Source organism: Watersipora subatra, chromosome 8, assembly GCF_963576615.1.
Source record: "Watersipora subatra chromosome 8, tzWatSuba1.1, whole genome shotgun sequence".
NCBI lineage: Eukaryota > Metazoa > Bryozoa > Gymnolaemata > Cheilostomatida > Watersiporidae > Watersipora > Watersipora subatra.
In genome coordinates this window covers 29,930,462-30,002,550 of record NC_088715.1, presented here as the reverse complement: position 1 = coordinate 30,002,550, position 72,089 = coordinate 29,930,462, and the positions used below count along the sequence as shown (strand labels likewise).

At 34.0% G+C, this 72,089-nt stretch overlaps 2 protein-coding genes across 2 annotated transcripts in view; both read left to right on the top strand.

The window, feature by feature from the left end:
- The window catches only part of LOC137402146 (AP-1 complex subunit sigma-2-like), a 24,203-nt gene extending 23,823 nt beyond the window's left edge, over nucleotides 1-380 (top strand). The window contains exon 8 of the mRNA XM_068088615.1: nucleotides 126-380. The gene's annotated coding sequence lies outside the window, so the exon portion shown is untranslated. The remainder of the gene's footprint in view (nucleotides 1-125) is intronic.
- A 27,476-nt stretch (nucleotides 381-27,856) lies between these two features.
- On the top strand, nucleotides 27,857-47,054 carry LOC137401784 (uncharacterized). The gene is made up of 4 exons (XM_068088268.1): nucleotides 27,857-27,990; nucleotides 40,154-40,376; nucleotides 42,634-43,275; nucleotides 46,669-47,054. Exons 2-4 carry the CDS (start codon nucleotides 40,175-40,177, stop codon nucleotides 46,881-46,883), a joined length of 1,059 nt encoding a protein of 352 aa, XP_067944369.1. The 5' UTR covers nucleotides 27,857-27,990; nucleotides 40,154-40,174; the 3' UTR covers nucleotides 46,884-47,054.
- The last annotated feature ends 25,035 nt before the right edge of the window (nucleotides 47,055-72,089 follow it).

Genomic DNA, 72,089 nt, shown 5'->3' with positions numbered 1-72,089 from the left:
TTGGTTTTGGGATTTTCACCGTTTTCATCTTGCGTAAACTTGTATATTAACCATGACATGGAAACATAGTGTATATTGAACACCTATACCTACAGTTTATCCATATCGGTTTGTTGTCGTTTTAGGAAACGGATGTTGAGCCTAAAGGTATATTAGAAGAGCTAGGGATCACAGGCTAAATTGTTTAAATGTGTTATAGTGAAAAACTCACTGAGCTTATCAACCACAGAGAATGATTCCCTTAGATATATTGTCAATTTTCTTGAGTGTCTTTAGGCCTCATTCCAGTCATTTTTGCTACATTTTATCAATTATTTCCTTTAATTATTGACCAAGGTCTTTTTATAAAATTATAAAAAATAAAAACATCAGGTTACATTATAAAATGGACTTCATCGTTTGTTTTATTTGAGGTCTGTAGAGGTTAGCATGTCAGCGGGTAACTACACTGACAGCTAAGTATATGATAGGTTAATGTGGGTGTTCGTAAAGTAGCTAAGATTGCTTCTTCGTCAGTACATGCATAATATAATACACGACATTCTCCTATAGAAACCACCTTTGTCTGAATATTGAACGAGGTAGCAAGGTTGAAAGCGGTAAGGTGTTCTCTGGCTAAAACTGGATACATCCCAAGTATAGTTAGCCACGTTTGCATTCTAGTAGATAAACACCCCAAATACTTTGAACTATATCTAGTCTTAGAGTAAACTAGTCTACATACTTTTGATGAAGATAAAAGGAAATTATTTGCATCAGCTTATGACAGTTTTTGTGCAGCAAGCGAATATTTGAATAGATGAACTCTGTAGGTCAAGGCTTCACTGTATTTAAAAGGTTGCAGAAGGCAAAAGCATGTGCGTCGAGGGTTTTTAATCGGCGATGCATAGTGTAACGATCATTGGTTACTAAATTTTAGCATGAGATGTCGTAAAGGAGATTACCTTATCATGAGACAGGGTTTGTGTGAAATGTTGCTGATGTCACTCTATTCATCTGTTTTAAGTATCATAACATTGCTGCTACCAGTCAATAAAATCATCACTTGTCAAAACTGTATTAAAAAAGTGAATCCTACAATACATAGCTTGATTTACTGGTTACTGCTGAGATTATTCTGTTTTCATGTGTGACAGTTTTTAGTATAAGGGTAAAGTGTAGTAATAATGAGAAAATTTACATATTTTAACTTCATAAGATGCTGCTCAGGAAGTTGCTTGCTGACTTACCTATAGGACCTGTGTGTGGATATGAAATCTAGACAACCCATCTAAATAAACTCAGCAGCAGATGCTTCACCAACCGAATCGAGAAAAAAGGAGTAAAAGCACATGTATTCGTTCAAATAGCAACTTATGCAAACAACTCTAAGCAATATTTCTGCTTTCAATTTTGTAAAAATTTCATCACCATTCTAGGATGTATAGGTACAATTATGCAGCATTTATTTTGTAAACATTAGCTGCCAGCCCTTCATTGCTCATTCATTAACATCACCTAAAAGTTACGGAGAGCTATGTTATAACAGGTTCCAATTTCTCTACTTATCGAACTCCGGAGTATTCATTCGCAGTTGATTGAACAAACTAAATGTAGTCACAAAAAGCTTATAGAAATGAGTGTTGGAATTTGCTTCAGTGAAATCAGATGCTAGCTATTTATGTAAAAGAGCTAGAAAAGCTATTTCACTAATTCTTTTACACATTGCTCAAATATTCCACTTAGTCTGCAAATACCTTACAGCCACATCTCTTCAGTCTGGTTTATCTGAGATTTAACCAAGAAGATGCCTTCCTTCGATGATGTGTGTGTACGAAAGGCTTTGTCGCCCTCCATGCTGGACACGTTTACGGATGGATCGCTGTTTGCTCGACCTAAGGACCAAAAGGAGGTTGATGAGTTTGTAATTCAAGAGAAAAACACCGGAGAAAAAATGGTCTTCGAGTATTGCAAGCAGTCGTCGATGATCTGCGCACGATCTATCCACAAGGAGCTGATACTAGTTGCGAGGGCACAGAAAGACAGTATAGTCTGGCTAGTTAGTCAAGGCGATGGTACAATTATTGGATGGATTGATGAAAACAATGCCATGGCAGATACTGTTAATAATATCACTATGAATGCAACACTGGAAAGAGTCAACAGATTTGACATTCCTGGGGACTACCACAAAATAGTCGGAGATAAAGAAGACTCAAATTCCCATGAAAAAGGTGGCTATGTATCATGGCATGATGGCTACGTCGACGTTGGTGTTTTCCACTTGTATATGGACAACCGAACTAAAAGCTTATTTTTAATGAAAGCTGTTATTTTGATTGTTACAAAATATGCAGATTCTTCAGTTAAGTCGCAAGAAGAAGTGGCATACGTACCCCTCTGTACCACGTCTGCTGATCATCTCGCTGAGCTTGCAAATATTCATGATGTCAAGGTCGTTGCTAAGGGTCCAAGCTTAGCATATACGTACAATTTTCATGTCTGCTGTTCTGACGATAACAAAAGTTATTGTCATGTGCTGTCCATGAGCTACTCGTACACTACTATGCAACTTGAAGTGAAGAACCTGTACGGCATTGTCTTGTTCCGGGCAACAGCTATAGAAGACTTTCGCAAACCGCTGATTGTGTTGTTGCATGGCAAGCTCTCCGTGGGTTACGTTAGGGCAAACAAAGAGTATTGCAATTCTATCTCCGAGGTCTGTATGGTTGTCCAAGAAGGAACAAAGCCGACAGACTTTCCACAAAAGATTGTACTACCTACTCCGTGCGATCAAGAAATTCTAGCAGAAGTTACGCTTGGAGAGCCGAGCGAGGAATATTATCTAAAGTTCAGAAAAAATTTGAGCTGTGAACTAAAAGCGTTGATTTTGGCACAAACTTTCAAAATTGCCTTCATGTTGTATAAGTTCAACTGTACCAGTGTTCCGGAAAAGTGCTTTTATGTTAAACGCCACCAAATTGGTCATCCGGATGCTCCTACAAGCCTTTCCATGGTTGAAAGCTTGACCAATGCAAAGCTTCGTCGCGTTGGGCAGAATTCAAAAAAAGGAGTCACCTATCTAGAAGTGTGCAATGAAGATAACAATGATCGTGTAGCCCTTGTATTTGAAACTACGCAGCTACTAAATTCTGTAGAAGCAACAGCAATGAGTTCTAAAGGAAAGAGGCAATTCTCAGCTGTGGGATTATGGAGCTTCTCAGAAGATCTATCGGTTTTCCTCAACTCTGGAACTTTGATTGGGTTATTTCGCGACAATCGCCTATTTACATTTGATATGAGTCCAGCCGCCATAGCCAAAATTGAATATATAGGTGAAATAGGAAACTCACCTGCGATATACAGACTCTATGACACTCGCAACTTTAGCTATAAAAGACTAGAAAACAAAAACCGATTGAAATGGATTGCGGAGATAAGACGGGGTGACTATGAGCTCTACATCTACTTCAATACTGAGAATGGTTTGCTAAATGCTGAAATGAAATGCATGATTCTGTGCTTTAGCCTGAGGCTATTTTACAGTTTGCGTTTCCATACACGTGTGATGGCGAACTTGGTGTACCCGTACAAAAGCTAAATCTCAACATATTTACTTGTATCTGTGTTTGTCACTGTGCGCTACATGGAAGTTAATAATAAACTAAATGAAACACTATAACTTTTGATTAACAAATCGTTTAACAACCACTTAACAAACCAAAACGTTGTTAACTAAGCTACTCTACTTCCTTGAAAGCATAATGTACTTTATACTTACATTGCACTTGTAAGTTACAACAGAGTACGTTAGCTTATGAAGAATTTAATGCGATTTAGTTGAACTCACCTGTAGGTCGGTATGCATTGTCAATTGTCAATTGTATAAAAATATATGTTCCTGGTGAATTACTGATTCTGCTCTCATTCTCAAGCTAGCTAATAGACATTTATCGAATCTTATATATTTCTGTGATGCTAGAAGTTGCAATGACATTTGGATTTCAACTTTGACCCTGCAATTAAAAAGAAAAGTAGGCCTATTTCCTGTTTGAGCAAAACAAAAAAGCTATAACTAACAAGTTATAACTAACAAACTGTAATTAGCAAACTATAATTAACATGCTATAGTTAACAAGCTATAATTAACAAGCTAAAATTAACATGCTAAGTTAACAAGCTAATGGTGACATGCTAAGTTAACAAGCTAATGGTGCCATGCTATGTTAACAAGGTTAATTTAAAATTTTGCCAACATTTATTTAAACTTCGCTGTATGGTAATCAGATGCTGACTAATTGCTAGTTTTCTTCCTACATAGAGAAGTGTTGGAGGAAGATTATAGATTGTCTATTGCTTAGTTTCTATACAGCAATAGTGTAGTGACACAACTCCAAATGACGCTGTGCTGCCACCATGGAAAAACGTTGTGTCACTTTCATTTTGACATGATTAAGTGTCGCTTCGCTGGTTGGAAGCGAAATACTTCTGTGACGAACCACCTTTGTGCCAAGGAAACTGCCTTAGCAACCAATGGTGTCACATTTGTCCATGTGCATAGGTCTTGCTTGAATTTTGCTTCATATGCAGAAATCTTTATAGCTTTAATCTATCGTTCTATCTGTATTGTGTGCGTAACAAATAAGGCCATAAGAAATAACAGTGTTTTCTTCCGATCATCCATTGTTTGTTTGGTCCTTGACCTCTTAAATATATAACCTTGACATATACCGTCACACAACCATCGGTTTACTATAGCATCTTATGGAAACAGGATTTGCTTGTTTGCCCAATATAGCACCTCATCACTGGCACTCCTAGGTGTCGCTACACTTTCGCTATATCATATGTCATACATATTCACAGGTATTGGCAAGTAAATACTTTAAGTAAACCAACCAATTTTGATGGTCCAAAAGCCTTAGGTAAGTGTCTTTAACTAGCGCTAGAGATCTAATAATTAGTAGTTGGAAATTGCTAGTGAATTAGCTTAGACTGCAATTCTTAGTAATCATCCATCATAAGTCACTAAAAAGTTGAGGAGCTAAGCCGCCGAGCCGCCCCAGGAAATACGAGCCAGGAATTAATCTTGCTTGTGAATTATGGAAATAGCGTTTGCGAATGATGCGCATTAAAATACCGCTCCAGCTATTCAATTTTAAACATTTTCAATACTTCTGTCGTTATTTCTCGATAGAATTTCATGTGTTTTCGTCGCTAACACGTGCGTCACTACCGGCATCCCTAATTATTACCTCATAGTATACAGCAAGGCGCCGGAGTCAACCCACATCATGCAAATGTCCATAGAAACCTTTAACTCGCACTATAACACAACTTGCTCACATCTCCAAACCTGCATGATGCGTGTCATGGAAACAGTCACTATACATCAACCCTTCTAGACGCATCACTGATTACTACTACATACTGACTCTTTATACATACATAGTTGATGATGAACTTGCATAAAATTTCTATAGACCTTATCGGAAAGTATCGATATTTTCGTTTCATTTGCGGTTTTTTATGATGTTTAATATGATCTGACTGCCAAGATGTTTCAAGATTGAAATTGACAAAATTTGATCGCGGCTAAAATCTCAGAAAAAAATTTGTGCGAAATGACATCACTAGTTGTTATCATTGCTATAGTTGATATCGGCTATTACGTCCAAGTTGCAGCGTTACACATTTCTATTCTCTCGGTTTCTTTGCGACTATAGATGTCAAAGCCACACTCGCTATATTTGCGCATTTAAATCTCCATCAAGTTTTGTTGATTTATATCTAGGAATATCCTAGCAATCAGATCATTTTGAGCATCAAAAGCTATCGCAAATGTTAGAAAAAGACCGATAATCTTTAATAAAAGCTACTAAAATTTTGCGTGAGTTCATATTTAACATTCATTGGCTATAACAATACTAAAAATTATTTCATCATGTTTAATCTTAGCTGGTTCTTTAATAAATAAAAAAATGACTGCTTTCATAGCATATTTGATTAGATCGTTACATTAATTTATTAACAAACTCTAATGCAAAAATATTACTGTAACAAGCTTTTGAATTTGCATTAGTGAAATCAGATGTCAGCATTGTTCTTGTCCACCTTTTTCATAACTGATTTATAACACAAACAAAAGTCCTATACAACTTATATCTGCATAGATCTGTAAACCATTTAATTGACATCACTTTGTTAAGGCACCATCTCATCATCGTGTATAGTTTCTGCCCTTTTTCTTTCTCTGTTTTATGACCTCTGACCTTGCTTGATGTTCTCTAGGATGAAATGCCTCAAGGATTTTTCAAAGACTAAGTTAGTAATCATGTTGTCATTATTCGACTTATAAATGATTTGTAGTTTGTGTGTAAGTCCTCACCTCCTCACTTACCTCATATCTAGTTTCTATTGCTTTTCTTTGAAGTAACTACCTAACATTCTACTTAAAAGTTGGTCGCTGTATGTGTACACATAGCTCTGTAGAGCTGTAAATCCTTGCACTTTCATGTTCCAAATGTCTTTTATTTAATAATACGGACATGCTGAAAACTTTCTATAATTGAACTCTGTACAGTAAGTTTTTCTATATTCTTAATCAGAATCCTATAATGTAATGAATAAAAAAGATATACAAAGTTCAAGCAAATCCCTTGCTGTAACCATTATTTAGTTTGTATTCACATATGGATTTTTTTCCATTTACATCAGTGTTAAAATGAAAAGTTGATTTAGTAGAGTCTTCATTTGGATCCAAAATCTAAAGGAAATACTTTATGTGAAGCTTTGAAAAAAATAAATTGTTCAGTTACTGTTTGATTGTTGACTAGGACCAGATTGTGTTAGCAAATCGTTCATACCAGCTTCAATTTAGAATGTAATCACATCATTAAATAGGCTTTTTGGTCTTTTAGACCAAAAATAGACGGAATATGTACATGATTGGGTACAGGTGAGTGTTTCAAAGTGAGAAGTTAGAAAGTGAGCAAAGTTTGGTTTTAAATTATCTTTTCGTTTTAGTTAATGAGCTGCTCTTACTATTTCCTAATCATGTCTTATTTAGCAATGAATGCTAAGGTGCATCGAGCCCTAACCACCTTCAGCATTTACTTTGTTTCTTCCCAAAAGATTCTCCAGTAAACTTAACTTTGTTGAGCGCGTTTAAACCAATAAAGATAGATGCACCTTAAACTTCATGTATGTGACCCATGCAGTCAAAATGTATAATCGTGCTAAAAATACATTTTTGAGTTGTTTGAAGCTTTAAAATTAGCTTACTCTGAGGATTTTAATGCATTTTAAATCAGATTATATATGCCCAAGTTATGCTAGATTCAGTGGAGAAAGTCTGGCGATAAACCAAAACTGTTGTTTTGAGTTTAAGCAGGATAAAGTGGTTGACTCATGAATCGTAAATCATGGTATTTGTTTACAATTCAAAATGCCATAGCAACCGACCACTTAATCTCAACTTGTATTGATGAAAACTGGCATTATACACATTGAAACCATGAAAAAAATGTTGGTCACATTTTCATTCACATCCAATTGACGGTTGCTCTCCTAAAGGCCATGTTAAGGTCAACAATATATGTCGCTAAAAGCTCACAGTCACGAAGATTTTCATTAAAAGGGTATATTTCAAACTGAGCGCTTCTCATCAAGCTATATTGCTATGATTGCATATAATGACAATCCAATGATTTATCAAAGTGTTGGAAGTGTATTCAGAATTGTCCACCTATACAGAAGGTCATGGTAAGGTCAACAAAAGGTGACCACATAGGGCATCAGGATGCCGAAATATCAACCCAACACATTAAGTGATCATTCAATCTAGAGCTCTTTTTATGTAGTTTAACACTCACAGAGTGTAGCACAGAGTACACTGCAGAGATTTATTGTAGCGCAATGAAGGGGTTTGCTAGTTATGATAGTGGCAGTTTATCCCAACACAACCATATCCAATGTTTCCATCGGTAATCATTGATACACAGTTCTAATGAAACTTATTTTCTGAGATGACATAAAACTAGCGCAGAATTCCCTACATTTGCATCCACTCATTAGTTTGATGTCAACAGCTAGAATAGGAATGTTATCAGCAGTGATAGGATGATTGTTATTCTCTGTAATTTGATTTAATTCATTAGAATGATAGTTATTACTTTCATTATCGTTAGCAGCCACATATTGTGTAAGAAGTTTTATGTCTAAGATTCCTCTATTATAACACTCTTCATCATCGCTTTCACTATGATCTGAGGCAGCTGACTCAGATTCTAAGTAAAAATACTCATATAAATTGTTAGCATAAACTAGCCGTAATTTTTATGACAGTTCTATTTTGTTTTAGCTTGAGGCAGTAAAACAGGAAATTGCAATATACATTGCAGTATAGGCTCTACATGCATCCGCAATTAGACCCTATACTTACGATCTTGGGTTATGAAAAATTTCATAGCAACCACTGATATGGGTATAGTTAAATGACAATTCCGGCTTTATGATTGGTCAGACACAAAAATAAACAAGACCATGTGAAATAGCAGGATTGAATGCACTATAAACCACTGTTTACTAAAATAGTGACTGTGACATTCATATATATACTGTATATATTCGTACATATACAATGTGGAATTATCATTATATGCATGCATGGATATCGGCAATAAAACCCTTATCTCTTCGCTTCTTACCCGTGGCAGTTGTACAATTTATCTTCTACATTTGCAATATCAAACAATCAATCATGTGAAGCTAAGTAACACTACATGGTGGCAGCGATTGTCATCCTCACACATTTATGGTGATGGGGGATGAAGATGAACCAGTCCTACTCCTACGTTTTCACGCTCCGAGATTAAACCCACCGGATAAATTAGACTTTACAGACCCGGGCAACTGGTCTCGTTGGAGAGGTAGATGGATTCGTTATAGAGATGCCAGCCATTTAGCCGAACAACCCGAGATAGAACAAATAAACACTCTCGTATATACCCTTGGCGAAAAGCTGAAGACATTATTTTAGCTCGAGGTATTAACAAAGACACCAGAATGTTATTGCGGCATTCAACGGCTACTTAGGCGTTCGAACTAACACAGTTGTGGAACGCGCGAAATTTAACAAGTTAGTGCAAGGCCAAGATGACATGGATACTTATATACATAAACTATACCGCCAGGCAGAATACTGCAAATACAGAACTTTGAGAGAGCAACTAATACAGGATAGACTAGTTGTTGGAGTAAACGATGATCGCTTGAGCAAAAAGTTGCAATCTGAGGCAGACTTGACATTGGCAAAAGCCGTTGCAATGTGCAGACGCTTCGACTCAGTCAAGCAAGCGCAACCAGTAATGAGGTCAGGCACAAACGGTACAAGAAATACAGTAGACCTGGTGAAGTCTGGTAGTAGAAGCCAATACACTAAAGACAAATACCGTAGTGACACTGCGTACAAGCCTAAAGCCACAGCGTATAAACCTCAAACACACGCTTTATCCAAACAGCATCATTCTAAACTCACCACCATCTCCAAATGTCACAGGTGCGGTAAATTCCCTCAGCACAGTGAACAGTCTTGCCCAGCTATCAAATCTAATTGTGATTTTTGCAAAAGTGTTGGCCACTTGAAAGTAGCATGCTGTAAAGCTAATCCTAACGTGACAGAGGTAACCAAAATTGACAATTCAAACTACTTCCTGGGAGAGGTGAAGAACCTTAGTCAATCAAGTAAACCATGGACTTCAACACTAGACATTACACTAGACAATGGTCAGGTAATAAGACAAACTTTTAAACTTGGTACTGGCGCCAATGTTTCAGTTTGCAGTAAAATTGGGTGGCATGATAATCAGATAACCCAGCCAGACTGCCGTCTCATAGGCCCTGGTAACTTCGCATTACCCGTTGTTGGAAAGCTAGATGCAAAGTTGAGCGTTGGTAATAGACACGCTAACGAGATCATTTATATAGTTGAGAATCAAACTACTAATCTTTTAAGTAGATCCGCATGCATTTCCTTAGGTTTAGTGCATTATGATGCTGATTATGTAATTACGTAATAAATGTTTCATGCGATAGATCAATTTCCGATTCTAATTGCAGATTTTTTGATGAATATACCAAAGTTTTCACAGGCCTAGATAAGCTAACTGAGCCTTATACAATAGAGGTCAGAGGCGATGCCAAACCGGTCACATTACACATCCCATATGAGGTTTCACAACCAAGGTTACCCATAGTTAAGAGACAACTGGAAGATCTAGAGTCGAAAGGCGTAATTTCTAGGGTTATGACACTGACTGACTGGTGCGCAGGGATGGTCCTGGTGCCAAAGGATGACTCAAATCAAATCCGCATATGCGCAGATCTAACTAACCTGAAACATGCTGTAAGACGGGTGTAAGTAACCTGAAACATGCTGTAAGTTCAGTTGACAGTACATTAGCTAAAGTATTTGGCACAACATTTTTAACCAAACTAGACGCAAACTCGGGTTACCATCAAATACCATTAGCTGAGAATTCACGACTACCCACAACATTTATTACCCCCTTCGGAAGATACTGCTATAACAGAGTGCTCGTCGGTCTAGTCAGTGCGGGTGACATATTTCAGCATTGTATGAGCGACATTTTCAAGGAAATGAATAGTGTCGTTTGCCATATGGACGATTTGTTAGTGTACAGCACTGTTAGCAGAACCGAGCACGACGCTCGTGTACGTAGCGTATTAGAACAACTAAGATCTGTAGGTATGACTTTAAACCACAAAAAGTGCAAATTCGGGCAAACTTCGTTAAAGTTCTTAGATCATTATGTAGAGGCCAAAGGCGTTAGTGCCGATCCCGAACGTATACAGGACATACTCGCAATACCCGACCCGACTAACAAAACACAATTACAGTCATTTCTGGGATCTGTCAATCAACTCGGAAAGTTCTCACCCAGAATAACTGAATTGGCTCTTCCCTTAAGAGCATTGCTTAGAAAGGATTTGCCATGGACCTGGGACGTTACACAAAAACAAGCCGTGATAGACATTAAAACAGAGCTCAATGCTACAACATGATTAGCTTGGTACAGCCCAACAAGGCGCACAATCTTCATGTGTGACGCGTCTAACGAGAGTTTAGGAGCTGTGCTGTTCTAAATACAAGACGATGGCACTCGACGCTTGGTAGCAGCAAGGTCTATATCATTGACCGACACAGAAAAGACATGGTCAACTATCGAAAAAGAAGCTCTTGGCAATACATAGGTGTGCATGAAATTTGAGATGTACATCTTTGGTCATCCAAAGGTGACAATTGAGACCGACCACAAGCCGTTGGTAGCAGTATTTAATTCAAAAGTCGTCAATGGCCTGACACTGCGAGTTCCGAGACAAAGACTCAGAACTATGAAGTATGCGTTTACAGTAGAGCATATTCCAGGCAAAACCAACTACAGTCAAACATGGATAACTCGAACTTCAAGGGACCAAGCAAAAGTGTTCGAATTATCAGAGCATTCAAGTTATCAGAGCGCTGTCACAAGTCCATGTATTTACTTATTTATAAGTAGATACATGTACATATGCAAACTATAATATAAATCAAAAGCACAAATGGCTTGTTTCGAATTAAATGCTTCTAATGTAAAGTTTAAAACGTTTTTATCAAAAAGTATAGAGATTTTTCTATCACTTGAGATTGGTTTGTTGTTCGAGGTGATGTTATTGCCAGGACGTTTTTTTAGATTGACATTGGCAAAACTTGATCGTTGTTGAAATGCTCAAAAGAAAAGACATCTTTTTCTTTTGAGCGTTTTACCCACGATCAATTTTGCCGAGTTTTCTTGAAGTTTATGCAACTTCAAGAAAAAGTTACCAAAGAAAAATCCCTTACTTTACCTGGGATTCGTTAAGAGCAACACTCCGAGGCAGTTCAATTAAAAGTTTTACGAGGTTTAACGGTACATTGTATATCACTCACGCTTTTTGAATGGATAGTTATTGAATGTACACACGTATTCTGTGTTTAGGTCAAACGATGAATAGTTTTTTAGCTATGACAACGTATACGTTTAATAAAAACAATTTTAAGACGTTTTAAACATTCAACACTCCGACGTTGATTCAACGCGGAATCAACGTCGGAAAACTATTCGTCACGGGCTAGCCGGGTCACTCACTCAAGGATTTTCGCCACGCCCATACAAAACAACATGCTGTTTTTGTTTTGTATGTGCGTGGCGAAAATCCTTGCGCGCGTGACCCGGCAAGCCCATGCTATTAATCGTATAGCAGTATAAATCAAATTTGACCAAACCTTTAGAAAAGTCGTTGACAAAATTATTTTGCCGATGGTGGTAATAACAACGCTTATGAATTACGAAAAGATGATGTTTACCTCTATGGCTTTGAATAAAGTGATTTTCTAAAGCGATAACAACCGTTTCGGTAGCCGTTGGGCAAAAAAACAGTTCGAATTAACAGTGTTGAGTTCGAGTTATCTATAGCAATTTATCATTACGTGGGAACGGACCAAAGAAACCGTTCGAATTAACCATGTTTTCGAGCTATCCGTGGCCGAGTTATCCATGTTTGACTGTATATAGCTGATTTATTGTCACGATAACCTTCCGGAAGACCGAGCCAAGATGATGTTGAGCTAGCAAAAGATGTTGATGTGAGCGCAATTACCGACATAGCGAATCTACTAGCAACTGAACAATAACTAGTTGAGCTTAGGAACAAGCAACAAGAGGACACAACTCTCCAATCTATGATTGGGTACACTCAACAAGGTTGGCCAGCATATTTATCTGATTTTGACACACATCTCAAACCATACTGGCATGCTCAGTACCTCCGCTGGAACGCCTGAGTATTCTTCAACGTTTACATGGTGGACATTTAGGCATACATAAGTGTAGGGAGCGGGCCCGCCAATCTGTTTGGTGGCTTGGTATATCCGCCAAAATGGCAGAGATGGTCAAATCATGTCGCACATGTCAAGTAAACCAAGACGAACATCGAGAACCCTTGAAACCTAGCAGTCGGCCGTGGCAACGAGTTGGAACCGACTTGTTCTATTGGAATCAATTGAACTACGTCATGGTAACAGACTATTTTTCAAGGTATGTTGAAATCAGCAAGCTGTTGAACCTGGACAGAAAATCAACTATAACATCACTCAAATTGATCTTCGCCCGTCATGGCATTCCAGAAATCGTTGTTTCCGATAATGGACCAAAGTACGCAAGTCAAGAATTCCGTCAGTTTGCCAAAAATTACTCGTTTCAGAGTGTCACAAGCTCACCACATTATTCTCAAAGAAATGGAGCTGCCGAACGAGCTGTTAGAACAGTTAAAAATTATTTCAAAAAATTTACAGATCCATACAAAGCTTTACTTGCATACCGAAACACACCAATTCAAAATGAATACTCCCGGCTGAACTACTCATGTGTAGACGACTCTGTTGTGATTTACCCGTAGTTCCTTCTTCATTAAACCCGATGATGCCAAACTATGACTTAGTTAAAGACCGGGAACACACTAACAAACAACAGATGAAGTACGACTATGATCGCCGACACAATACACGACCACTACCACCCATAGAACCTGACGACAATGTTTACATCCAAGACTTAGGTAGAACAGGTACCGTAAGACAGAGACTTCCCGACAATTCGTTTGCGATTCGGACTAGCTCACACGAGGTACGACGCAACCGACATTCACTTACCCCATTACCTGACAACCATACTTTTAACAACCAACAAGCTAGACCTACAACTCCCACGCTTAGCAGTTTTCAGCCGATCAATCAAACTGCTCCGAGACTCCAGATTGCTCCATCCCCACGTCGTAGTAACCGGATGCGTAGACCTCCAAACCGCCTCGACCTCTAGGCTTGGTTAGTTTGTGTAGGTCTGCATTATATTTTAGTTTATGCTTATACTTGCTTACAGTTATCCCTTTATTATACTCATACATATAGTCTGCTTACTCAGTTTGCCTTTTGGATAAAAAGGGAGATGTTGCATTCATATATATATCGTATTTATGCGTACATATACAATGTGGAATTATCATTATATGCATGCATAGATATCGGCAATAAAACACTTATCTCTTCGTTTTCCTACACGCGGCAGTTGTACAATTTATCTTCACATCCTCAAGATCAACAATCAATCATGTGAAGCTAAGTAACACTACAGTGACGGTGAGTCATATAATAGCGTATAGCAAGCCTAGCGCGCTATTGTGAACAATCCAATTACCGCACGATTGTACATAATGATGGCCGGGGTCACATATCTAAGAATTTTAATGTTAGCTATCGTTATCACACCACTTGTTTATCGTCGAAGTTAAAGCAGAATGGATTGTTGCAAATAATTTTCTTTATTGCAATTGGTGATTTTAAATAATAGCTAGTGCTATCTCTGACAGGAAGCTTTTGTAACTGTCATACGAGAAATATTCTATATATATTTGTTTTTGGAATTAGTGGTCTGTAATGGACAGAGCCCAATTTCAACGGCAATTACTATCTAAAATCTGTTTCATGTGAGAGATTTGTTTAAGAAAACTGACAGATTTTTTGCTATCAAAAGGTGATTGTGATTAATATCAAATTAATAAAACTGATAAAGTGCATTATGGATGTCTATGCTTTTTTAAAGTTACAATAGCAGTTATTTTAATTCTGACAACTTTCACGTGATCATAAAAATCTTTACATGCAATTAGTGAGATCATTAAACGACTTGCTGAGGTGGTGAGCAGAATTATCACATGAATCGGTAGTTTGTTTCAGGCCCGTATTTCCTGGGGCGGCTGGCCGGCTGAGCCACCCCAACTTTTTGGGAATTTTTCATGGTTAGGTACAGTCCAAATCGGATAACTTCCCCTCGGATAAAATGTAACATTTCATCTCAAACACAAAGTTAACTCGAATGGATTTGTTTGGTCAGTTCCAACACAATGATAAATTGCTTCAGATAACTCGACTTCAACATTATTTATGCGAAAAGTTATTTGCCCAACAGCCATGGACGCGGTTTTTATCGCTGTAGAATATCACTTCATTCCAAGCCATAGAGACAAACATCAACTTTTAGTAGTTCTTAGGCGTCATTATTATCATCATCAGTGGCAAAATATTCTTGTTAACGACTTTTATAAAGGTTGGCAAAAGATCAAGTTTTACCAAACACCTGCTTGGCCATGTCCCATCGAAAGCGTAAAAACCTCCGAATGAACTGAAAATAAAATCCGCAAAATTGATCTTTGTTAAAACGCTCAAAAGAAAAAGATGTATTTTTCTGAGCGTTTTAACTGCGGTCAAGCTTTGCCTATTTCAATTTAAAAACGTTTCGTCAGTCACATCACCTAAAACAAAACAAATCTCAAAAAGTAGAAAAATGTTGATACTTTCCGATAAAAATTTTTCAAACTTCACACGAGAGGCCCGGCTGGAGGCCCTACATGAAAGAAACCTGTTGAGGACTTACACCGCCCCCTCCACACCCAAGGTTATAAATAGTCGCCTAACATTAGCCGCCCCAACTTGCAACCAGTGAATACCGGCCTGGTTTGTTTAACTTACTCTTTAATTAACTAGGATACGTGGTCAACTGTTGATAGAGGGGAGCAGTTGTACCAATAGGAGAAACAAAGATTACTTTGTAGGAGGATTAAACTCATGATAATAGACCTGATTGAGTGCCCTCTAACCAATTGTGATATCCAACCAACTTCTAGAGTCACAAAATAATTTTGATGATAATTATTCTCCGTCCTTCATGACAGACGAATGTGTGGCCAGACGAATGTACAATGATCAATAGTCATGAAAATGAAGTTAGATAGGCATATTAATTATATTAATTATTATATTATATTTAATATTATATATATTATATATTATAATATATTATATATATTATTATTATAATAATTTATTATAATAATATATTATTATAATAATATATAATAATATATTATTATAATATATTATAATATATTATTATATATTATAATAATATTATATATTAATTATATTATTATATTAATTATTTCTTACCAACACACCTAATGATCAATCACGGCATATTTGTTTTTGCGTTGAACCCTGGTTGAAAATCATTGACATATGCAGTACCCAACAATTTCTTATTGACATAAGCATGAGCTTTTCATTTACAATTTGAGCTTTAAAAAGATTGCTGAGCATATCTGATGAAATTGTATTAATAAATTTAAGCTTTTAGACTATTGTTAAGAAATAATGGCTACACATTAGGAGTTCATGAAATATTGATTTTTTGATGCTAGAGAACAGCCGTTCATTCTCCTGAATATAAGTAGAAGGCTGTTAGTTGAGAAAAGATTGTTTGTTTAAGAAAGGTTAGTCCGTTAAGGACACAAAGGATTATTATGCACAGGTTTAGCAAGGCAGGCTCTCAATTGCACCGGCTAGTAGCTCCTTGGCTGACCCACTAACTATGTAAACCTTATAAGATGTTAGTGTTGAATAATCACAACGCGAAACTGTGCAATGACAAAAACATAACAGTAATCAGATAAAAATACTTAGTTAGCAATATGTAGGCCTACATGTAGATAGATTTACCACTAAGTGAAAAATTAATTTCATTGAATATATTTTTGATTTATTGCCCCTTAATATTGTCCATTACATTACCCACTAAATAATGCCTTGTCAGAATATGTACATAACTACGTATATTATATAATATTTACTTAATTAGGATGCAAACTTGTTTTTAGAAACTACTAATTGTACTTTGTGTTTTTCTTAGGTTATTACTGCACTTTTTTTACCTATTCATAGAATAAAACACTAATATAATTCAACATTGCTAGTTTACACAACAATCATAAAAGATGAGCTACCACAGCGACTGCAATGCATTCCCTGATTTGACACTCAACTATTACAATATTTACAAAAATTTGATGCATCAATTTTTATAATATGCATGAAAATAGTGTGAATTATTGTTAACTGCTTAAAAAAAGTTTTGTCGCTTCGGAGCAGATTAAAATTAGACATAATATTTCTTAAAGAAATATTGTTATGGAAGTTAATCAATTTACTTTTTAAACAGCTGTACCAAGACAATATGAAATTTAAACACCTCAAATCAAGCAACCAAAAATCTGGAAATTTAAACCTAAAGAAGATTATTGTCTGCAGCGTTGTTTTTACCACAGCTTAACTACTCGCTGTCTAACTTCACATAATATTTATTTCATGAGTACTATTGACAAATTTTATTGAAAGTGAACTTTCTAGATTACATGCATCACTACTATTTAAGCATGTTATATAACTCTGTTAGTATGACTATTCACAGAAGTGATACTGTATGTTGATGGAGAGAACCATCAATAGCCTGTGATATGAATAATATTTGTAATAACAAGCGAAGATATGAAGAAAGAGGATAATTGGACAGTAAACATTAAAGGTTGACCATGCAACAAATACCATGTTTGAATTGGTATATTGCATTCAATATGATATATGTACATATATCATAATGAATGCGTGATATCATATTGATGGTATCAGCATTCTTGTCAACAGATATTATGCAACAAGTATCATATTGAACCCACTATCATTTTGATTGCATGAAGAATATTTGTGAAAATGTTTTGACGAATGAGGTTGCTTGAAAGTGTAAACAGAAGCCATCGTGTTGAAATACGCACCATTGGAGCAGTTTTGGAGAGGGATTCTAACCTATGGCATTTTGGTGATGGCTGCAATTAACTGTTCGTTTTTGAGCTTTTAGGAGATTGTATCAGATATGCTTTTGATATCAAATGACTTTAGTGTGAATCTTGCTCCAAGTCAACCTTTAACAAATATCCAACTAGTAATAAATAACTCTACTGTTGGTCAACGCTTCAAAACCACTACTATTTACTTTGTAACTGATATACATAAATACTCATCTGCACAGTCATTCAGTGAGTGCTTCGAGAATGTTTGTAAGTTTAATCCTTCATGAATGGCTGGATCTCTCAAATCTCTAAGCAACAGTTAACAAAGGTTTCAGTTTTGTTTTGGCCAGCAGCTTAGCATTGAACGTCAATCTACTAACTTCTCTTCCTACAAGCGCTGAACTTATTTATGGTGCTGTTGCTACAAACTATCATATCACTGAACACATTTGACTAAGTTTAGTGTACTGTATCTCTAGACTGTTTACATATACTATAAACCAACACTGTTGAGGTTCATGCACTGGGTGTTACAGAGAGACTGTCGTGTCTGCTAGAAAGAGTTGGCGAAAAGGAAATATTGTTAACAGAGTCATACAGAACTCAGTGAGTTGATTACAGCTGATTTGGCTATAGAATTAAATAAATACTTTTTATTAAAATTAAACTGAGTTATATACATTTTGAATATATGTATATATTCAAGGCATACATGTATAATTATATATATATATATATATCTATTTATAGATATATAAATATATTATATAGGTATACAATATAAATACAGTCAAACATGGATAACTCGAACTTCAAGGGACCGAGCAAAAGTGTTCGAATTATCAGAGCATTCAAGTTATCAGAGCACTGTCACAAGTCCATATATTTACTTATTTATTAGTAGATACATGTACATATACAAACTATAATATAAATCAAAAGCACAAATGGCTTGTTTCAAATTAAATGCTTCTAATGTAAAGTTTAAAACGTTTTCATGAAAAAGTGTAGAGATTTTTCTATCACTTGAGATTGGTTTGTTGTTTGAGGTGATGTTATTGCCAGGACGTTTTTTCAGATTGACATTGGCAAAACTTGATCGTTGTTGAAATGCTCAAAAGAAAAGACATTTTTTTCTTTTGGGGTTTTACCCACGATCAATTTTGCCGTTTTTTTTTTAAGTTTATGCAGATTACCTTACTTTACCTGGGATTCGTTAAGAGCAACACTCCGAGGCAGTTCAATTAGAAGTTTTACAAGGTTTTACGGTACATTCTATATCACTCACGCTTTTTTAATAGATACTTATTGAATGTACACACGTATTCTGTGTTCAGGTCAAACGATGAATAGTTTTTTGTAGCTCAGACAACGTATACGTTTAATTACAACATTTTTTAAAACGTTTTAAACATTCAACATTCCGATGTTGATTCAACACGGAATCAACGTCGGAAAACTATTCATCGCGGGCTAGCCGAGTCACGCACTCAAGGATTTTCGCCACGCACATACAAAACAACATGCGATTTTTTGTTTTGTATGTGCGTGGCGAAAATTCTTGCGCGCGTGACCCGGCTAGCCCGTGCTATTCATCTTATCGCAGTATAAATCAAATTTCACCAAACTTTTAGAAAAGTCGTTGACAAAAATATTTTGCCGATGGTGGTAATAACGACGCTTATGAATTACGAAAAGATGAAGTTTACCTCTATGGCTTTGAATAAAGTGATTTTCTAAAGCGAAAACAACCGTTTCGGTAGCTGTTGGGCAAAAAAACAGTTCGAATTAACAGTGTTGAGTTCGAGTTATCTATAGCATGTTTGACTGTACTTATACATGTACTTTTATTATATATACAGTTGTATTGACAAATTAATTTAATATACTGTGCATATACAGTATATATATATATATATACATATATATATATATGTATATATATATATATATATATATATATATATATATATTAACTAAAAGCAAGTGAAAAAGCATATAAAAAGAGAACTCTACACTAAAAACCTAAAAGATAATTAGTGGAGTATGGAATATTTGAAAAATGATTGCGAAAAAAGTAAACTTTTAGTATTTGCGCTACCAATTTGTTTTGTGTGAAGCACTCATCAGACGCGATTGTACTAAAAAAAGCCTTATACTGAACCTTAAGCAATTTAGGGTGTTGAAAACTTGAAAGGGAGTGGCGAGGTTTAGAGAGATGATCCTTAATGCTCAAGTAAGACTTAATGCTCAAGTAGTCCTTAATGCTCAGGACTATGGACTCTTATCGCTCACAATCATCAGATGTAGTCACTTGATAATGCCATAATAATCTCTAGCAAGGTCTTAACTAGTCTTTCTGACAAATTTCAACTGTGATAGCAGGATGATGGTCACAACAACTTGCTAAATGTAATAGTATAATTCTCTAGTGTTTGATACATTGTATTAGGTCTTTATTTAAAGAGGATAGTATTAGTTGTTACAAAAATTCAGCTTTTATGAAACTAACAGAAGGTTAATGTGACTTTTGCCCATAAATGAGTTACAGCAAGAATAGCATATCACATTGCTAGGTGTTTTATAAGCTCATAGTCGGTGACTACAGACATTATCCCTAAGTAATTGTTGTTATTTTAAATCATTCTTTGGATAATCCATTAAAGATTTAAACAAAGAAGTTGGGTGCAGAGTAGCTGAAGCATAACAAGCATATAGTTTTTTAAAAGACCCTCTTTAGCGCACTAAAATTAGGTAATGTTTTTACTTACTTAACACGTCAAAGCGGTATGCAAATGCATTCGCACATGGATGAAAAATTTGAATACAGAGAAATAGGCTTAGTTAGTTACCGGCCAACTGTCAATTCTCTACAAAGGCATCGGAAGGTCTTGGCTCTATATCAGTTCAGAATAATACAGCTGGTGTGTATATAATTTGTGCATGAAGCGCATTTCATGTTGATGTTTAATGGATACAGAGAGTTAAATGGTAAAAATTTTAGCTGCTAAGTTACCTATGGGTGTGCAGGTGATACACCCCTATGGGTGTGTAGATAATTCTATTATAAGGTCTAAGGACTGCTACAGCTACATATAACTATGCATTACATCAGCACACTAAAGTTCCTAATTAATTCTATCCAGAATTAATGACTCAGCCTTCACTAAGATCACTCTGCACTGAATAGATTGTATCATCAGGAATTATATAGTAAGATATGCTAATATATTCAGAGTAATAATTCTATAATATACCTACTAATTTATAAATATTTAAATCTCAAAGTTTGTGTGTATTCTATTTTCTGTACTTGGATGTGTCAAGCTATTGCTATTAAAATTTTGGAATTAAAAGATGGCCTTTTGCTGAATTTGTACTCACAAAGATTGCAACCACAGTTTAGTAAGCCAACTGTCTAACCATGTGTCTACGAAGGCTCCTACGATTCACGGCGCTTAATTACTATATACTGTATACACCGGTTTCTTGAGCGTGCGCGCTAAAGGGTGTATTAATTGACACTCTATTAACTCTCTGAAATACAATGCTTTTTGTGGTTACGTGAATTTCTATTTCCGGTCTTCCGTAAGGCTCAACTGCTAAATTGCTGCTAAAGACAATTCTTTTTATTGGGAAAATTGTATCATCTTAAGAAAAAATAGCCTCTACATTCTATATCTTGTTTCTGTTTGCTTCAGATGCCAAACAAAATTCCAAACTCAAACACACATTGAAAAAACAATATCCAGTTTCCATCATCTTGCTATTTTTCATTACCTTTAATAGTTATTCAACATTGGATATCCTATGATACTTTGATGTATATGCAGAATTACCACCAAGTGAAATATTACTTTCACTGGATATATTTGTTTTATTGCCCCAAAACGTTTTCCATTATATTACCGACTAAATGATGTTTTATCAGAATCTGTACGTAACTACATGTATATCATCTACTATTTACATATATAGGATGCAAATTTGTTTTCACAAACTACCGACTGCATTTCATGATGCAGTTTCATGATGCATTTTAAAGTGCAGTGATAACCTGTGTTTTACACAGGTTATCACTGCACTTTTTTTACTAATTCGTAGAATAAAAAACTCCGGTTATTTAACGCTATGCTAATTCACACAATAATCACAAGAAATGAGCTACCACAGTTACCAAAATGCATTCCCTGAATGGACTCTCAATGATTAGAACATTTTAAAAATTATAGATCAAATTTTTTTAATATGCAAACAAATATTATAACAAAGTAGAACTTACATTATCAAGTTTATACATAGTGAACTATCTGGACTTTGCACATCACCACTATTCCAAGGTGCTGTATAACTCTGTTAACATGACTATATACATAATATAAACTGTGGTCAATGGTCAATAAACTATGACCTCTGATCTTTTACAATCACCAGATGTAGTAACTCAATAAAGGCCTGATGATCTCTAGCAAAAGATTAATTTGTCTGTCTGACATATTTTAGCAGTGATAGCCGTAAGATGGACTCCAAAATTTGCTAAATTCAGTAATATAATATTCTACCGAATAAAACTTTGTATTAGGTCTTTATTTAAAAAAAAGAGTATTGATTATCCAGCTGTTATAAAACTTACAGAAAGCTTATGTAACTTTTGTCCGAAGAGAGGTTACAGCAAGAATATCATGGCCCTTTGATAGGTCTTTTATAAACTCAGGGTGAGTAACTACAGATTTTTACACCTGGTAAATGTTGTTTATTATATTAATTCTTTAAATTATTCAATTAAAAATTTGAACAAAGTATTTTGGGTGCAAAAAAATTGAAGCGTACCACCCAAACAGATTTTACAAGACTCCTTTGAGCATAATAACATTGCGAAACATTTTGGCTTATTTAATACATCAAAGTGCTATACAAATGCATCCACAGCTGGATGAACTTTTTGAATGCTGATAAGTAAGCCTAACTTGGTCCCTGGCAAGCTACTAGTTCTCTAAAAAAACAAAAGCTATTTGCCGTCTAGCTGTATTGTACAATACAAATGGGTTGTAAAAACATTGTAAATGAGTTGCATTCCATGTTAGCTTTTCATATATACAAAAGATTTATTAGTGAATGAATTATTTGATAAAATAACAGTGTTTACTGTTCAAACAAGATACACACCTGTTTGGAACCAGTTACTTTTATTATACGCTACTCGATGCTGCGGGTATGTGGTACATCAGCATGCTACAGATCTTAGTGGTCTTTATTCAAATATGTTTATTGTACATTTACCAGTATCACTCTGCACTGAGTAGATGGTACTATCATGTATTATACACTAAGGTCGGTAATATATTCATGAAAATAACACTCCAGAAAAACTTACTAAAGTTTCTATAAATTAGATACTGAATTTAAGCTGAAGGAGTTTTAACTCTCTAAGTACCTATTCATTGTTGTGTTTAACATAGAGAATACATAACACCTGTATCTTCATTTGCAGAGATTAGTGTGAATAATGGCAGAAGGAAGAGAAACTGTCATTAAAAAGCTAAAAGAGCATTTAGATTGCCCTATTTGTACAGAAGAAGCTGAGCTAAGAATGTTACCATGTCAGCACAGCATGTGTCTCTCTTGTATTGGTGAGTTTGCAGAAAATTCCCATATCTGGTCTAGATTAATATTTATTCACGACTAGACTTTTTAGCAGAGTATATCCTGATTATGTTAGAAGTCGGGTTTCTCATTCTCATGACCTAGTAATAATTACCAGTTTCATGGCCACTTAGAGATGATATAGATTTGCGTGACGAACTGAATATATAATGAGAGACAAACAATTAGACTGCTCTTACTGCAGGTAGTTTTTTGGGTTTTCTTCATACAACTAGAATCAAATTTTATTATTATCCTAAATCTTGTTGTATGGTTTGATTTTGCTAGCCAATGATCTTCTCACTCAAAGGTAGCTTGTATAAATAATAATTAAATATATAAACTACAAATAGGCTCGCCTTCACAAACTGCTAGCTGTGGTCTTTATATTAACGTGTGGTTTAGCATCATACTTTAAACAGTATATTCTTCTATGAGGTATCAGATGAGAACAGTAATTGACAGAAACTTTGGCAGGTCATAATATAATACAGTCAAACCCTGGCTACACTTACTACCTCTTTGCTTTCATTTGTGCTTCAGCATTTGCTTAGTACCATATTTAGTGGCTTTAATAAAATTATTGACAGAGAAATATGTCCTTTTTGCTACTACATGCATTTACTGTATTACGACAATTATTTGAAGCAGTCTGACACTAGCTGACTTCTAATGAAGTAAAATATGTATCTTCCATACTATCACATGTGAATAACTAGATTAGTGTGAAACTATCTACACTGGTAACTAAAGAGTAAGGCATAATATCAGGACTGATGTTTACTCATCACTCACTGATTATGTATAGAATAAATCTATTTGTTAAGATGCACTTATTGATCTCCCTTATGTTTACTGACAATTATTAGTAACATAATTACTATTATACTACTGCTAGCTTATGTGCTTCTTCAAACTGCATATAGATTAAATGATAATGTACTTTCTATTTAGGGCCAATATGGGTCATCTAGGAGAGCTACGTTAGTAGCTCTAGTACATGATATGAATTTAATTTGTATATTCTTATTGCTCTGGTTATTTAATTCTTAACTAAGTTGATAGAGAGCTGCTTTCAAAAATCATTATCCAAAAATGAGCTCGTGAGTATTGTCTCTTTAGCGTTAACTCGTTAGAAAGAAGAGTGGTTATGACTGATGAAATTTTATTTCATCTCACACAGTTCTCACCGTAACAACTGCAAAATTTATAGAGCTGTTTAAACAATAATTCTATGGCTAAACTTTACAAACAACAGTCTTTTTTGCAGCACTACTAATACTACTACCACCACTAATAATATAATTGAAGCAGAAATAGACAAGATGTATAATCCAGAAGACAATACTAATTCATAATATTTGTTTGAGAAGTTAACACTTATGTTAATAATATGTTATCCCACTTAACGAAACATACATTGGCTGATACAAGAAAATAATTTAAAATCCACATACTAGTGTAAACATTCATGTTGTGTCATTTAGGAATTGACGGTTAAAGTCTAACATAGATAATCTACTGACACAAGATATACATACTATAAGTGAAACAAAGCCTTACAAAGGATTTAGACTTTAGAAAAGTTGACATATAATGGTCATAAAAAGCTATAATATAATGATTCAACTGAAAACATACTTTGTGCTCTCTGTAACAGATCTAGCTCTCATACCTATGGTCATAGGCCATTACATATAGACTATAAAAACATGCTGCCAGTGAGCACACAACTCCCACACTTGTAATAATAGGTGAATAACTAGAGTGGAACAACATAAAAAGATGAGTAAGGAAGCCCTGTATTTACAGTCTCTACTTTTTAATGTTAATCATTATTATTACTGCTATATTGAAATTGAGAGGCCAGTTGTTTCTTTGTATTAATTTTCTATTTTCTATCATTCTACTGAATACTCATGTATATTTTGACCAAAGAAAATCATTACGGAAAAAGATGTTCTCCAGCTTTTCTATTGAAATTTTCTGTACTTTGCTACCACTTTAGTATCAGGGCTGTTTTATTTTCTTATTAAAATTTCCCACATATTTTTGTTTCTTGATTTATTATATTTTTATGTAAATGTTGCAAAATATACACTTTTATATCACAAAAAATTACTCATTAGAAATGTCTTCTTTGTAAGGTCAATTCAATTATTCACTTTTTTCAGTGTAAGAATTTCACTTTATAAATAATATTAACTCACCAGATATCCACATTTTTATAAATTTGGTCACTTTGCATGTAGTAAAATTTATTAAAGTCACATCTCAAATTACAGAGCAAATAGTGTCAACACCATCTCAAGATGGAAGAGATCCACACTGCCCGTACTGTAATTCAGTACTTTCAAGGTCCCTATCAGACTACCCTAAAGCTTTACTGGCAAATTCTCTCCGAGAGCAGTTTGACCAGCTCGATGTTGCAATCAAAGAGAAAAAGCTTACAGAAGGTAAAGTATTCTTAATAGGTTGAGGCCCTTAAGCTTGTTTCACTTAAATAGTGTCTATACCATTATATGACTCTGATTGAATGTCTTGTTTTATCTTGCAGCTTATTATTAGTTTGCCAATAAAACATAATATCAAGGTAACTTCCTTAAACGGAACTGTTATAATTCGCTACTTGATTATCCAATGAGTGTCACTTATATCAGCAGTATTTCTCATTGATACCCTGTACATGCTAGTACTCAATCCATATCTACATTATTCTTTATTACTCTATGAAAATTTTATACAAAGCTCTTTAGCTTAAAATTTAGTTAAATTTGCATGTTTTGCTGAAGCAACAATATAAAAACCCCAAGTAGCTTACTTCCGGTTAGTTTTTTTCAGTAAAAAAACTTGTCAACTGAGTGACCATTACTTGACTAATTTTGCAAAGAACTATTGACTTTCATGTTTATGTTAAATGCTTTACGAGTGGTTACTAACATATTTTCACTGTCAAAGGTGTCATGTGAAACTGCCTGTGTAATTTACATTCATTGTTAGTCTCTTCAAATAACTGTATTGTTTACTGCAGTCTTGTTTCAGGGCCAATTTGTGAATCTGCTGCTTGCCAGAGACATATAGATTGGCAGTGCACAGCCTGTAAAGAGTTCATCTGTCAAAGGTTAGTTAATGAATGTAAAAAATGGTGTGTATTTACTGTATGCTTCAAGAACTGCCATTGACTCTAAGTGTACAAATATATTGATGTGAATATTTCATTAGCTGTAGAACCTCAATTTGAGTGTCACCTTTATTTGAACTTCACCTTCAAAAGAATTTTACCATAATAGAATGGTTGAAAGTACCACAATCCAATTTATTGACCACCACCAGCTCTAATCGACTGTTTTTTTGACCTACATTGATGTTTGCAAACTAATAATAAAAAGTGATCAGGAGACAATTGCCCATTACAGTGTACAAATATATTGATGTGAATATTGCATTTACTGTAGAAACAATATCTGAACTCCCCTCTAATAGAATGTTACTATAGAAAATGGTTGAAATCTGTAACATCCATTCTATTAAACACCACCGTTATTTGACTGCTACTCTTACCTTCTTTGATGTTTATGAACCAATAAACATAAATTGTGATCGGGAGAAAAGTGTCCTCAAAATGGTACCAACAATGACTCATTTAACTCAATAACAATCAACTTTTTGTGTGGTTGCTGTAGAAGTTTCCATAGTTTTAGTGACAGTGTACTTGTAAAGATTGATCATCACAATCACGAGAGCTACACCTTAATTTGAAGTTACCAAAGTTTAAATCTGATCCAACATTTGTATGTTATCCATAATTTAGTTTATAATCTCACTTGAAGAATTTGAAGTGCTTCTGGTGAGCAATGAGAACTCTATTACAAAACTCATTCCCACATAATAACCGTTATTGTTATGCTTACTAAAGTACATTTCTTAGCGTCTGGTGCTCTGCAACCTTTTTTGAATATGGAAAGCCAAAGTATCAAAATACTTACTAGCTGTATTCAACTAATATCTTTTTACTTGAGTGGTTCCTTGTTTAACTTGGTGGGATAACGCAGCACATATAAAATCGGGTAAGCAAAATGCTTTAATGCCACTCTACCCTTAAAATAATGCGAAGCATAGTGGACATAGCATTGTTTTGCTTGTATGGGGATGAGCTTTATCTTTCCAAAGTTTTAAAAGTCCAGTCAAAATATTCTTTCCCACATTTTTTTAATGTCACATCTCATGAAATGCCCCACTAAAGGAAGGATTAAAAATAGAGCTTCAAGGCCCTCCGATAGAGGTTTTATGGTAGGTATATTACATATTATTTTTATTGTTTCGAGTTTATTACGCTTTTTTTCATTTTAGATGAATACAGATGCATACAGTTATTGACTTGGATTATTTACCCAGATATATGACATTATTATATCAAATTATAATCAAGCTTGAGTATAATAACATTTCTTCAGATGCAGCAAGGAGAAGCAGTGTCCAATCTCTCATTCTCTTCACCAGCTCTCTGATTTTCAAGACTTAAAGAATGAAAGTGAGGAGCTTTTTGAAAAGTGGAAAGCAGAAAAGAACACGGAAATTAACTCTTTGAAACAAAAGGTAGGTAAATGTGAAAGCAATGGTCTAAAGTTCCGGCAACTATATGGCTTGGATAATTTTATAGCGAATTCATAGTGTTTTTAGATATGATGAATTTATAAGATGTTCTGTTAAACTGCTTACTTGAAGTTTTTGATTGGCTATATATCTTGCTTCTGTAACACCGACATTTACTGATGATAACTTGCCACTTTAAAAGTTGCGTCAAATGCTTTGTTACCTTGACCTTTTTGAAGGCAAAGTTTGATGCTATTTGAAACTCCCATGAGTAAATATATTTATCAAAAAATGTAATGTTTTAAAATTGATGATCATCACGTTGATTAATACATATTTTTACATAAATACATAATAATAAATACATAGATATGCTTCTACATGCAGAATAAAATATTATTAGGAAATAAAAAAATGCTAGTGTCATTACTTGTGTTATTGCTAGTCATTACGACAAATGCTCAAATAAGCATTAGTCTTTCTAGAGTTTTATACCAGGTTGAGACTTTGCATCATTAGTATCTTTATCATTTTTTTACTTTCAGGACCTACTAGACTTTTTTGTAATGGTTGTGTGCAGTAGACTTTCAGACTACTGCACACAACCATTACAAAAAAGTGCACATAACACTGATGAAATGGTCACTATGCCACCATGTATAAACACATCGAACAACAATAACATCGCCACACCTGTGAAAGAGCTGAACAATTGATAAAAAATGTGCTATTTTTGATTTTTACTTCAGAATTATGTGTATTAATCTAAATTTACATTAACAACAACCAGGCAGCTGACTTGTTGCAATTTTCTTGTTAAAGGTTATTGGAGCAAAATTCACATAACAGTTATTTGGTATGAATAGATTCACCATGTCTAATTCTGCTGTATTATAGGTGCAAATTATGTGGAATGTGATCACAAGCTCTTAAAAGCTAAAAAATGAACAGTTAATTGCAGCTATCACGAAAATGCTGTAGGTTGGAATCCTTTTCCAAAAACGGCTCAAATGGAACGTAGTTTAACACGATATGCTTCTGTTTACACTTTCATGCAACCCCATTCGTCGAAGTATTTTCACAAATATATTTCATGCATTTATTAAAACTATGTCTATTGTCTTTACGCGTCTATTGCATCATCATTGTAATGCTGCGAATTTGAGCATTGATATCTCAAAACCTACCGTAAAAAATTGTTTAATTTTTAACCTTAGCTTAAAGGGGTGCAAATTATTCTCTGATAAACATAAGAAGCCTGTTGGTCACCTGTGATGTTCAAAAAATGCTGCAGAATTATTTCACGTCATTTGGCGGAAAATATGGTCACATGATCAGATCACGACTGAATGATTAAACCAAGCTGAAACGAATTTGGCGAGCATCTTCGGTTTTAACTTTTTGGTAAAGCTCGACGTGTTTGTCGTAAACTAGTGTTATGAGACGTTTTATATTGAATCTTTTTTTGGCCTTTAAATTCACATGATAACATCACGTGTCAAAACGATAACCGCATTGTTTGAGTACTTCATCAAAATAAAGGGCTTTCAACCTACGGTGTTTTTGTGATGGTTGCGATTAACTGTTTGTTTTTGAGCTTTTAAAAGTTTGTAATCACATTTCCACATAGTTTGCACATACAACACAGCAGAGTAAGACGTGGTGAATCTTTTGATACTAAATAACTGTAATGTGATAATTATCGCAAGTCAACCTTTAAAGCACATCAATTACATAAGTACTTTTAATATGTTTCAGTAAATCAAAGTCTTGACTTTCAAATGAATCTATATTCAGTACACAATTAATAATAGAACTATGAAAAACAGGTTGTCAAAAGTACGTCCTGCAATAAAGAAACATTTGGTTGCGGTTCCCAAAATGTGATGTCATAATTATTATTTAGCCTTAGGTCGTAGATCCCTTTCCCTGCCATTGAGGCTGCGTTTTTCTGTGACAATCCGTGCTCTTGAACTCAGAGAGCGCTAATCATAAACTAGCATTCTAGATAATCAACAATGCCCACGGATCATGCTAACGCCCAACCAAGACAAACACATGTTCTGGGTTAACAAATTCCGGGTGATTGCTAGAGTTTACTTTTTCATCTTTTCGTTCATTTTTAACGTTTATAGTAATTGTTATCACATCGTTTTATATGATGGCATTGTTTGTCCCATACAGAAATTATTAATAACTTGATTAATAACTAATTAGTAATTAAATGTAAAAAAATGGAAAAAATTCAAATATATATACTAGAAATTTCTCTGTCATACAGCCCACGACCAAGGTGATAATGGAAAAAAGAAAGGGTACTGCTGGTTGAGAAATGCAATATTAGCCGTCAAATGGCACTGCAGTGTAATAGGAGAACTGCAATGGTAACTGTAATGTACTGGGTGTTATTATGTACAACAAACAGCAATAATGAAATGAAAATGTTTCATGTTTATATCTCTTTTTTTTCTGTAAAGTTTTTCTGTAAAATTCATCTTATTCAAAAGACAATTATCTACGCGATAAGTATAAAATTGTTTAGTGAATCTCACTCTCGCAATTTGCATTTGCCTTGAACGAATGCGGTGTGTTTCTCATTGCCATGACGATAACAATCTCATTTTGCTGTTTTAAAGAATAATTAGAAATGGAATGGTTGTGCCATTATTTTTTTATTGGATGCACGTGGTTGGCAACAAAGTTGGTTTGTTACAAACCATATTTGATTGGTGTAACTAATGCATAGGCTTCATAATAAAAAGAAAAGTGAAACCTTATTGATAAGCCTATACATCGGCTTACATTCTGTACTTGTTTTACCGCGAATTGTTGGAATTATTGAACCAAAAAACTTTCTATTGGTTGCACATGCTTGGCAACAAAGTGGTTTCAGGTGAGACAGAAATGGAAGAGTCTGGCTAATGTGTAGACTTCGCAATAAAAGAAAAGTGGAACTCTATTGATAAGCCGATACATCGACTTACGGTCTGTACCTATATTACTGCAAAGGCTGATACATCGGCTTGCAGTAGCGAATGAGCTAAGTCAGGTGTGAGAGATTTAGAGTTATCTACACTAGCAGAAAGAGAAAATTCTCATTTATTTTGCAAGAAAATTCGATTCCGGCTTAATTACAGCAGATTTTATGGTCAATACACTGAATGTATGTTTACCATTAGTGCGAAAACATAGTTCTGAAAAAACTGGTGTTAAAGTTTGAAAAACAAAAACCAATGTACAATTTTGTTTACATTTCAAAACGTCATAGCAACCAATATCAAGAAGTTGTGATATTTATCTAGATTTCTGTATTTATTTCCAAAAGATTATACTGAATTTAAAAATCTAAACAGATTTTAGCTGGTAATCATAGAAATAGCTGTACATCTATAAAAAATTGTAGGCCTATTACTTAATTTTGCAGATATTAAAAACAGCTTGGCAGTACCACAATATCGAGCGCAGCCCTGGTACCATCAACAACATCTTTAGAAAAATAATAACAGTAGCATATTGAACACTATCGATCACTATATACTTCGATCTTGTAAAATCGAATTATTATTCTTATATCCAAATCTTATAATAATCTTATAAAATCGAATAGTTATTCTTATAATTAAATTCTGTAATAATCTTATAAAAATTGTTAAAAAATATTATCATCATTTCCTGTACTTTCACTGCCTTGGACATTAGTTGGAATACCAAAGTACTCATTATAACTGTCTAAGATGTTAGAGTCGTCTTTAAAATCGGTAAAAAAGAAACAATTACTTTTTAGTGCTTTTACATTTATTGCAGAAACCTTTGGCAATTAGACAATGCCATAGACTGGTGAGATGTGCACCCTTTTCTCGTGAAATGCACAGGGCTTTATGGTTCTACCATCTGTCCCACAGCTTTATGGGCATTTAGTTGGCCGGTATTAATTTTGATTAAAAAAGGCTTGTCAAGTTTTAATGGCAATTTTAGGCCATATTAAATTTTTTATTTATGTATAATCCGATCAGATGGGTAAGTTTTAGAATATTGTCTACATTTTTCAAAGACTCGGTAACATATTTAAATAGGTTTATATGTGTTATGGATCATTATTATGGTTAAACAACTCTACACAAAATTGGTTAAATCTTTGGAGGGGATTTTGATACAAGGGTTTGGGTACCGCCGTTGACAAATAATTTTCGAGAGTTGTGCGCACATATGCATTTCTCATAAAGCTCCCAAACACCTGCGATTATGTTATTTGAATATAATGCCACGACATTTATAGAAGCGTAGCATAGAAGCGTAGCATAAATCTGAAAAAACTCAACAAAAGCATAGGACAAGGGAAGTCAGAAACAGAGTTGTGATATAGTCAGTGATAATCTATAAGCCATAAGACATTAGTTGTCAAAAAGACTGACTGCAAGAGAGGTTATTATTTGTGTATATATTTGTTCACTGTATTCATAACAAGGCGATACTAATTACTGCCTCATGAATTTGTGGAAATAATTTTTGAGCATGTACTAACCAAAAAAGAATTAATTAGCCATTTGTAAAAAATGTACTATTATGGTTTTATATGAATTAAAAGTATAGCCTAAATACATATTTGCGAGTCAAGTTTTTTAAATTTTATCACACTTTTATCACAATTTATCACAATTTTATCACAACTTTTATCACAATTTTATCCCACGACCAAACACTCGCTTCGCTCGTGTTTGGTCGTGAGAATATATTCGAATAAATCACACTCTATGGAAAATAGAAAACAGGTGTATTGGACAGTTAAATTAATCACTTTGCGTATGATACTAGCTTATAAGCAGATTAAGCTATTTACAGTAGGCTTCTCCATTCTGAACAATCCCGGCTTGTAGTGAGTCAACCCCAACGATTGATTTAATTCAATTGACTTCTACAACAAAAATAAACAAAAACAGAATTGACTACTAACAACATACCTGGTTGTTAACCACTCATGGTGGTAAAGGTAATAAAATCACATTGATTAAATTGATTTTATTACCTGCAGTGGCGTGGCCTTAGGACTATATGTAGATTGCATTTTTGCGCGATCACGCACTGCTTAAAATTATTTAGCCTCAGTCCTGCCTCTCAACATCACAATAAAAAGAGAGGGTTAGTGCATATTATCAGCGGGAAAATACAATATGGTGCTTGGAATCTGAGTTATTTATCATAAAAATAATCTGTACATGGAGAGCTAATGACACCGATTCCTTTGTCATCTTCAATGGTTCTCTGAAGTTGTCCTACCTTTGCTTGCAACTAGCGTCATTATAGTAGTTTATAAATATAAGTGGTAAGCATTAAAATTAAGTGGTAAGAGCACACAACACCGAGTATGAAAATTGTGACATCACAATTTCCGAGCCTGTACCACTGAACATTTTTGTGGTAGAGCTCTGGGGAAATCCTATAAACACCAACCAATGTCTGTCTCACCATGTCAGACAAAGGCTCATTTGAAAGCCAAGATATTGAAAAACCTGAATAAGCTGAAACAGTAGTTATGGAATTGATGTGCTTTAAACAAAAATCTTCTTTTACCAGAAAAAAAACAAAAAACGTTCAACTGATGCAAATAAATATTGCATTGGCTCAACAAAGCAATTTTAAATTTCCAACAAAAACACCAATTGCAAACAGGCTGCGGAATTTACCAATCTTGTGGAAAAGTTTGTTTTTATTGTGCCATTTATCTGAGTCAACTAACAAAACATTCACAATAAAGTGTGATAAAATTTAAAAAACTTGACTCACAAATATGTACTATTTGGGCTATACTTTTAATTCATATAAAACCATAATAGTACATTTTTTACAAATGGCTACTTAATTCTTTTTTGTTAGTACATGCTCAAGAATTATTTCCACAAATTCATGAGGCAGTAATTAGTATCGCCTTGTTATGAATACAGTGAACCAATATATACACAAATAATAACCTCTCTTGCAGTCAGTCTTTTTGACAACTACTGTCTTATGGCTTATAGATTATCACTGACTATATCACAACTCTGTTTCTGACTTCCCTTGTCCTATGCTTTTGTTGAGTTTTCTCAGATTTATGCTACGCTTCTTTTTGCTTGCTTTATTTTTTGTCTCAGTAAAGGTCTGCCCTGATTCCTCTTTCCTTGCTTGAGTTGTAAACATAAAAGTTGTCCTTGAAATTGCTCATGACCCATCCTGTCCACATTTTCAGCCATTTTAGATATTGTTCTATCATGATGTCTCTATGTAAAAGAGACAGTCCGCTGTAAAATTTGTTGTTCTAGGCCTTAGCTTTCAAGGTGAATTTCATTGTGCTACGAAGTTGTCTAATCATGACTGGGTTCAGCCATATTGTCTGTGTTTGGTATACTCTCCAGGTATCAGCTTTATACAAAAAGGTTTCTTAAATTTCAGCTCTGTATACCTTGCACATGGTTTGAATTTGTACTTGTTTTACTCTTTAGTATTGACTCTGAAGTTTTATTCAGTTTGATTCTGTTACTTATTTCTTCATAAACTCTGATCTTGCCGGATTTGATCCTTCTCCGATATGTAAGCTCTGTCCAGAAAGTGGTGGCTTTTTGTTTATGAGGACAGCTCTAGAATCTGGTGGTTAGTGCAGATTATTTAAATATTGACACAGTCACCTTTTTCTCTTTGTGTTTATCAATTGATTGATTTTTTACGCCTCCTTGACTAATTAATCTATAAGCAGTTGCTTGTCTTTAGATGAGTTAGAAAACAGAATACTGTCATCCACAAACAGCGTCTCTTCACCAGCAACATGCTTTTGCCTTGTATAAACTGAGCGACTCAGAAGAGATTGTCATTGTGTCTCTAAATGTGGTAGACTTCCCTTCTACTGTTTAGAAAACCTTTAAACATAACTTCAAACATAGCGCTGAAGTATAGTGAAAACACAGCCTTTTTTGACACTTTTTTGACTCCATTTTCCACAATAATGTAATCATTTTGAATTTTTCATTCTGTAGCCTTTGACCATTATGTTCTCATACATTGATTCATATCCCATACAGAACAAGCGTTAATTTTCTTTTGTTGTAGTGACTATATTGATGTCTCCTGCTTTATCAAGTAGTTTATCCAAACAGCGCAAGACTAATTTTTATGGGAAATATAATCTAGCATACTGCGCTCTGTGATTCTTTGGATATTTAGGAACTGATTAAAATATTAAACAAATCTATCAAGATTATGGTTCTTATACTGTGGGACTGCTTGTCCAACAAAGGTTTTTCCTCTCTTTTGTGACATATATAATTATCTGAGACCGTTGGAGAATCTATTTGTATCGACTCGATTGGCATCCGAATGTAAGTTATATGAGTTTTTTTCTTACCAAGTTGGCTTTGTTTCTATTGAGATGGCTAGAGTTGTTTCTCACTTTTTGAATGTTTTGACTTTTCTGCTCTGTTGCTTTGAAACATACCGATTTTGTAGAACTTTTCTCTCTCTACGCAGTTGGTTCGTTTCTGTACCAATTTTAATGTCTCTTCAAATGCTGTGCTAAACAACCAACTCTTCAGAGTCTTCCGTTGTTCGACAATCTCCATAACCTTCCATAACCTTCCAATTTGCCATAACCTTCCCATGTAACTTTTTTAATTTTTTCCTTTTTGGTGCTTTCAAATCTAGTTGTTTTCAGTGGTCTGAAAATTTGGTTCTTTTGTGGTTTTGAAAGTCTTGAAACTTTCAATGTCTTCCCATACTTCTTTTACTGTTAATATAGAACCATCATGTAGTGGATGTACTGTAGTCTGTACTGCAATCTGCACCTCAGTAAATGCTGATGTTTTTTGATATTTGTTTCTGTTTTACTATTGTCGTATGGCAGAAATTGAAAAAATTTATATTTGTAAAATTTATTTATTGTCAATGCAATACTATATATGTGTATATATATATATATATACTCATGTATAAGTATATATATATATATATATATATATATATATATATATATATATATATATATATATATATATATATATATATATATATATATATATATATATATAATATATATATATACTCATGTATAAGTATATATATATATATATATATATATATATATATATATATATATATATATATATATATATATATATATATATATATATATATATATACTCATGCTACAGACAGTACTGTTTCGGCTATTGAAGCCTCATCAGTGCAGCTCAGAGCTTTGGCAAGGGACACAAATCCCATTACCCATATATATATATATATGTATATATACAGGACAGATAGCGCAGTTGGTAAGGTATCAGGTCTGTGATCATTAGGTCCTCGGTTCAAACCCCAACAACTGCACTTTTCTGGTGATCCTTGGACAAGACCCTTGCTTGTATAACGTCTACAACCTCTATGATGAGTGCAATAACCAAAGCCATGCCAGCTCGGACGTCGCCCGATCAAACAAGGTCCGCGCTGCCTGTAGCTGAACCAGGACAAGGCAGTGAAAAATGGGCTACTGGTTCAAAACGGATGAAATGGACTCGGACTACTAACACAGACCTCATGCAGTGCTACTTTATGAGTGAACCTCAAAAGTGGGGCTATATGGGAAGGATGCGTCGACTGTGGATAAACATGCGCCCTGAATTGCCACTAACCGCTAAGCAACTTGTAGCTCAAAGGAGTAACATAATCAAGCGGCACCTCATATCGGAACTTGAGGTAGATGAAATTAGAGAACAGTTCACTCAAGTAACCTCAACCAACGAGGAGTGCATATCAACACACTGTCATGCACAATCATGTGTTGACTCACGGGTTGAAGAAGACATGCACTTGGTCCTTGGCCCAAGGGTGAGAGAGCTTGCGGAAAATATCATCAACAAGATGACAGCTGCTAATGATTATGGAAGCAGGGTACCACTATGAAGAGTTAGCAAGGCTGTTAAGAAGAAGAACCTAAGAAGCTGTTGGAAAACATTAACTTGGCACTGGAGTTGATCTCAACTGGATCAATCAGTGAGACTAACGCCTTAATCTACAGTACAGCAACCGTCATCTTGAAGGAAATGGAAATTAAGTCAATGCCAACAAGGCTTCAAGCCATTCCATCCTGGCAGCTGAGGCTACAAAATGAGATCAAGGACTTGCGCAAGAAAGTTAGTAGGCTCAGTGAGAGATCTAACCACAGTTTGGAGCGTCCAAAAAGGGCAGAGTGCAGCGTATGAAGAACTGGGCAGCACCTGACCATGACATGATGCAAGCCTTCTGGTTAAAGAAATTGACATCACTTCACACTAGAATGGCTAAGCAGATGGAATGCCTAATAGAACAAGGTGACCATCCAGAATGGCTGACCAAAGGACGAACTGTACTTCTGATAAAAGATCCAAAGCAGGGGCCGATTCCCAAAAACTATCGACCATTAACGTGCTTGCCCACCACCTGAAAACTGCTCTCAGGAATAGTTGCAGACAAACTAGAAGAGCACATGAGTCACTATATGACCAGTGCTCAGAAAGGAATTGGGCGCAACACCCGAAGAGCCAAACATCAGTTACTGGTGGATCGGACGGTCTGTCAAGAAAGCAGGAGAAGGCATACCAATCTTGCCATGGATTGGATCGCCTACAAAAAGGCCTATGACTCAATTCTCCATGGTTGGATACTTGAGTGTCTCAGTATGTACAATGTTCACCCTGCTCTTGTGGCATTCATCAAGATGTCAATGACCAAATGGAAGATGGAACTAGAGGCTAATGGCAAAAAGCTGGCGAGTGTAAAAATTAAGTGAGGCATCTATCAAGGTGACTCTTTATCACCGCTGCTCTTCTGCATATGCCTAAAACCTTTAAGCAATTTGCTGGAGGAGACTCAATATGGGTACCAGTTTAAGAGTGGCACCAAGATAAACCACCTCTTCTACATAGATGACATCAAGCTGTACGCTAACAAAGAAAGGGACATTGATTCGCTAATACACCTCGATCAGGTATACAGCAAGGACATCGGAATGACCTTCGGTATTGAGCAATGTGGAAGACTAATTCTTAAGAAAGGCCATTCTTTGCTCACAGATGGCCTAAGAATGCCAAATGGTACTATCAAAGATATGGAAGAAGGGTACAAGTACTTGGGGATTATGCAAAGCAACATCAACCACGAAGCCGAGGTATGTCACAAAGCCATTACCGAATACAAGAAACGCCTTCGGCAGGTCTTACGGAGCCAGCTCAATGCCAAGAACCAAATCATGGCAATAAATACCTACGCACTGCCAGTAATAAGATATCCAGCAGGCATAATAGAGTGGACTGAGGAAGCCATCAAAGAAACAGATATAGCAACTCGTAAACTGCTGACCATGCATGGAGCACTCCACCCAAAAGCTGATACTACTAGACTGTATCTTGATAGGAAAGATGATGGTAGGGGACTCAAAAGTGTACAGCAGACAGTGAAAGAGGTGGAGCAAAGCATCAAAGCATATGCAGCCTCCATGGCCATCTCAGATAAGTTGCTAGCTAAATTTCAATCGGCTGCTCTTACAACGGACCTACACCCTGATGATGAGGAAATTGACTGGCACACAAAACCTCTTTATGGTGCTTACCACCGACAAATATCTAAGGTTGGCGATCTTCACCAGACATATATGTGGCTGAACAAAGGAAACCTAACGGCCAATACAGAGTCGCTAATCATGGCAGCCCAGGAGCAAGTGCTCCCAACAAGGAAGCTCCAAACGAAAATCTATCACACTAGAGACGGTCCTAGATTCAGACTGTGCACAGATGCACCTGAGACCATCCAACACATCATCAGTGGATGCAAGCAGCTAGCAGAGAACGCATACACTGAGCGGCATAATCATGTCGCAGGTGTTGTGTATAGAAGTCTATGTGATGAGTATGGCCTTAATAAACCACAACACTGGTGGGAAGCTCCTGGTAAGGTAAATGAAAATGACTGCGCTAAGATCCTCTGGGACTTCTACATCCAAACTGACAAACATGTCCTAGCAAACCAACCAGATATAGTGGTGGTAGACAAGGAGAACAAGAGGGCTACTATAATAGATATAGCAGTACCCAATGACTACAATATAGCCAGCAAAGAAAAAGAGAAGGTAGAAAAATATCTCCCTCTTGGAGAAGAGATTGAAAAATGCTGGAATGTAAGAGCAACTGAAATCCCAGTAGTCATTGGGGCACTGGGCGCAATAACACCGGCGCATAAAATGTGGCTTGCCCAAATACCAACAGCAATCAACTCAGGTGAGTTGCAGAAAAGTGCGCTATTGGGAACAGCTAAGATCTTGAGGCGAGTGCTCAAACTCCCAGGTCTCTCGTAGGAGACCCGAGTTAGAGCAGAAACTACCACCCATACGGGGTATCCGGAGTGAGGAAACCATTATATATATATATATATATATATATATATATATATATATATATATATATATATATATATATATATATATATATATATAAACATCTATACGTTCTGCTAGTTTTGTAATGACATAGTGTAGTAGTTGACAATGCATGGATGTTGAATCTACTCTATCCTTTTTTGTTCATGCTTTTTTATGCCACTAAAGTAGAAATTTTAGTCATTGTCCACCAAGCTTGCCGGAAATGGTAGACAGGTCTTTCAAAGGGTTTGGTATCAATCTGATACCTCTGAAGCTTTTTGGCCCCCAGTGTTACTTTATTTGACATGAGTTATCTCTATCAATAACTGTTTTTGCATTCAATTTGTCAATTCTTAAAACTAACTTTTCACTTTTCTCTGTGCTTCTTAGCTGATTCTACGCTGAGTACAAAAACAAGAATACTGCCATGTAATATTTATTATAGGCCAGTGGCGTTTGAGCTAGTACGATAAGTATTGTTTGGAGTCATCTTACCATCTGCATGCAAAATGCACTTCAGAAAACTAACTTTCTGTTTACTAGAGTCCTTCCTTCAGAAATGCAGAGAGGCAAACAGCGTAAAAAGGAACATGTTTGGGGATACCAGCACACAGCCTTTGCAATGCATATTCAATGCCTTACAGCGGTCTCATTTTCATTAACAAAAGGTTGTAAAACCCACTGCTATTGGAAGAGACTATCGTCCTGTCTGTATATATGACCTTTTCCAGTACCCGATGTCTTTTTAAATTTTAGAGAGTATTGTTAGCTTCTCAGATGCAACAAGAGTTGACAAACGCCACTCCAGATACACTAGCTGAAATCCTTAGCAAACACGAAAGAATGAGAACATCGCAACAATTACAAGCTATGAAGGTGATGGAAGAAGGAGCACAGTCTGTCTTAGACTATTATAGCGCTGATATGGATAAAGTCATGGATACTGATTTTATAAGACTTGTGGAGCAGATGTCCATTGGTAAAGAAATATCTAAAATACTCTAAGCGTTGTGTAGTTTATAGTGTGTGATTGTGTGTTAAAAAACACATTGTTAAACGAACAATTAAAATATTTCAATTGTTGTGTAGTGTTTAGTCTGTGAATGCAGATTAAGAAACACATTTTACCAATTCATTATATTGACATATGAATTTTTGCAGCTAATAGTAAAAACAAGAGCTACTATTACAAATGACTCGCTGCAAAATTTTCTTTAAGATTAAATGCATTATTTTGATAGTGTTACACTCAAAAGATTGTAGTGTTTTTTTAATGTCAATCTTCGAGATCAAAAGAAAATTAGATGAAGAATAGGCTGTAAAATAAGAATTTTTAGCCTCTGTCTTAGCCTCAGCCCATGATAAACGTAATTCTGACATTCATTAATTTCCACTAGAGCCCACTAATAGTAATTCATAGTCACTTGAAGCAATAAACATCATAACTTGATGAGAATATTCAACAAAGCTCAACCTCCAATGAAGTGGTTCATAAAACAACAACCAAAAATGGAGACTGACTGAAGTTGATTATGAAAGTTTATTTTAATGATTGAGCTAATTAATGGCACCAACAACATTTACATAATAATTAAATCATTCGTCTAGACCAAAACTGAATATTTGTTATCTTAACAGTCAGAGAATATCGTTAGCTTGAAGGGTAAATGAAAAATGCAACTGTTTCCGCTGAGATACAAGATATTGAAGCTTTTGTGGTGTAGGTTAACACTTTGTTTCTGTACTAATAAAGTATTGCTTACTTTTCTTACAATGATTACAATGTTTATATAAGGAAAATATGTAAATTTGCTAGTTTTTAAAGTTTCCTTCAATATTTGTGACCAAAGCAGAAACCAATATTTTAATTCTATTGAACTAAATAATCTAACTACAATATGTTTAGTTAGTCATTTTATAAAACACTCAACATTTTTTTAAATTTTGCTTCAGAACTATTACAATACATACATTTTTGAAAATAAATTCACATGTAAATATAGGTGATTCACACGATTTTTGCTCTTCTGATAAATAATGAATTGCTCATTGTTTCAAAATATTTGCGCTAAAAGTTTAAAAGCTCAACTTGTTTTGCAGGTAGGAGATCTAAAAGCGCATATAAACCTGATTTTATATCTCTAAAGAACATTATTGACATTGTATAGAAAGAGTTTTTGACAATGATAATTTTATTAAATAATGTATTAAATATGATAGGAAGATTGTTTATATAAGTACTTAGGAGTGTTTATAAAATTAGTTTTGTAATTCATATGCACTCTTATAGGTACATAAAGAAGCCATGCAACTGTAAACTAAATTGACGGTAGATATAAAATGGTTATTACCTTTTGTAAAATGTTACTCCAAGGAAGTATTTGCATATTGTATTATTATATTATAAGTATTGGTAAAAACACTTTAAAATACTTTCATATTAAGAAAGACAATAAAAGTAAAGTATTCCATAGAGCCACCGCTATTATAATTTTAATATGAATATAGAGCTTATAATAAGATAGAAGGTAGCACCGCAGTGAATTAAAAGGTATATCTTTAACCAGACTTTGATAAACTAAAACCGTGAACCTCACTAATGATGAGAACATAAGAACTCTAAGATTACCGGTATGTGTTTTACTGAGTTGTTAATTTAATATTGCTGGTTATAGTATAAACTACAGAATGCTAGTTATTATTATACAAAAGTAAAAATAATAGAATTAAGCTGATTACATGTATATTTATATAAAACTATCAAAGCAGCCTTTCAGTATATTAAATAATGTTAAATATACCTTAAAACAGAGTATAGTAGTTCTTAAAGCTTTCTAACTCAAAAATTCAGCAAGAAGATTTCCTGATTTTATTTTCATAATTTTTGCCTCAGATCGCTTCAAAAATTTATTAGACCCTTTATATGGCATTCATAAATTACATGATGCAGCAGTTCTTAAAACTTTTCCAAATACATATGAAAAAAATAGTTTCTGTTTTTTTATATATTTTGTTTGAGATGGCCAAGCAAATTTATTTGAATTTAAGATTGCATTTATTCTCAATAATGGTCATTAAAAACTAGTGATATGCAAATGTTTTAAAAAAATTAAAAGAGCTAAAACAACACTAACTGTTTTTAAAATTTTATAAAACATGTTTTATTTAGAGGTTGACCAGGTTAAATATCCCATACAAGTATTGTTAGTTACACTACTGCTTGTTTATACTTGCAGGGCTCAAGGAGCAGCCAACTCTTGGACAGTGTGATACAATCTTGGCTGATCCTTGCTACTCTGTGGATGTGACACCAACTGGGGAGGTCTTAGCAGGAGGAAATGAGGAGTTCACTGTGTGTGACAGCGAGGGGAGTTTAGTGAAGACTGTATCTGTATCTGATGGTAGTATCATATCTATCCAGTGGTACAAAGATTGTATATACACATTGTGTTGTGAGCAGGGTAAAGGTAGTAAAAGAGAAGTGATTGTATATGATGGGAGCAGCTATGATGAGTTGAGGAGGTGGTCTGTACCCAATTATGTACAAATTACCCAGCTGGCTGTTACTAATGATAAGGTTTATGTTGCTGACCCAAAGCATCATCAGCTATGTGTCTATTCTTTAACTGGTGAACCTGCTGATCCTATTTATCATGCTGCATTTAGAACCCCTGATTACTTAGCTATCAGCCACCCAGAGGGTATCATAGTCAGTGACTGGGGTGCAGACAAAGTTCACTCATTGAGAAATGATGGCACAATAAGATGGACCAGCAGTAAAGTTGCTGATCCCGGAGGTGTTTGCTGTGATGCCAGTAATGATGTATGGATTTGGTCTGACAGTAGTAGAGCACTGTTCCTGCTCTCTCATCAGTCAGGTTGGTCTGCTTCTGACTCAACAGTATTATTAGTTAGTAGTTTATTTTGGTACAGGCAGTATAATTGGTTGAGGAAGCGTAGCGAAAATCAAAGAATTTAATTACACAAGATAATATTTCACTATCCCTGTACTTAGGACAATAAGAAGCTATTTGTAGCACTGTGGGTTTAAACAGTTAAAATTATCTGCAACATTTTATTAATTTTGAGTATTCAAAAGCAGCTAATTCTGACTGTGCATAGCTCAATACTGAGCAGTAATGTCTGAGCATTTGTGCTGAGCAGCATTTCTCAGTAATTCTCCTCTTGCCAACTCATTACATGGCTGGATTGTACAGTAATAAAGCAATGTTCAGGTCAATTACCAGCTTTCAAACTCAATTTTGATATTGTTAGAATTTTATTAAAATTTGAAAATCAGTTAAAGTTAATAAAATTAATGTTAACCGTGAACATATTGATAGCTTGCTACATGAGTGGTCTTCATAGTAATAAATTTTAATACCATAATTATTTACTGAATATTATTTTATTATGTATACCACGGTACTTTACACCTATCTTTAATATTTGTAAAATTATGTTAGCTGGTAGAAGACAACTTCAATTACTGGTTTCTCAGTAACTGAACATGTCTTCTATCAGCAGTATATGACTGAAATAATCAAACGTATAATTAAGGAATATCAAATTGACCATGTGGTAAAACAAGAGATCAAGGAGATGAGGGAATTAACAAACTATTGTAAAACCTATTACTTTGATTAAATCAATCAAAAAATTTAGTAATATTTAGTAATTATTATTGTTTGAGTTTTATTAGAAATTAAAACTCATTTAACGTTTAGTTAATGACTTCTAGCAATGATCATGTCACTAGCTTGTTACATAGGTGGTTATATATATATATATATATAAATATATATATATATATATATATATATACATGTATAAAAGTCCGTATATCTGTTGGAAATCCGGCTATAGCTATAAATTATTAGAATAACTGAGCTGAACAACAGTGCAAGACAACAATGCAGAATGGTAAGTGATGGCTTACCGTCATTGGAAGCCTAACCTTATTAACTAGCTTAGTGCAGTTTTTCATTGGCAATATGCCAGGCTACTAGCTTGAAAGGTACAGTTGTTTGACAAGGTTTTAAAACCTTTACAGTTGTTTTGTTTTCTCTTAATTTATTTCAACTACACGACACACTTCTCTCATGATATGTAGTTTGAAAGTTATAATAGCAAATGTTGTTATATGTTAAATACAAATCAATTTTTGGTCCAAAGACTCTTCTGTTACACGGGCGACGCCGGGTGGCACAGTTAGTCCTCACATATAATTAAAGTTTATTTCTAAAAATGTTACTAAATTAAAGTGCCAGCTTTTACGTTCATTACTCAGCGTTCACTAAAGTAAAATAACATTATATTAACATAGTTTTAGTAGCAACACAACAAACCATACCAAGCATGTGGCTGGTAGCTTCTTACTCACAGTTCTTTATACTATACCATGTCTTCTGCTAGAAGAAAAGCAACATCTGAGAGCTTTTTGAAACAACGCAGCAAACCAGCGCAGTTCCCCTTTTTTTCTGTCCAGTTTTTGTTCTCACAGCTAGAGCTTGTACTCAAATACACAAGGCAGTGTTTGGTTTGTTATAGTACACTATATAATAGCAATAACAGTCAATAATTGTTCGGTTGCAACACCGATGTAGTAAACTGATGTCAACATTATTTGTTGTGAACGCTTGCAGAGTTATGCTCATCACATGCAGCGTAACATGCTGTAGGTTTACAGAAACCTTTCTACTAATAATAATAGCAATAACAAGTTAAAACGCTATAAATAAAATCAAAACTTGGCAAAAAGATTATCTCTATTAACTCTCCCTGTATTCTTCTACTGCAATGACTGCATAGAACTGTCTTACAATTTTTATGATTAGCTTTCATAAATTCACCATTTAAGAGTTATGTTAGTTTGGTTTATTAGTGAGATTAGCATATACACTATATGAGGATATTTGAGATACAGTTGTAGTGCTTTCTAAAAGATCTCAGGCTACACAATAAGAACAGAGGTATGAGAGTGCATAGAAATTAGATGGCATTGTTAGAGCTTTTATTAAAAATTATGTAATAAGTAGCCAACGTCTTGTATCTGTCAGAAAGTTAATAAAATTGTATAAAATTATAATAACAGTTAAATATTATTTGGTTGTTTCCATTTAAATATTTGTTTTGTAAACTTTGTGCGCTTTCTGTTGAGGCAACCTAATACAGAGATAATATTCTTGTAATGCATATGTAGTGCATATGGTATGAATTAACCAAGTGTATCATCTACTAATACACGTCATAATGATGGTTCAGTCTAAATTTCTCATCTGGTAAATAGAATTTATGAATATAGTAGCTGCAACTTCAGCTTTTTTGTTGCCAAATAAATTGATTATAAGTTCTGTACAGTGCTAAGGAGTTCAGTAATTACCACTTTCGAGAACATCCTCAATGTTGCCCAACATTGAACAATATACTCGCTTTTTTAATGATTGTAAATCATTTGAAATTATACTTCATCATCAGGAAATCAAATGGCATTTGAGCCTTTTGACTCAAATGACTCAAAAAGGTTGAAAAACATGCTCCTTCTTTGTGAAAAAAATTAAAACGGCAGCATTATAGCATTATAAATTTTCTCATGAAATTTAATAATCAATTACGTTGTAAATTAATGCTGAAAGTTATTGTGGAAAAGTTATAATTAGTTTGAATGTAAAATAAGATTGATAAGACTGCTATCGCTATGATACAGTTTGCTGTAGAGAAAACGAACGTCATAACAATATTTAAATGAATTTTAGTAAACATCAACTTTTATTGCTACTGTATTATTAGATACAATTCAAACATAAAAAAGCCAGTTTTCTTTGAAACAAACATTCTTTAAAAAGGTTCATAACAATTTAATGGCTCTCCGACATTATCAAAATGTTCAGTTAAAACAGGATGGCTGGCTAATACATGCAAATGTAGAAACTTTAATTTCACCCATTACTACATCACTCTATATCAGTTACAATATGGTCCCTTTATGATGAATTAAAATGTGTTTGTTTACTGTCAGTCATCAGATGCATATTGTTTGGATGTCTTACTCACATTACACTGTAGGAATATAGTCTAACCTTAGATGTAATTGTAATGTACTCTTTAATTAATGTTATTAGTTTTTCTATACAATATACCAAAGTGAACCATTTATACCTGCATCCTTATATGTCTATAAAGTACACTATAGAGTAAGTGGCTATTGATTGATAGTTCACTTATTTACAACAAATAAAAATATCATGTGTAGAATGGTGTCTGCTTGACAGGTGATGTAAAAGGAAAAATCACTCACCCTAAATTCTCTGACAGCAAGGATGATGATGGTGTTGAAGATGATGGTGATGGCGATGAGGATGGTGATGATGATGATAATGATGATAATGTTGTTTATGATAAGTCTATACTAAATATATGCATAAATGAGAACACTCTCTGGGTGGCTAAAACGGATGACGGACTACTTAGGTTTGATATTCAGTAAGATAAGACTAACTTTTGACTTCTTTGACATTTTTTTTATTGTCTTTATTAGTTTTAAGAATTTTTTCTAATTTTAATTTTTTCATTAGCTCATATTAACTACTTCCATCTGCTAACTACTATAAAGTTGATATTTAGTAGAATAAGACCAACTTTTGGCTTCATGGTGTTTGTGATTGTCTTTATAGTTTTTTAGAATATTTCTATACTTCAATTTTTTATTAGCTTATTTTAATCACTTCTATATGGTACAAATAAAAAAAGTTTGTTAGCCAACTTTAGCTGTTTATGTTTGTGTTCATCTAAGAATAAAATTATATACACGTATTCACATCCATTTAACATTCATTACACATCTACACTTGACAATATATAAGTAAAAGCAACACTGATGACTTATTAATAATACTATAATGAGTATCACTGTCTATTGATCAAGTGTTCACAGTTACCTTCATAAATTACAATGATTATATTATTAATTTAACAGATTTTATAACATATTGTTTACAGTGATCATTGACTTATTCATAAGGGGAGAACTTGCTGATGACTTTCACCAATGATATACAGCCCCCAAGGATAGGCGACGGCTATCATATGGGCGGGGTTTAATTATCGTTCTCTGTTAAGATTGTGCTAGCCTGAGTTTAGGAGCTAACACAATTCTCGCGGGGCGGTCGAGTTGCCTTGTTAGGTTTTGGAAAACACGACGCGCTGTTATTGTTTCATTAGCTCATTCAGTCAGTAGACCCCACGGTTCACAATAGCAAACCTTGAACTTTTACAATGTAGAGGTAGTACCTAACCAAAATAATGGATCCATGCAAAATACAACATTTCAAATTACCTACTTTTACTAATTTTAAAATTGGTAAAGGTCGTAGTATATGCTTGAAGTTGCATATAATTTACTCAAAATTACCCGAACAACAGCCTTTTTTTCCTAGTTTTTGATAAATATTTTGCCACCCCTAATATAAAATGACAAAGTATTTAATCTTTGTCACATTGTTTTACCTGACCAATAAGATGGGACAGCAGACAAAACTTTGCAGTGTAGTTTTATTACTCTAAATCTAAATATAAAACCAAATTTGGGCTATTTTACGATTGTGACTATTAATATCACAAATGCTTGTGAATGGCAACTGGCTGATCATAACGGTGACAATATTAGGATACTATATTTATTTCACAATCAAATGAATTCAACAGATCAGTAAAATAACCCCTATAATTCATAATGTTAGTAAATTTACAGGGGGCCATATTCAGCATATTTGTTTGGGTGCCTTGTGTGGGTTCGTCCCAACCAAGAACAATTATTAAACCCCTCTCATATGATGCTCGTCGCCTGTCCTTGGGGGGCTGTATATCATTGTTTTCACATTATATAAACGTAAGTCAGTTTCACCAAGTAATATTCAACATCAGTTAGACAGTTTCAACTGTGTTACACATAACATAGATAACTTTGGTAATTTTTTGGCAGAACTGACTTATGCAACTTTTGAAAAGTTCTCCACAGTTGCATGAAGATGCTCAACTAATCAGTTTTATTGGGATTTTTTTGAATAACAAACATACATCTTTCAGTAACTAGTTTCAATTATTATTTCATTAAAATATTGAATGAACCAAACCTGACAAAGTACAACTGATTTACTTGCACTGCTCAAAGAAAAATAAGAAAATATGTTCTCAGTCACAAAAACTGATGGAAGTGTTTGAAAAAGAGAGTATTCTTAAAACTATCATAAAAGTTGCCTGAACACTGCTACAATGGATGACAATTCCAGTTTCATGCTTTCTCCTAATACATACGCTCACGTGATTCTGGTAATTATAATTGGTTAGTATATTGTTCACAAGGCTTCTTCTATCCGTGCTTTTGTGTGTCATTTTGACAGGTTTGTCATGTTTTGCCCTAAAGCCAAAAACCTCCATAAGATTTTGTTATAAAGTGAAGTTACTTCGTATTAGAGCGCATGTTGCCCGAATTGTAGTTGTTTGGCAATGAAAGATTGGAGTGTAACTCGAGTGTGAGAAGTATTTATAATACTTTGTTTTTACTTTAGACTTGTTTCATACAAGGATTACTACAAAAATTTTTAGATCTTGACAAATCTAGAGCTAAAAATTAGATCTGAAAAAGGTGTTTTTAGTGATCCTTTGTGCAGATTATGTCAATAGTTTATTATCATCATTTCTTATGAAACAACAACGAGCTTCTTGGACTTTTCATACTAAGCAATTGGTAATACAAGAACTGAGTCAAAATATCACAGGTAGCTTAGTAAAATTTTTAGGTTGAAAAATTTCTGTTTCAATATAAACATGTATATTATATGTACTTGTTTAATACACTCTCATTAAAGTATTGAAAATTAGGGAAAAAATATAGTAAAATCTCTATTGCTTTTTTTGGTATAATTCCTAAACAAAGTTTTACGATTAGTTTTTTGTAACCTCTTCTTCTCCTTTTAGCCTTTTCATTTCCGAGCTTTATTCTAATTTCTCATTGTTTACTACAAAGGTACTTATAATATACACAATTTACAATCAGCTTTTCTAGATGTCAAGAAAAGAGAAAAGCTGAGGGAGTGATAGAAGAAAAAAAAAGGAGAGATAGAGAAAAATAGAATAGTAAAGAAGTGAGGAGTTGAAAAATATGAAAAATCAATAAATAGAGGAAGAGAGCGAGTGAAATCGTAAAAAATAAGAAAGAAAGAGAAACAGAAAGAAAAACTAAAAAAGGAAAGAGAGAAAGCAAATAAGGAGATCAAAAGACAGAAGAAGAGAACAGCAACAAAAGAGAAAAGGAAAAATAGAGACAGTGATTTTGGAATGAGTAAAATAGAGCAAAGATGATGAGACACACAGAAAAAAAATGAGAAGGAATACAAAGATAAAGATTAAAAGTAAAAAAATTCAACTCAGAATGACTTTACTGGGATGTTCCTCAACGTTACCAAAAAAGAAAATTTTCAGAAAAAGTTTTCATAATTTCTTACAAATGTTATTTAGTAATCATTACTGTATTATGTTACAACATATTTGATGAAATCTTTAAAGGATTTTGTAAAACAATAGTGCCTAAACATCTTATGACATCTTACATCTATAAACTTTGCTAACGTTATCATAACATTGTTAGAGAACATTGTTATTAAGTGTTATAGCAATGCTCAAGGAAGTTTACTTTAGTATGTTTGAGAAACAAACCTCTATATATATCATTGACATGAAGTATAACTGGAACATTATACAAGAACATCATTTTTACCTTCAAATAAGTGTCTAGGCAATCTTGTTGGGAAGTTGCTTCGGAATTTTGGAGTGTAAACAACTAGATACAATTGGCTTATATTGTAAAGGTAACAAAGGCGCAACACCATGGGCACCTTCAGCTCAATGTTCCAGTAATGTTACCGAAAAGTTACTTTTTAATGTTTAAATAAAGTAAGTGTAACGTAGATGTAAACATTCATTTTACGTTGAACTGAAATGTAAAAGAATAGCTGATGTACAACATTGTTTCTGCTCTCAAATGAATATTACAACATTTTTCTGACAGTTTCTCAAATAATATTTGTTAACAAAATTTTTATTGTAGCGTGTTACTCTTGCTATTTAGTTTTTTTTTGTAAATTTTTTTAGAGATTGGATTAATAAAGTAAGCTTTAATTTAGTCACTTTTACCAAAAACCTTTGATCTATTTTTTGAAGTTGTCTAGCTTCTACAATGAAAATTAACTTAAAATTAAATGAAACATGAAAATAATATTATTTTGATTTTCCTTTGCATATTTCACAATATTGTAATGCAGAAAAGTCATGTTAAACTCAAAACATTTGTCTAAAACACAAAATTACTAAAAAGTAAAAGTTTATATTTGATTGCAAACATTGCAAAAAAAAGAGTTGAAGTTTACATTGTGTTTTTATGTTGTACAACCGTGATAACACCTCACAAGTGACTTTTACGGCTATGTTTACTTGCCCAATTATGCAGTTATTACTATGCATTTATGCAATTATGCAATTTTATTGTTGTTATATTGTTCTAGCACTTGTGCATTAGCCAGCAGTGTGGCAAAAAATAACATATGATCTGAAAAAGTTAAGCTGATTACATTATAATAACATTGTACTCAACTTGTTATAAAAAATTCAATGGAACACCATCAGAATGTTTTAAAGCTTCCAGAAAGTTACAACCTACTAATGTTCTGCACATAAAACATTTCTGGGATTTTAGCTAACACCTTTGAAGCAACATCCTGGAAGGAATGCGTGTCGGAAATTATGTAACATTCTCCCAAGACAGTAGAATTGTTGTGTGAGATTATTCGCTGAGCGTTCCAGCAAGGTATTCGTTACAATCTTGCTGAGAAAGTTTAAAAGGCGCCGCCTACACACTATTTTGCAACAACCAAGGAAACCTTTCTGAGATTCTTCAAAACATCCTTGAAACCTTTTAAGAATGTGAAATTTTTAGTTGAGAAGGGAAGTTGCTTGCAAGAAAAAAAGGTAGTACTGTTCCTTCTTTAAATCTTGAGAGCCAGTGCATCAGCAATTTCGGTAGTAGAAAAACAGACTATAAACCAATGAATTGGCTTATCAATAGAGTTTCACTTTCTTCTTTATTACAAAGCCTACGCAATAGACCCATCATATTTTGTTACCAACAGAACAACCTTGTTTCGCGCAACTACTCAAAAATCTTTTGCTAAGCTATTCCAATTCTAATCATTCTTTAAAAGCGGAAAACAAAATGGCTATTGTCTCGGCAATAAGAATTTCACTGCATTTCTTTAAAACAAGGGCAAAAAATTTGTGAAAGTAGATTTCACTAAACAATGTTATAACTTTGTTGTAAAGAACTTTGTTCTGAATGAGCTACATTTTATGGTTAAACAATAACTGCATTGATTCTCAAGTTGTTGCATAAATACTAGCGGGATACCGATTTTTCAAAAATCTGTTTGAATTAGTTTGGACAGAATAGTGATTTTAGCGCAGCAGTAAAATAGTTAATAAGGTTTATCCTTCATTAAATAGTATGCAATTTTTACTATCATAAGAAATGGTTGGATTTTTCAATAGCAAAAATGTTATAAATAATGCATGTTTTCAACAGTTAACTTAGGAGTTAAATTAGGAGATAAATTTTTGCATTGCTTAATTTTATAAAAACCTGCCAGTCAGGCTATAGAGTGATACAGTTATTTATACATAAGCTGAGCTTGAACTAAAAATGACCAAAGATATTTTGCTATTCTCTTTTTTGCAGCTAAAAAACTTTTCTGTCATACTGTAAATTTGGCACAGTATATATATATATATATATATATATATATATATATTTCTCAAAGTATGCCGTATGCGGATTTGTCTGCATTTCGGCTATAGATATAGCTTTAGCGCGCACTGATTATTTAACAGATGCGGCCCTGTTAAGAAATATTTTTTGTATGGTTCAATTACTATATTCTTCCGGCGCGGGCAAGTAAACTGTATTCTTGAGGACAGCCTCAACATTCTCTCCCTTTTTGGTCAGGCAAAGTACGATAATTAATTTCTACAGATGTACCAGTATTGAAAGATAATTATAGTATCACCATATTCAAAGTTTTGATGAATATCTTTTGGTGGAACAGTAACCTTTTTGAACAAACACACTTCAATACAAGAACTTCACAAAAACTTCACAAAACTTCACAAAACTTACACAAAAGTTTTTGTGTAAGTTTATGTAAGTACTTCCCAAGTTAGAAAATAGATAATTATTTATGTTGATGATATTATAGCCGATCTCGAATTAGATTTTATAAATAAACAAATAAATAAAATAGCAGCACTCAATATGATGGTGATGAAAGTAATAGTTTTGTAATGTTTTGTAATAGGAACGTTGTAGAGGATCATTTTAGGATCGTAGTGATCATAGCTTCACATCGCTTTATCAACGCACAAAGTATAGATACATTGAATTAATGGCTTGGCATTGTTTTTTAATATATTGGAGAAACAAAATATGTAACAAAACTATTTTGTATACAGTTTGAGATTGAAAGAAAATTGTTTACATATCATGGAGCAATATCAACATTTTTCGATATAATGGCTGGCCGTAGCCCGATAGCCAACTCGTACAATGAAGTTATACAAGAATTGTTATTTTTAATTCAACATATTGAAGATTTTTATTTTGTTTACCCAGTTTGTAATACAACGTAATTGTATCATTACCAAAGCTTCTTTTATTTTAATAATAGTAAAACCAACTTAATTTAGCTATTACCTGCTAATTATTTCACATTTATATCTAAACCTTTTTATAGTTGATTTATTTATTTGTAACTTATTCGACATGCCTAAACCTTTTGCTCATGATATGAAGTTTGAAGATTATAGTTTGACAATATGGAAAACCTTGACATCTGTTTTTATTTTCTATTAAATTATTTGAATTACACAAAACACTTTTCCCATGATATGTAGTTTGAAAGTTAAAATGGCACACGTTGTTATATGGTGAATACAAATCAATTTTTTTATCAAATACTTTTTTTTATCTAGGCAACGCTGGGTAGCACAGCTGGTCTATAAAACTTCTTCGAAAAATTGTTTTCTTTCAAGTTAATGGTAACTAAAGTAGTTAGAACTTTTGCTTCATAAAATTTTTGATTATTTTTTCCAACTATCTTACTTGATCAGATTAAAATATCTTTCAGACTTAATTTTTCAGCTGGTATAATTTGAAGTCTTTGATGGAGCCCCTTTTTAAATTTTTCTTTAAATAGCTCTCATGACTTATACAACTGTGTCAGTCTTTCGATGTTTCATGTCAGAGCAATACTTTACATAAGGACCCGAAAATGACTCTATTAACAGCATTTTTTTCTTCTCTCGATAAAGAAGTAAAACTTTGAAACTCCTATTCTCAAATCCAGAAATAGCAAAGATTGTTTCTCACAGCATTACAGAGAAAAATTTTCCTTTTTTATTTTCCCCTCTACTGTGTTTTGCTGCATTTGCAACTAGAGATGACCCCAAAGCTGGCCACTCAAGCCAAATAACCGATTTGCTTCACACTAAGCAAGTTTTTATATATTGTTACCATATGGAGATTAAATCGAAAAAATTATTATTAATTTATATTACATATATATTTGTATTGTCAGTAATAATTTCAACTTTAAACTACCAAGCACTGGCGATTGGTTATCATCCAGTCAATTCTGAGCAGTTTCATTTGTATCAATTATTAACTCAGTTTACCTTAGCGACGGATAAGTCAACACTTTCACTGTCTCTAAAAATTGAAAAATTATTTAATTCCTATCACATATGTTGCCGACGTCACCTCTGGTTTCACCAATTTAACCAAAATTTTATATACCATCCAATACACCTGGTTTTAGTTCTGATAATCTTTTGGACTTGCCTTTTTTGTTCTCTTGTAATTTATCTCTTTTCGTAGCCAATATTCTCTTCAGAATCTTATAAAAAGCGGGTCAAGTAATACCTGTTGATTTTTATTTTATGGTTTATATATTTCTATTGTGTAAACCAAAATCATACATGACAAACCAAAAGTCTCATATCCCTTGTTTTACTTATTCAATAATGAAGAGAATTTTGGAATAGGATTTTTTTGATTACATTTCTCATAAGCTGTTACTCAGTTCTTCTTGGTTTCTTCTGTAAATAACCACTTATTCACCGCACTACCACTTATATAAGCTACTTGTATGGTTAATAGGTCTCTGAGTTAAAATAAAAAGTTAAGATAGGTCATAGGAAGTTGTGAAAGTTTGAACTGGCAGGCTCCTTGCCTACATCAATCACAGTTTCATAAGTCTATATATAAATATATTTTCATTTATTCTGTAATGTACACGCATACTTGAGAAGCTGTAATATGGAGTGCCATTTGCAAAATTTTGTAATATCCACACTATTGAACATGTTCAGTATGATAACTTACATGATTAGTATGATAAATTACATGTTTATTATGATAACTTACATGTTTAGTATCATAACTTACATGTTCATTATGAGAACTTACTTGTTTAGTTGGTCGAAATTCATGTTTAGTATGTCAATTTACATGTTTTATATGTCAAGATTCTTGTTTGGTATGTTTACCTGCATGTTTAGTATGCTAACTTTTATGTTTGGCATTGCGAAACACCATGCTTGTTATTCGTTATTTGATATGTCAGTATTCATTTTTATTTTTCTATTTCTTTTTGTATATGCGATCTCCTTTTGTTAAAAATCAAAACCGATGCTCCTTGTCAATCTCGCTTTTTTAAATGTAACCCGTGGGCCATCGATGAATGGTTGGCCAATTTCGAGAATTTTGATCAATAGCCCTGGGGAGCAAAGACACTATGGTGAGTAAGACAAAAGCGATGTTGGCCACATTCATTGTTTGATAGAAAAATTCTCTTAAATTCAAAAGTTCCTTAACCTCAAAGTGAGGAGTTAACTAAGTTTTAAATTAGTAACTCACTTACTGGTTTATTTCTTAAATACCAGGTCTTATATCACAGCAAGTAAATATTGTAGGTTGCTGTTCTGTTTTGTAGTAACAACAACATAGATTTCTTCATCAATATTTATTTATAATATATTGAAAACATTACATTTACATTACCATTCATGTAATTGTATTCACAACAAACAAATGAATTTATTAATGAAAAACTGTTAGAGTGTATATATAGTCACCGTCATGGTGGCACACTACGTCGTTAGTGTCAGTGTAAGTCAGTCAGTCAAGTGCTCGGAGACCTGAATATATGATGAGAACTATTAATAAATGATTATTGTTCATTGTCTTTGATTCAAATTTTTGTTTGTTTGTTGAATGAAAAAATGATCAATAAAATACATACATGACATTACATAATAAAGTATTGTATGTGTACAATAATATTATAATAATAACAATAGTGAAAGATAACTAACTATTTTGTTCAAAGTAATTATTTAATAATACAAATTACAGATTATTATTATTGCCACAATAGTATACTAAGAATTTTATAATCAAAATTTAATAATATGGGCACCTGGCTAATGAACACTGTTTGTGCTTTGCTTGTTTGGTTCGTGATCTATGCAGCCTCCTAGTTCATTGTTTGGTTCGTGATCTATGCAGCCTCATGTATTGATAGTTCATTGTTCTGTCCATGATCTATGCAGCCTCATATATTGATAGTTCATTGTTTGGTTCGTGATCTATGCAGCCTCATGTATTGATAGTTCATTGTTCTGTCCATGATCTATGCAGCCTCATGTATTGATAGTTCATTGTTTGGTTCGTGATCTATGCAGCCTCATGTATTGATAGTTCATTGTTCTGTCCATGATCTATGCAGCCTCATGTATTGATAGTTCATTGTTTGGTTCGTGATCTATGCAGCCTCATGTATTGATAGTTCATTGTTCTGTCCATGATCTATGCAGCCTCATGTATTGATAGTTCATTGTTTGGTTCGTGATCTATGCAGCCTCATGTATTGATAGTTCATTGTTTGGTTCATGATCTATGCAGCCTCATGTATTGATAGTTCATTGTTTGGTTCGTGATCTATGCAGCCTCATATATTGATAGTTCATTGTTTGGTTCGTGATCTATGCAGCCTCATGTATTGATAGTTCATTGTTTGGTTCGTGATTTATGCAGCCTCATGTATTGATAGTTCATTGTTTGGTCCATGATCTATGCAGCCTCATGTATTGATAGTTCATTGTTTGGTCTGAATTCTAAAAATATCGCATTGAGTGTAGATTCTATTAAGATGTCTCATGATAAAATATGAACAGCAGAAAATTATTTATTAGCACAAAGTGTGTGTCTTATTGACTGTGATGAATGTTTGTATCTCACAGTCAGCACTGTCGGGAAATATCAGTTTTACCTACCTAGTCTTATATTAATTTAGATATGGCTCAGAAAAAACTGTTCCAATGACTTCAGGGCGCTTCTCCAGCTTTCAAGTTAAAAAAACAACGAAAACCCAGCGAATGCGGTAAGCCTGCTGTGATTGGAATAATCTTGTTCCTCATGGTCAATTTTCTTGTTTTACCATAACCCCAATTTCCATTTGTTTGCAAAATGTGCAACAGTTTGACATTTGTTAGATTTTCCTATTTCACATGTAAGGGAACTGTGTAACACGTAAATACTCATAGTATTCATTTCATTTGCAGTGGTGCCTCAACAAAAGCATTTTCTCCAACACCATTTTGGGTCAATATGCCCATCTCCAACAGGTTGTTTTATGATACCACCAAATATTGATTCAGAAAACCATTTGCGAATCACGTTGTATTCCTGGCAACTCACACCAAAAAGCCTTTTCCTGTTATAACTACTGATAAAAACTAAATTGTAAATCCAGATTGCAGTACAAGCTCTATTAAAATGACTTTGGACCACTTCTTAGTAGAAGCTAACTTACCATCTGGAGAAACATTGAACTCAATAACTCTGAAAAAGGTGGTTGGTCCAGCAAAACATATATACCTCCTACCATCATGTGTCGTGAAAGCAGCAGAAATCCTACCTGATTACTATGCAAATATTTTCTAGCTGGGTTATTGCTTTCTGTTGTGTAATATGAATAGCTGATGATGCAATTTTGAGTTGGCTACACATTCCTCCTAGACCATGAAGAGTCAAAGCGAAAAAGATGGCAATAGTTTTGTTTGCTCAACTTACTAAAAATTGTTAAATACAAAAGAGCTAAGAATTTACTGAGTTCTGTTTATAATACTTGACTTGTACTTGTCACATCATTATTGGAAAGCAAACAGGCCAATGATTTATGTTATAGCTAGTTTTAGTTTTTTCTGTTGATTAATCTTCTAAAGAACATGTAACATGTGATAGGTCAGCAGCCACCTAATGTTGAATGATGTAACAAGTGGTTAGATAAATGCATGTCTCTAGATGATAGTCTAGAGACATGCTCATTGCTGCTCTTAACTGCTCATAGCTGCCTGATGAAGCTATCATTGTTAGAAAGATGCATGTTTCCACATCATGAATTTTTCAAACTCTAAAATTTTTGTCACGAAAAGACAATTTGACTGACTCCGGTATACATTTGGAAAAATCAAATGAAAACAATGAGAAACTAGTAGTAGACAACTACTAGCGATACTAGTACTAAGCTTTAAATATTAGTATAAACCAATTGTGAATGCAGTTTTTACATTAGTTGCGACTTCAATGTCTGAACTAATTATAGCCTTGCATAATTTTGTGTTTGATTACATCTTTAATTTAATGTTATTTTCTAGTACCTCAGAATAAAATGCCAGTCTACCTGACCTGTGATGATGATGTTCTTATTTTGGAAAACCAGATTCATAAACGGGGGCGGTGTATTTCTATAATTCTGCACTTACCATTCAGGGAAATAGCAGTATTTTAGATATATTGCAAGTTATTTTGTTGTTACACGACAGTTTAACAACTCTTGTTTGAATTCTTTTCAGCGGTTTTCCTGATACAGAACTATCAGCCACTGTGCCAGCCTTTCTGTCAGCCTCTACATCAGCAGGTGTGCTAGCCTTTTCAGCAGCTTGCAAATCAGCTAATGTGCCAGCATTTTCTTCAGCCTCTACATCTTTCGCTGCTTCTGGTCAAGAATCAGACACATGCCATCAATACAGTACTCATGCAGCTCACAGATATTCAACCAACATAGTCAAGGCCTCTTCCTGCCAAAGCTATTGCTGTCTGATTAATGACTTTATATGTATTTGTCATGCAAGTGCCAAGTATTATTGGTACTTTGCCAACAAACATTATGCTTTTTAGCTAAAGCTTTATACAAGCTAATATTATATAGTACTGTCTCATTATAGCTATTAATAGTGCTTGTAGCTTTTTACAAAGCTTTTCTATGACCAAACATATAAATACTTGGGTTTTCTGTTATCAAATCAGTTGTCTCTGGAGTGTGCAATAAACCATTTCTCTAATTTAATACTCTATTTAATTGCTTCTGTGCAGAAACATAACAGAAGCTAATTGGCGACAAGGATTTCTCTTTTGAACAGTTACAAAGAGTGTTGTTCAGATTTTATCATTGATAAAATCGATACAAAGAGTTCTAGTTTATTACAAGAGTAACTGTTCAAAATTGCACCACTGCAATGGCAGAAGTAGCAGACCTGATCAAGCTAATGCAGAAGCAGCAGGAGGACCAGAGACAGCAGCAAGAGGAGCAGAGAAAGCAGCAAGAAGAGCATAGACAACAGCAGCATGAGGAGTTCAAGCAGCAACAAGAGGAATACAGACGTCAGCAAGATGAAAGAATGGAGGAGAATAAGAAACTGATGGAGCTACTACTACAAAACCTACAACGGAAACAAGAAACAGCTGCAACCGCTGTTCCAGCCTTCCCAGGTTTTGACCCAACAGCAGAGCTACTAACAGATTACATAGACAGATTCAACACATTCATTGCAGCAAATTCTATTCATCAAGACAAGATTGCTGGCACTTTTCTCACCAACCAACAGCCTACACTCTACAAGCAGCGTAGTAATATGGCAGCTCAGCTTTCAACACCCAAGCAGATCAACGACCTCGACATGAATGAAATACTGGAATTTCTCAAAGACCAGTATGACCCTAAGCGCTTCATTGTTAGAGAGCGTTACAAGTATTGGAGTGACATGCAGAGGAAACCTGGAGAAACTATTCAAGAGTTAGCTGCCAGAATTCGTCAAGATGCAACTACATGTGCCTTCATAGACATTACAGATCCATTAGATGAGGCTCTCAGAACAAGATTTATCTGCTCTGTAAACAATGAAGCAGTTCTCAAATCTCTCTTCAAGGTCAAGGACAATGAACTCAACTTCAACAAAACTATACAGGTAGCACAGGAAACAGAAGAAGCAGCTAAAGTTGCCAAAGAGACAGTTTATGGAAACTCGTCTAAAGTCAACAAGGTTGCTCAACAGAAATCAAGATACAAACCAATCCAGAAAAACAACTCCACACCTGACAAGCAGAAGGAAGGAAAGCTATGCTACAGATGTGACCGAACTAACCATACAGCGGATGACTGCAGATTCAAAGCAGCCACCTGCAACTTTTGTTCTAAACAAGGTCACATAGAAAGAGCATGCAAGAAAAAGAAATCATCTGTAGCAGAAAAACCAGTAAAGATGATAGAATGCACATCAACCAAGATGGTGAAACTTGCTGAAAACATCAAACTGGAGGGAGACAACTTCACACTTGAACTGGACACTGGAGCATGTGACAACTTCATCTGTAAATCAATATGGGAGAAGCTAGGAAAGCCAAACCTAAAACCTACTACAGTTAACTACAAATCAGCCTCAGAAAATCTCATAGAGACGCTTGGCAGATGTTAGCTAACTGCCCAATTGGATGCACAGAAAGAAGTCAGACTACCATTTGGGATTAGTGCTGTACAAGATCTCAACCTACTAGGAAGAACTGCTATACAACAACTAGGCATCTCTATTGATGACAAGCTACAACAGAACCTTGTATCAACAATCGCAGAGAACCAGCCAGATGGGAGGTTACAAATCAAGTGTAAGGAGATGTGCAAAGAATTTCCAGAAATATTCAAAGACGAGCTAGGATGTCTCAAGAACTTTGAACTAGAGATAAACTTCAAACCTTCAACAAAGCCAGTCTTCTGCCGACCCAGACCAGTTCCTATTGCCTTGACAGAAGAGCTCAACCAAGCATACGAAGCAGGTGTAGCTAAAGGCATATGGGAACCAACTCAATTCAACCAGTATGGAACACCAGTTGTACCTGTACGCAAATCTACAACAGGTCAGTATTGTTTTCTGTATGAAGAATATGATGCCATATTATATATTGTATTATATTTTGTTTGGAGAAAAGTTTTATACTAGAGCTATACAAAAACTTGAAACTTGTTGCTCATACAAATTTGTAATTCTTACATTGTACTGCTTCAAGATATCAGGTAATTTTATTGACCATGCTATATTATTTGCTATATTTCAGAGCTGACCTGAAGTTTGAAGAGGAAAAAGAGATAATAGACACATTTACTAAACGACTTTGGCGACCTGATGCCAGGCCATTAGATCTGATCAGCGAAAGTTGTGACATACAAGAAGTAACTGTACCCATATGTGTGTCAAGGTACATGATAGTTGAAACCGGTGTTGGATAGCTTATTTAGGCTGATAGTCATGACTCCGACTGCATCGGCTGGCTATGGATTTTGTGGCATTATCTATTCGCCAACAAAAAGTTAATTGGTTCAGCTAATTCAGAAGGAAGGTTCCCGAGAGTAGCAGTAAAATATGATATAAGTCATGTAATGTTGTATCTTGGCGAACAATGTTATGAACTAGCAAGAAAGAGTTATAGGTTCCAATTTACAAAGGATGGCAAAAACTGATTTCGTACAGATAAGACAATTATGGCTTTTATAGCATTTAATATTGTATTGTTCAACCCGTGCCAACAAGTAACTATGGTGAAATACTTGGTGGTGGTAAATTGTTGTTTACTGCCATTGAGCCAGAAAGTATTTAAATAACATGTGTGTACATGTATTAAAAATATCATACCTGATCTTTGTTACCACAGACTTATATTACACACTCTAGACTGGCAAGATAGCCATCTATTGGTGTGCAACTTGATTTTGGAAAAACAGGTCACACAAATATTTATAGCGTGACCAAAAAACTAATAAACTAGAATATAAAATAATGCAAAATTATGTTCTTTTATTAGTAGTTCAATGCTTGTGACACTAAGAGAGCAAACCCAAATTTTTCTTCTGTAAGTGTTCTTTATGTTTGTTATTATCTTATGACTCTGAGGCTAAACTATCTCTAGTGTCTTCTTACTTACTCTAAGCCAAAGTGTTCAGTTTTATAACGATGGTGCCATATTATGAACATACTCTCTCATTGTCTAGTATTGGGTCAGAGAGTTCTGCTGACATGGGTAAATATAGAATTTTAGCTGTGTACCGCTAGTGGGGCACCATGCAGGGTAAGGTTGAAAACTTATCCTGGGATGCATGCTCCAGTTTAGGAGTGGTTCATAGCCAGTTTTAGTAAAAAAACTAAGAATGTCTTGTGGAAATATACGTTTTGTTTCTACAACTTTCTTTTCTTTTAAAGCAGTAAAAGAAAGCATAGCAATGTTATCAATAATTTTTAAACAATTGTGTGGTTACGCTGTCAACCCATTTTTAATACAAAAAATTGTAAATATCCCCCTACAGTGCCATAGGGAAACCTATCTCATATCGTGAAACTAGACCTTAAATTAGAGCAAGCGCTGTATTTCCAGTATTTTTGAAAAGGTTATGTGCAGAGGTGAAGCTTTATTTTGGCCAAAGAACTGATGGCATAAGATACTTAAAACTTGGTTTCAGGATTTTAATCATCAGGAGGGGTGGAAGGTAAAATTTAACAAAGGTTTTACTCTATCAAATAAATTACTGGAGATTGAGACAACTCCAATGGGCACTTTGAAATGTAGGAATATACAGATCCTACAATACTTCCAATAGAACATCAAAGACTGGTTGTAAACTCTCATGTGTTCAAATCAAGTCACAAAAGGTTAAGTATATCCAAGTTGTGTCATCGTACCCATATTGTCTGTTGCATATATAGTATTCAATGAAAGCTGGTTCTAAAACACACACCTACCAAAAACCTCTCTAGCATCAGTGTGGAACATTCACATGATCTTATCTTTTTTTAATCGCCGAGAAGATCCTTCTGGTGAAGCATCCACTCTGAATATACAAACGAACGCAGCCATGGATCATTGCATATAACCAATATCTTTGTCACAAGGACCAAACTGTCCCAATCGACATCAGCTAAATATAATTTAATTGTTGAGAATATAAACATATTTAGGTGTGATAGTTCTGTTGCAATCAGGTTGCATATATAGGACACCCTACTTTCTCACTGCTGAGATTGAACATTTCATTGCAGTATGTAGTAATACAACATCCTACATGTAGAAGCAGTTGTGGACTGTATGTAGTCCAGTTTATGATAGAATTATACAGACAATGCTAAACAAGGTTATTTCATTCAATGCTGGCTTAACACACTTTTCTAAATCTTCTGGTGGTATTTGAACTTGAAGGCTGAAGGTGCGCTCTAAAGTCATTGGGGAGATTTTGCTGAGTCATATCTAAATTAATATAAGACTAAATAGGTCAAACTTAGTTACTATGTAATGTCATGTATGTGCATCATTAATCCTTATTTAATTCAACAAACAAACAAATATTTAAATCAGAGACAATGACCAATAACCATTAATTAATAGTTATCATCATTTATTCAGGTCCCCGAGCACTTGACTGACTGACTTACACTGACCTTATGACATAGTGTGCCACAGTGACAGTGGCTATACATACACAATACCAATTTTTCATTATTAAATTCAGTTGTTTGTTGCAAATACGATTGCATGAATCATTATTTTTCTTTGCAAAAGACAACCACTGAACAAACACAAATTAAAAATTACACAGTCAGTTAATGGAGTCACAGTCAGTCTGTAGATAACTTTTTTAATGTAATATGAACAAATGTCAATAAATAAATCAATGTTGTTGTTTGTACTACACAACAGAACAGCAACCGACAATGCTCACTTGCTGTGATATAAGACCTGGTACTCGAGGAATAAACAATTAAGTGAGTTAGTAAGTTAAGTCTTAGCTACCTCCTTCCTTCTAGGTCAAGTAACTTTTGAATTTGAATGAGTTTTCTATCAAACAAATGGGTGTGGCCATGTTTACTTTGGGTGCACGTAGTGAGGAAATCTTGCTATAGTGCCTTTGCTCCTCAGGGTTATTGATCGGAATTCTCCAAGTTGACCAACCATTCATTGATGGCCCACGGATTATGTGTAAAAATAACGTGATTGACTAGGTTACAAAAGAGATCGCATACAAAATTAGAATAGCAAAAATAAATATTGGCATATTAAACATGGATCACGGCAGGATAACAAACATGCATGTTTCGCAATACCGAACATGAAAATTAGCATACTAAACATACAGATTAACAGGCTAAACATGTAACTTGATATTTACTGTAAAACTTGTAAACTGAGACACTAAACATGGATTTTGACATACTAATATCAAATTTTTACATACTAAACATGTCTTTTTGTGTGGATATTACAAAATTTTACAAATGGCACTCCATATTAAAACTTCTCAAATATATGTGTACAGTACTGAATAAGTCAAAATCTCTCTACTGCATATATATAGACCGAGGAAATTGTGATTGATGTAGACAATGACCCTGCCAATTCAAACTGTTGATATGAATACCTACCTTTGATAACAAACCACGAGTAAAATAATCTGTTTACAACTTAGAAATTGATGAGCCTATTGATTCTTTGCATGATGGACTGGCTTTGAATTATTTCTATTTTACACAAAAACTAAACATTTAATCATTTAACTACTTAGGCATTAATTGGTTACTTTAATACTTTGAGATATCAAAAAACTAAGTAAATCTATACTATACAGAGGTTTTTGCTCAAACATACAAAAGTAAACTTCCTTGAGCATTGCCTAAACACTTGATAACAATGTTCTCTAACAATGTTATTGTGGCGTCAGCAAAGTTTATAGATGTAATATTTCATAGGATGGTGCAGCATTATTTTTTTCACAACATTCTGTAAAATATTCCATCAATTACAGTATGTTGTAGCACAATACAATAATGATCACTTGATGACATTTGTAAAAAACATGAAAACCTTTGCTGAAAATTTTCATTTGGGTGTGACGTTATGGAACATCGCAGTAAAATCATCGTTAGTTAGGCTTTTATTTTTTTATATCTATCTTTATTATTTGTATTCATTCTTATGACTTTGTGGGTCTCATCATTTGTGTTCCATTTTAGTTCTATATCAAAACTAACGGCTCCTATTTTGCCCTCTTCTGTTTGTTTCGGTTCTTTCCCTCTGATTTCGATCTCGTTCTTTGCGTTTCTCTTTCCCCTTTTCGCCTTTTTCTCTTCAGTTTCACAGTTTCCTTACATTTTTAGCTAATTCTCTTGCTCTCATTCACTATTTTCATTTTTTTTCTACTTTTTCATGTTCCTATTTTTTGTTTTTCTATTTGTCTCAATCTCTTATTTTTTATTATTACTCTCTCCGCTGTTCTCTGCCTAAACTGCCAAGACCCTACACTGCCTAGAAATTAATTTGATGGTAAAAAATGTTCTTGTATAATGTTCAAGTTATACTTAATGCCAGTACCATATAGACGTTTTTGCTCAAACATACTGAAGTAAACTTCCTTGAGCATTGCTGAAACACTTATTAACAATGTTCTTCAACAATATTATGATAGCGTTAGCAAAGTTTTTAGATGCAATATTTCATAGGATGTTGCACCATTAATTTTGCCAAACATTACGTGAAAGATTTCATTAAATACAGTATGTTGCAACATAATACAGTGTTGATAACTAGATAAAATCTGTAAAAAAATATGAAAACATTTGCTGAAATTGTTCATTTTCGTGTAACACTATGGAACCTCCCAGTAAAGTCATTGTTAGTTGAGTTTTTAAATTTTTTTTCTACCTTTCTTTTTGTATTCCTTCTTATGTTCTCTGTGGGTCCCATCATCTTTTTTCCATTTTAATTCCCAATCAAAACTCACTGTTTCAATTTTGCCATCTCCGGTTTGTTTTTGTTCTTTCCCTTTGTTTCAGATCTCGTTCTTTGCTTTTCTCTTTCCCCATTACATGTTCCCTTTTGCTTCTCATTCTTTCTTTTGTTTCTAGCTATTTATTTTGCTCTAGTTCTCCATTTTTGTTTTTTTATTCTACTATTCAACTCTTTCTTTTTTGTTTTTTCTATTTGTCTCTATCCCTTCTTTTTTATTATTATTCTTTCCGCTTTTCTCTGTTTTGACATCTGAAAGAAAATTGATTGCAAGTCCTGTATGTGATAAGTATGATTTATGGTACACAAGGAGAAGATAGAATAAAGCGCATGAATGAAAAAGCCAAAAGGAGAAGAAGAAGTTAAAGAATAAAGAAAAAACTATATTTATGATTTATACAAAAAACTTCTAAAATTTTACTATACTATTTTCTGTAATTCTAGATACTTTACTAAAGGTGTATTGAAATATAATAATATACATGCAGATATTGAAACATGAATTGTTCAAGGTAGAAAATTTACAAAGTTACAGTACCGGTAACCTTTCATCTTAGTTCTTGTATAAACATATGTTTAGTATATGAAAGAAACCAAGAAGCAGTCTATATTTTTTTTATTAAAAAAGGTCAATAATGGACTAATTGCATCATTCACACTATGGATCACTAAAAACATTTTTAGCTCTGTGTTTTAGCTCTCGTATTGTCAAGATCTAAATATTATTATGATAAGCCTTATTCTACAGTAAAAAAAAAGTATTTTAAACACTTTGTTTTTACTGTAGAGAAAAAATGTAAATACTTTATGAATATTGCTGAGACTCGATCCATGCACAAGCTTTCCTGTGCCAAAAAAACTACAATTCTTGCACCATGCGCTCTAATGTAAGGTGACCTTGCATTTTAACTAAATACTATACGGTCTATTGACTATAATGAAAAATATGACAAACCAGTCAATGGAGTAACCAATGATCATTACCAACATCAGTTCAGCGTGTTCGTATCAGAAGAAAACATGAGATTGGAGTTGCCATCCACTGTAATAGTGTGCACGCATGTCTTATTACAGTGTTAGCATCGCTCTCTCTCTGCCAAATTTTATTCAATTTTTGTTGACTAACAATATCGTTTCTGATAATCCCTTGAGCTGTGCAAGTAAATCAATTGTACTTTATCAAGTTAGGTTCATTGACTAGTTTAATGAAATAGTTTATTTAATTAGTTACTGAAACATTTTTTGTTCGTTTTTTCAAAAAATTCTGATAATGAAATCTTGATAATCCAGCGTCTCCAAGCAGCTGCTGAAGATTTTTTAAAAGTTAGATGACCCAGTTCTGCTTAAAGATTACCAAATTTATCAATGGTATGTTGAGTGCAACACACTTGAAACTGTCTTATAGTTATCAAATGTTACTTAGTAAATCAGACCTATTTTTGTATTCAGGGAAAATTATTGGCCAGTTTTCACCTGGTGAATAAGTCAAGGTTAACTTTAAACATCTTATAAAACCTGTTATTTTACCATAGACTCATTATAGTTCATAGAGTTAACTGTAAACACTTTAGCAATAGAGAGTGATACTCATTAGAGTTTAATTAATAAGTCATCAGTGTTACTCGTTCTTACAGATTGTCACACATAGATGAGTAATGAAGGTGAAAGGATTGCAAATAAAACAATTTTATTATTGGATTAATAGAATAAAGGCAGCTAAAATGGGTAATAAATCATTTTTAAACAGTTGTAGCAAATGAAAGTAGTTAAAATGAACCTATGAAAAAATTATAATTTAGAAGGATTCTACAAAACTAATAAAGACAATACAAAGTGTCATCAAAGAGACCGAAAATAAGTCATATTTTACTGAATATCAAACTTAAGTAGACCATCATCCAAAGCAGCCACCCAGAGAGTATTTTCGTTAATACACATATCCAAGATATTATCATCATAATAACAATCATCATCATCATCATCTTCATCATCATCTTCATCACCATCTTCATCACCATCATCATCATAATCTTTATCATCATCATCATCATCATCATAATCTTTATCATCATCATTTTTATCATCATCATCATCATCTTCTTCTTCATCCTCATTGTTGTCAAAGAAATGCGGGTGATCTATTTTTCCTTTCACCTCACCTGTCAAGCAGACACAACAGTAACTTAATTTTTTTTGTAAGTAATTGGACTAGCAATCAGCAACCACTTGATCTACAGTATATTTTACAGACACAAATATGCAAGTATGAACAGTTCGCTCTGTTATATTTTATGAAAAAAACTAATAACGTTAAACAAAAAGTGTATAACAAGTATGTCAACTGTTGGTGTATATTCATCCAGTATAATGTGAAGCAATTGCTTACAATACAAGCAAATAAGCATCTGGTGGCTGATACAGATACAGTAGAACATTTTTAATTTTCTATACATAAATGTATGTTAAATGTTGCAGAGGAACGTAGTAATAGGTGACATTACAGTTGTACTTTTACATGTATTTGTCAACCACTTATTTTACTCAAATATTTTAATAAAGTCTGACAGCATTTAAAATGTCATACGATCTTTAGGGAATATTTGTTCTGGAAAAATAGAGTTTGTTTTGTTGTAACCGTATCTACCAATATAGTAGCACTGCCTGTTTATGCTTACTAGAAACCATTCAAATATGGTTGCCAATATGTCTGTTCAGCAAACCGAGTCACAGCAACCACAATCTTATCAGACTTACATTCACACTAATTATAAATTGCTAACAATAACTTATATCAACAAATTAATTGATAATTAAACTTAAAAAGCCACTTTATATTCCATCTTTTTTAAAAGTTTCCTTTTACAAAGAACAAGCATGTTTTCAATCATTTTGCTTGAATGTCGTTTGACTCCTCGATCATGAAAGATAATTTAAATGATTTACCAGCCCTAAAAAACTAATAACTTGTTTAATGTTCAGCAGGGTAAAGGATGTTTCCAAAAACTGTAATTGCTGAACTCTTTAACATTGTACAAAAGTTATGGTCAATTTACTTGGCAGCAAAACAGTTTAAGTCACAAGCTATTATGTTCATAAATTACATTTCATAAGCAACCAGTGTAGACTGAACCACAATCATGACGTACACTAGTGAATGATAAAATTATTTATCTTAAGCTATATGCACTGCATTTGCATTTATAGAGTATCATCTCTGTACCAGGTTACTTCAAACAAAGAACACATTAAGTTTACATGATAAAAATTTAAATGTTAACAACCAAATAACATTTAACTAATATGATGATTTTATACAAATTCGTCAACTTTCTTAGAGATTTGGGAAGTTGGTTACATGTTACGTAATCGTTAATAAAGGCTCTAACTATACTATTTATTTTTATGCACCCTCAGATATCTGCTCTAATTGTGTAGCTTGATATCTTTTAAAAAGACCTGCACTGTTATCTCAATTTTGATATGTTTTATATGGCACTCTAACTAATAAGCCAAACTAAAATGATTCTGAACTGGTGAATTTAAGAAAGACAATCATAAAAATTGTAAGATTGCCATACACAATTGTTGCGGTAGAAGAATACAAAAAGAATTAATGGAGATGATAACCATTTTTTCCATGTTTTTTTAAACTTATAAAAAATAACACTCATGTTTGCGGAACTTTGCGTCTAAACAGAAAAGGTGTCGCTAAAGATTTGAAAATGTGTAATGGAGAATTAATTAGAAAAGGTGAGACAACAAGCTATTCTAATGGATAAAGTAGGGTTGGCTGTTGGAGAGATAAAAAATATGTTTCTGTAATTTCAGACATTTCCAAAAACGTAGAAGTCGCTGATACAGACAAAGTAAACTATAAAGGGGATAAAGTTAGCAAACAAGCTTTTATTTTGGAGTACAACAAATACATGGGGGGAGTAAACAAATCTAATAAAAATTTGCATTATTATAACGCTGCGCGTAAAACTACAAAACGGTACAATTTTTTTTTTCGTTTATTAGATATTTGTGTTTACAATGCGGCCATAGTTTATAGAATCTATAGCGGCTGTAAAATAACTGCCTTACAGCTCCGAAAGAAATTAATTAATCAGATATTTGAATACACCGGATCTTGCCGTAAAAACAGTATTCCCCCCACTTCAACTTCTTCTACTCATCGAATAGTGCCAAATAGTCCAGGGAAAGGTACAGCAGCAAATTTGAGAATTAGCAGGTACTACAAATGGCTCGCTGATGGCAACTCCCCTAAGCAACGCGGAACTAAATTTAAATGTCTAGCATGTGTCTACCTTTGCGTGTGTCATGTTTTGATCCTTACCATCCTAAATAGATTAATTTCAAGTTTTATTTAGTGTCTTCAAATGCTTCATTGCTTTGTATGACTTGCTTTTGTACATACACTTGCTAAAATTTCAAAATCGATGTATTGTATTTGGTTGTCAATTTACAGGTTATATTTGTTGTGCATATACATGCAGGTTGTATTTGTAGCAAACCACCCTTTTTAGGGCATCCACACTATCAAAGAGTTCAGTTCTCATATTGTTCTCCATTCTTGCAGTCCATGATTTGCTGTTGGTGCTCGTAATAAATGTTCTCTCCTGTCTTGTGCTGCTTCATCAAATGTGTCAATGCAGGCTGACAATTGAATCCTCTTTGTGCACACTAATTTTTGCCGCAGCACACAGGAATCTGTGCAATGTTTTTCTTTTGCAAAATTGTTACGTAAATCTAGTTTTAAGAAATGCAAAAAATTCTGACAGCAAAAAATCATAACTATCAAAATATAGATCTCAGGTTGTAAAAGCTTCGCAAGCTGTCTGGAGGAAAAATCAGTCTAGAAAATATATCGGCTTTCAAATGCATATCCATTTGCAGTTTCATTCCAATTTGCATGAAAGTTATAGCAGAGTTTGAACAGCCATGTCAGGTCTTGTCAGCCGTGTCGTGCACTGCTTATCGACATGGCGTCATGAGCATTTCTAAAATCTGCACCCGCAATGCACAGGAGCGCTTAACTCTACTTTTGATGAACCCGTACCACCAATATACTTGCTAAGTTTTGCAAACATATATGACACCGTGCAGATGCTTATCATAAACCTTTTTCTTAGAGTTATTGTTTCTAAAAGATATATTTGTCATCAATATTTTATGGTAAAAAAGCTGACAGCTTCGTCAAATCAGAATATTGACCAAGATTTTCACAGCTGATTGGCAGGGAATATAAGGCTGCCTGTGGAAAAAATTTCTAAGCTTACTAATGCATATTTATTTATAGCTGTGTGCCAGTTTGCATGTAAGTTATAGCCAAGTTTAGGCGACCATGTCAAGCCACCATTTTTCGCTGGTCATTAAAGTCACGCACTGAGTTTTTAGTGACGCTCCCGCCTTGCATCGGATGTCATAAATCTACTTTAAATGCTCTTGGACGACCAATTTGTTTGCAAATTGTTGTGAACATATGAATCCATGCAGGTATTTTTAATAAAACATTGTCAATTACTTTTATCAATCAGAAAACACAATTGAAAATGACGTACAAAAATAAAAACAATGTTTGCTTTGACAAATTGAGACTTTTGCAAGAAAGCAATTTCAAGCTATTTGTACAAATAGAATCAGCTTGTAAAAAAATTTCTCAGCATTCCTATGCATGTTAATTTTTTGCATCTATTTCAATTTTGATGAAATTTGATGCAGTTTTCACGCAGTTGTGTCGAAGGCTCAAATCGCGCTAGTAATTGCTCTGGTAAGAGTGTTCGCTAAAGGGTTTATTATCTACTCGATTATATCATCATGGCAAATGAATAATTGACGTTGTCAGCTACACTAATTGTATGAATATTTAAATGTAGGTGCCAAAGTTTAGATTGCAGAAAGAATAATGATAGTCAGTATTTCACTATGAAATTAGATGGTAATATTTACTATAATATGAGCTGTGTATGTTTGAAACCATTCTTGAAAGTAAGAAAAAATGCTTTAAACAGGTGTTGTACTTATGTATTCATAAAGTCAGTCAGACATACTATGAACTGCTCTACCACCCTACTATATTGCAAAAGAATCATACAGAAAGCGCACAAAGCTTAAACATGACCAACTCTTGTAGTGCACTAGACTGCTTGGACACTAGTTGTTGAAAATCTACGTTTGTAACTACATGTAGCTATTAAGAAGATCATGGAAATTTTTAATAAAATTAAAAGGATACAGATGATGATTATTACTAAGAGTAGTAAATGATTTGAGCAAATAAATAGGCTTTACAATAGTTTGTGTTTCCTCATCCTATTGCTCTCTGGTTTTAACACTGGTCCAATATTTTTTACACTAACTATGAGACTGATTATTTTACTGTGAGAAGCCAGTAATTGAAGTTGGTTTCTACCAGCTAAATGAACTGCA

Bases quoted from the DNA above. Each gene is read 5' to 3' on its own strand.
- LOC137401784 (XM_068088268.1), top strand. From the start codon at position 40,175: ATGCAACAAGAGTTGACAAACGCCACTCCAGATACACTAGCTGAAATC. The intron at 40,377-42,633 runs GTAAAGAAATAT...TTATACTTGCAG, and splicing joins TGTGGAGCAGATGTCCATTG to GGCTCAAGGAGCAGCCAACT. The intron at 43,276-46,668 runs GTTGGTCTGCTT...TCTGCTTGACAG, and splicing joins CCTGCTCTCTCATCAGTCAG to GTGATGTAAAAGGAAAAATC.